At 45.4% G+C, this 72089-nt stretch overlaps 1 protein-coding gene and 1 pseudogene across 1 annotated transcript; one reads left to right on the top strand and one right to left on the bottom strand.

The window, feature by feature from the left end:
• The first annotated feature begins 24620 nt into the window (after positions 1 to 24620).
• LOC123404746 lies at positions 24621 to 25544 on the top strand (annotated as a pseudogene).
• A 19582-nt stretch (positions 25545 to 45126) lies between these two features.
• LOC123402407 (clustered mitochondria protein) lies at positions 45127 to 59291 on the bottom strand. The gene is made up of 29 exons (XM_045096331.1): positions 58971 to 59291; positions 58479 to 58732; positions 57855 to 57916; positions 57321 to 57510; positions 57099 to 57230; positions 56767 to 56929; positions 55882 to 56075; positions 55685 to 55786; positions 55259 to 55394; positions 55059 to 55187; positions 53502 to 53856; positions 53073 to 53177; positions 52284 to 52402; positions 50990 to 51098; positions 50773 to 50877; positions 50164 to 50298; positions 49917 to 50087; positions 49749 to 49835; positions 49048 to 49176; positions 48813 to 48926; positions 48668 to 48736; positions 48275 to 48433; positions 48126 to 48182; positions 48016 to 48056; positions 47507 to 47626; positions 46995 to 47304; positions 46818 to 46925; positions 46542 to 46607; positions 45127 to 45857 (listed from the first exon to the last, which is right to left on the bottom strand). Exons 2-29 carry the CDS (start codon positions 58726 to 58728, stop codon positions 45438 to 45440), a joined length of 4137 nt encoding a protein of 1378 aa, XP_044952266.1. The 5' UTR covers positions 58729 to 58732; positions 58971 to 59291; the 3' UTR covers positions 45127 to 45437.
• Between the last annotated feature and the right edge of the window lie 12798 nt (positions 59292 to 72089).

The following is a 72089-nucleotide window of genomic DNA, read 5'->3' on the forward strand; positions in this document are numbered from 1 at the left end:
GGCAGATGTCCTCGTGAAAGGACTTAGTACTAGAGTCATCGCACTTTGGTGACCCGGCCCAACCAGGGCGGGTTATCAATAGGTAATATCCCCAACATTAGGCCCCAGATTGACTTGAATTCTCTTCACGCCAATATTTTTGCTCAGTTAAGGGCGATTCATTTTTCATCCTCCTCCATACACCATGAACTTAACCCGCCATCTGTTGCGGAAAAAACTTAAATCAGCAAACCATTTTTCGTTCGCATCTACTTATCCCTTGAATTCCGGAAAAGATAATGACGTAATCCCAACGGATCCCTTGGTATCGTTATCCCAAGATTTTCGGAACGCCATCATGGAGAATCTTTATCCTTTGGCGGTTTCCGCTCGTGGAGACTTGATTCCAGCTCCTGCCCTGTTAAATAGGTGGGGGGACAAGACTGGGCGCATTCCACCCACAAGCCTTGTCGCCTTTTCTCCCCATTGCTGCAGCGAAGAAAACCCTTATTGTCTTCCGCGAGCTCCACCACCAACCGTGGTTCCTACCGTCGCCCGAAAGCTTTGGTGCCGCCCAAGGACCTCGTCGCCGTCAAGCATTTCGCCGCGGCCGAACAGTTCGCCATCACCGTCCGTCTCGTCATCGTTGAACACCTCGTCGTCGCCGAACACTTCGACGCCGCCCGAGGTTTTCGCGCCCCTCCAGAAGCCTTCGTCGCCGTCGACCATCTCCGGCCGAACCCACCAGGTTAGGTCTCCGTTTACTCAAGAGCAGATCCCTATTCTTTTTCGAAGTTCATCACTGTCATGTTCTTGATGCCTCCCCGAATAGTTGTTACTTGTTCTTGATTTGTTGATATCGATGACGACGAGAAAACCAATGTCTCTAATACCTTTATTTGTCCACCCTTGATTTGCACACTTAGAGTAGGATTTCACCAAACCAACGGCATTGTCCCATCTTGGTCATAGGTTGCCGCATCCGGTCATTTTCCGCATTTATTTTCAGCTGTCCAGTAGATCCATAATCTACCGCTCGTTATGTGAAAACTGTTTGTAGTCTTCATACTTCACCATTTTTGGATTAATGCCTCTGACGCCTTGAGACACAACTACTTTAAATAGCCAAACTTCGTAAGTCGCCATAGCAACCTGACTCGGGCCTTCGTTCGACGGATCAAGATTTTTCCTCAGCCCGCGGACAAATTACTTGGCAAGTCAAATGAAATTGTTTCACCTCTTACAGTAGATGTTTTGGCGCGTCAATTCACCCGCACTTTATTCCTTTGTAGCATGGGCGCCGTTTTCAAAAGTGATTGGCTCCCTACCAAGGTGAATGATGTCATACTAGAGGATTATGTGAAAACGGGAAATTTGGACCCTCAGGATGTTATCGGTTGGCGTACCGGGTTCGGAGAGGAAATCCCCAATCCCAAAGAAGGGGAAATAGTTGTTTTCGTTGAACACCTTGAACGGGGTTTTAAGCCGCCCGGATCGAAGTTCCTTAGAGACGCCATGGCTTTCATGAATGTCCGCCTCCAGGATCTAGGGCCCAATTCGATAAGTAACCTATGCCAGTTCCACGTGTTTTGTGAGGCTTACTTGCGCATGGAACCCTCAGTTCCCTTATTCTGGTATTTCTTCCACTTAAATCACCAAACAGAATTTCACAATGGTCCCAGCCTGGAGCTCGGCGGTGTAAATGTTCAGCGCCGCATGGATAGCCCATTTCCGTCACTCGCCATGCCAAGCCACCCAAAAGGTTGGGGCGGATCTTGGTTCTATTGTCAATAGACCTCGCATGTAGGTGAAAACAAGCTTCTGGGTTATAGGGAAGATCGCCTCCCAACGATTTTCAAGCTCCCGGAAAATTACACCGAAGAAGAAGAATCATATTTTATCCCAGTTTTGTCCGAGTTAAGATCTTTGACAAACAACGGCCTTACTGGGGTTGACTTGATCCGCTGCTGGGTCGAATGGCGCATCCTCCCTCTAAGTCGCCGGGACGGGTTAATGTGTGAATTTGACGGCACTCTAGACCATCCTCAATGTTACTTCCGCACGGCTCTAACGGAAAGCGATATTGTCACCATCATCAAGAAGCTGACCGGCGAGCCTGCGGGAAAATGCAGCCAAATAGGTCTCAAACCCTTCTACAAGATTAACCCGGAACCCAAGGTAAGCAACTTTAACCTGCCTTTTATCTTTTACTTCTTATGTCTCATTCGAATTATGGCCTTTTATAACATATGCCATTTCAGAAAGGTGATAAATTTTGGTCCAAGAAGCCCAAAAAGCCAGCCATGAAGCAAGCTAGGCCGCCGCCAAAGAAGAAAACCAAGGGCAAGGGCAAAGCTGTTGTGGCTGAACCATCCCAGGCTGATGAATCCCAAGTCGGCGACGCACCTTCGGAGGTAAAAAACTATCTTCTCTTAACTCGCCATCCATTACTGTTAACTTTGTATTTATACCTCTGCATCTCTGGAATAGAATGAAGACAACGAAAGCCAGGAGGATTCTGTAGAGGTAATTTCTGTTTCCTCCGACTCATCTCCTTTTCCACCTAAGCCGGCCAGGTGAATTTGTGGAAAAGTTCCCTTCTCACATCCAAATGCTTGTTTGGACCCAAATTTTCTTCTGAAGAAAGCACAATACACTTCGAATCGGAAGACCCGAAGTCATTCCGGTGATCTGGTGTCCGGTTTACCCACAAGGAGCAAGAAAAGGCCAAATGAGGTATCCTTTAACAACACTTCTTCATGTCTCTTTGGATCGCATTTGTAACCCGCTTATATCTTCGAGGTGCAACTCTTGCAGAATTCTCCTCCTACATCTGGCGACTCAGTAATGTCGGCACTTCCGCCAATGATCCGTGTCCCTGGGTAAGTCTTTTGATAATTTTTACTTTGAATCTGATGGTGATAAATTCTCAGTCCTTAAACGCGCCTCTTTCCTCTTTCAGGGCACAGGCGAAGAAAAGGAAAACTGGCGGGTCAACTCCCATCATAATCTCAAAGCCTATCAAAGAGTCGGCACCGATCCAAGATAACCCGGACCAAGACAAACCTGAGGATCAAGTGGATCTCCCTAGTTCTCCCAAGGAAACAATGGATGCCCCCAAGCCGCCAAGTCCATTGACAACAGCAGAAGACCCGGATGCTGTAATTATCACTGGTACCAGCTTCTCTAAACCGGCCACAGCGATTTTATCGAAGCATGTGTCATCATCATCTCAAACTGTTCCTGAATATGAACTCTCCAAGGCTAAGCTCTCCCAATATGAACATTTGGAGTTCAAAGAACTTTGTTCTGGTTTTGCAAGTCGCCTAGAGGCGAGTTATGAGATGGAGAAAAGCCTGCTTCGGATGCTGAAAAACAAACATGAGGTAAGTTTTGTTGTATACCATATTATCTTCATTAACCCCCAAGGGCCGGGTCATCAGTAAAAAAGATGAGCCGGGTCTTGATGACTAGGAAAACTTTCGACCAGTAACCCCCAAAGGCCGGGTCATCAGTAAAAAGATGAGCCGGGTCTTGATGACTAGAAAAACTTTCGACCAGTAACCCCAAGGGCTGGGTCATCAGTAAAAAGATGAGCCGGGTCTTGATGACTAGAAAAACTTTCGACCAGTAACCCCCAAGGGCTGGGTCATCAGTAAAAAGATGAGTCGGGTCTTGATGCTGTATAATTTTGTCTGAAAAATTATACATTAGCCCCCAAGTGTCAGGGATATTGCTTGGAATAGTTCTGAGACTTGCCCCTTAATCATATGCTTCAACAGGAATCTGTTATCCAGACTGAATCAGCACTTGGCGATTTGAAGAAAAGCTTATCTGATCAGCAGGATGCCCGAGCCAAATCGGAGGAGAAGTATAAACTGGTCTTAGATGAGATGGAAAAACTAAAAGCCGATTTAAAAAGGGCTCAAGCTGACCAAGATGCTTCAACAAAGCGAGCAGAGAAGGCTGAAGCCAAGCTGGCTACTGTGCAACAGGAGTTGTCCGGTTTGAAACGTCATATCTCAAACATGGCGCAAGCCGTCTTTGGTAAAATACTAACTCTTGACCTTTTCAAACAAATAACTCTTATCTGAGTCGCTGATTATCATTACCCCTTGTACAGGTCCGAGAGCCGCCAACCTTCAGGATGATTGCGTTCTGACGCTGAAGGCGATTTACACGCTGACAGAGCAGCTATATACCGGCAGTGTACTGACTGTGAAAGCAGTGATGGCGCCAAGGAGCCTATAACCTCCATAAAGAAGATGCTTGGCTGCCTATCCACGCTTCCTCCCCAGATTGGCGAGTTAACTCGGTCAGCCGCCCGGAAGGGAGTGCTGACTACACTGAGTCGCTGCTTAGCATATGCTCCAAAAATCAACCCAGAAGAGGTAGCGGCGGGCTTTCCTCAACTCAAGGATGATAGGTCAGAATTCGCCGAAGAGGACTACCAGCGTATTGTCAAGGACTCCCGTCTGGCAGCGACTCAGCTTGCTGCAAGCCTGGACTTATCAAAGTACCAGGCCGCCTATTGTAGCAAGAACAAGAAGGTCAACCCGCCAACCTTTATGACGACCAGCTTAACTCCGCGGCGACCCAAGAATCCTTTTGACTTGGACGCGCATCTTTCATAAATCCTGACCGACGAAGATGAATTTGCCGCTCTGTCCAAGTGTAACTGGGTACTGGGCGACTTGCAGATTGAGGTTGGCCAAAGCTCGCAACATGCTGATCCAAGGGCGTGAGCAGAATAAATTTTCATTGAACTGGCCATGAGAGCCATGTAATAGGTCTCCTTTAGGAATCGATACTGCCTTTGTGATACCTTTAAAAAATCCTTATGTCGCCCTTAAGGCGATGTGAAATACTTGATCCGCCGTTTGAGGCTTTTTTAGGATGCTTAATCCTCCATGGATAGAGTGATCTTGATCATCAACCTGTTCTAAGCTTTTGAAAAACATATGTGAAACCATCTCACTGAATAATAAGTGATTTACAAATAGCAGTCGCCCCAAAATATTTTGAGGCAAATCAGAAAAAAGGTCTGAAAAACCTTGTGGCAGTGCCAGGAAGGTAAAAATATAGTACTTTCGTCGGCTCATAAGGTCGCGACAGGATAGGGCGAGTCAAAAAACTCAAGCGCCACCCAAGGTAGCAGTTTCGTCGGCTCATAAGGTCGCGATAGGATCGGGCGAGTCAGAAAGCTCAAGCGCCGCCCAAGATAATGATTTCGTCGGCTCATAAGGTCGTGACAGGATCGGGCGAGTCAGAAAGCTCAAGCACCGCCCAAGATAATGATTTCGTCAGCTCATAAGGTCGCGACAGGATCGGGTGAGTCAGAAAGCTCAAGCGCCGCCCAAGATAATGATTTCGTCGGCTCATAAGGTCGCGATAGGATCGGGCGAGTCAGAAAGCTCAAGCGCCGCCCAACATAATAATTTCATAGACAAAAATGGTAATAAAGTTGATCTCAATAAGAGGAAGCCCCCAAGTCGGGAGGCGTTTTAATTTTATTGCTTTATAATAAGGACTCAAAAAACTTACAAAATGCAGAGCTTAAAAGCTCAAGTGTAGTAAGGCCGCAAGTGGGCAATATTCCAGGGGCGAGTCGACTCAGCCTCCGTGGTTGGCCGGTCAGGACGGAGATCCACCAGATAGTAAGAGCCATTGTGAAGATTTTTGCTAACGACGAACGGTCCTTCCCATGGTGGTGATAACTTATGCATGCCAGCACGATCCTGTATCAGCCGTAGCACTAAGTCGCCTTCCTGAAAGGTTCGGCTCTTGACCCGGCGGTTGTGATAACGCTGTAAATCCTGCTGATAAATCCTGCTCCATAACACTGACGGCAACTCCTCAACCCAACATCCCAGGGTCTTTTCCAAGGGAACCATGAGTCGGGGCTTAATTCCCGTAAAACTTCCTGATTCGCCCATTCCGCCTGCCCATTAGATTGCGGGTGAGCGACCGCAGAAACATCAAGCCGGATATGCTCTCGATGGCAAAACTCCTGCATCGCCCCTTGAGACAAGTTAGTGCCATTATCAGTAATGATACTGTGTGGATATCCAAACCGGAAAATCAGCTTCTTCAAGAATTTGACCGCCATCTCCGCATCGCAAGTTCCAATAGGTTCTGCCTCTACCCACTTGGTGAACTTATCAACCGCCACCAGCAAATGGGTTTTCTTGTTGGATGACATTTTAAAGGGGCCAACCATGTCTAACCCCCAGACCGCAAAAGGCCAAGTGATGGGAATCATTCTTAGTTCTTGAGCCGGCACATGAGCCTGTCGTCCATAACGCTGGCATCCCTCGCACCGACAAACTATCTCTTCTGCATCTGCATGAGCCGTCAACCAAAAAAAACCATGACGGAATGCCTTTGAAACCAAAGAGCGTGACCCGGCGTGATGCCCGCAATCTCCGGAATGAATGTCATTTAGGATTATGCATCCTTTTTTGGAGGAAACGCATCGTTGAAAAACTCCAGAGGTACTCCGTTTATATAATTCGCCATTGATGATCACCATGGATTTGCTCCGTCGAACAATTTGGCGGGCCAAAACTTCGTCTGTTGGTAACTCGCCCCGGGCGAGATAGGCCAGATAGGGAAGAACCCAATCCGGCGTGACGTGGAGAGCTGCCACGAATTGAGACTCAGGATCTGGTATTGCCAACTCTTCCTCCGACGGCAAATTCATGGAGGGATTATGCAGAATATCCAGAAAAACATTAGGGGGAACCGGCTTTCGCTGGGAACCAAGACATGAAAGGGCATCAGCTGCCTCGTTGAGGCGCCGGTCAATATGATCAACCTGATAGCCATGGAAATGACCCGCCACATCGGACACAGATCTTCTGTAAGCCGCCATCATGGGGTCTCGAGAATCCCAAGTGCCTGAAACTTGTTGCACCACCAGATCAGAGTCGCCAAAACATCTGACCCACGTAAGGTTCATCTCCTTGGCGAGTCACAAGCCGTGAAGCAAAGCTTCATATTCCGCAGCATTGTTAGTGCACGGAAACATGAGTCGGAGGACATAACAGAATTTGTCTCCTTGAGGGGATACCAGTACCACACCAGCCCCCGAGCCTTCCAGCTGCCTGGATCCATCAAAATAAATAGTCCAGTACGTAAGATCGGGCCTGTCCTCCGGGGCCTGCAATTCCGTCCAATCATTGACGAAATCAACTAAGGCTTGAGATTTAATGGCTGCACGAGGGGTGTATCGTACGTCATGCGACCCAAGTTCAATCGCCCATTTGGCGATCCGCCCTGTTGCCTCCCGATTCTGGATGATGTCCCCGAGAGGGGCGGAACTAACCACCGTGATGGGATGCTCTTGGAAATAATGCTTAAGTTTCCGACTCGCCATAAACACCCCATACACTAACTTCTGCCAATGTGGGTACCATTGCTTGGAAAGAGTTAGCACTTCGCTGACAAAATATACCGGGCGCTGCACTGGGTATTCCTTCCCTTCCTCCTTCCTTTCAACGACCACCGCCACACTTACTGCTTTAGAGTTACAAAAGCATGGGTTCTTTCTCAGTCGGGGCGGCCAAGACCGGCGGGTTGACCAGTTGCCGTTTCAAGGCTTCGAAAGCCTCATCTGCCTCATCTGTCCAAAACAAATGGTCAGATTTCTTTAGTAATTGATAAAGGGGAATCGCCTTTTCTCCCAGGCGGCTTACGAAGCGACTTAAAGCCGCAATGCGACCCGCCATCCGTTGGACTTGGTTAACGTTTGTCGGTTTCCCAAGGGACGTGACTGCTTCGATTTTGTCCGGGTTAGCTTCAATGCCACACTCAGACACGAGGAAGCCCAACAATTTCCCTGCAGGAACACCAAAAACACACTTGGTGGGATTCAGCTTCATCTGATACACCCGCAGATTATCGAAAGTTTCCTTGAGATCCTCCAGTAGCGTCTCCCCCCGGCGGGTCTTGATCACAATGTCATCGACATAGGCGTGAACATTGCGTCCGATTTGGCCGCGGAGGCAGTTCTGGATGCAGCGCTGATAAGTCGCCCCTGCACTCTTGAGCCCAAACGGCATGGATACATAGCAAAAAGCCCCAAAGGGGGTTATAAAAGCTGTTTTCTCTTGATCCTCCATGGCCATCTTGATTTGGTGATAACCAGAGTAGGCGTCCAAAAAGCACAGACGTTCGCATCCTGCCACCGAGTCAATAATCTGGTCGATGCGGGGAAGAGCGAAAGGATCTTTGGGACAAGCTCTGTTAAGGTCCGTGTAATCAATGCACATATGGAAAGTGCCATTCTTTTTTAGTACCAGGACCAGGTTAGCCAACCACTTGGGGTGGAAAACTTCCACGATGAATCCGGCGGCTAAGAGACGGGCAACCTCTTCCCCGATTGCCTTGCGCCGCTCTTCGTTAAACCTGCGAAGATATTGCTGGACAGGTTTTGCTTTTGGGTCAACATTAAGATGGTGCTCAGCGAATTCTCTCGGCACACCAGGCATGTCACAAGGTTTCCATGCGAAGATGTCCCGATGAATTCGATGAGCGCGCTTTCCTATTTGGGATCCAGACCTGTCCCAATGGTGAACTGCTTGGATGAATCGCCAGGAACAAAATCAACTGTTTTAGTGTCATCTGTTGGTTTGAACTTGAGGGGCGGCTCAGCATCTGTTGTTGGCTTGTTTAAGGGTGACATGTCAGAAGGATCAACATTAGCCTGATGATACTTGAGCTCTTCTGCAGCGCAGGCGACTTCTGCATAAGCCGCGTCCCCTTCTTCACACTCCTTTGCAATTCTTCTATCACCGTCCACCGTGATGGGTCCCTTAGGACCAGGCATCTTGAGTTTAAGGTAAGCATAGCATGGGCGAGCCATGAACCGGGCATAAGCCGGTTGCCCAAATAGCGCATGGTAGGGGCTTTTCAGTTTGACCACCTCAAACATCAGCGACTCACTCTTGTAGTTATATGTTGTTCCAAATGTGACTGTGAGCCTGACTCGGCCTATGGGGTACGCCGACTTGCTCGGGACGATTCCGTGGAATACCATGGCTAAAGGCATCAAATCCTTCTCCAATAGATTCATCCTTTGGAAAGTGTCAAAATATAAGATATTAATGTTGTTGCCACCGTCCATTAGTACCTTGGACAGGGTGTACCCCCCAACTTGAGGAGCTACGACCAACGCTAAGTCGCCAGGGTTGTCAATTCTTGGCGGGTGATCCTCCCTACTCCATGATATGGTCTGCTCGGACCAGTGGAGGTACCTGGGAAGTGCCGGCTCAGACACACTGTACGCCCGGTGACTCACCTTCTTATCACGCCTGCAAGCATTGGTGGTGAAAACGTGGTACTGCCCATTGCTTAACTGTTTGGGGTTGCTGCGAAAGCCGATGTTGTCATCCTGACCCTGCGAAGCTCCCTGTGGGGGTGGTTGCTGAAAAGCCCCGGGCGGGTTATACCTGGTGATGCACTGGGTACTGGCCGCTGCTTGGCTGCGGGCCTCCCTGATCCCCCGGCTCGGGAAAACCGCCAAAGGGGTTCTGACGTTGGTTGGGTGCAGCAAACTGCTCCTGCCGTTGGTCCGGGTCACCATTTTGGCTTTTCTTGATCGCTTCCGCCCGAAACTCCCGCATCACGAAACAGTTCTCCCAGGAATGATTCGCCGGTCCGTCTACCATGGCATGGTGGGGGCAAGGGCCCTTGAGTAACTCTTCATAGTTACGCGGCTTCTTGCCACTGTAACCCCTGTTTTTCTTCTGGCGTTGGTTGCCATTGTTGGTGTTGGTATTGGCGACTAAATCCGAAGATTCCTCTTGCTGCCTTCTCTTGCCATTGGCTCCCTGATTGTGACGGTTATGTCCCTGGAACCGGGTATGATTTTTGGATGACTCGCCCTTCTTTGGCGAGTTAGCTTTACCGTCCTCACCGGGATCTTTGGTGTCGTCCGCTTTAGCGTATCTAGTGAGAGTATCCATTAGCTCCCCCATGTCTTGGACCTTTCGCTTGAGTCGCCCCAACTTCTGCACCAGGGGTTCGTAGTGGCAATTCTGCTCGAGGATCAACACAGCCTGAGCCGCCGTGATACCGTCTGACGAATGGATAATTTCCACGACCCTCCGTGACCAATGGTGGGCCGACTCATCGGGGCGCTGAACACAGTGTTGCAGATCGACAATCGTCATTGGTCGTTTGCAGGTTCCTGGGAATTTTTTGATGAAGCGCTCTTTCAATTCAGCCCAGGTGTGGATGGAGTTGGGGGGTAAGTTTTTTAACCAAGTATGTGCTGACCCTTCGAGCATCATCGTGAAGTATGTGGCGCAAACTGCTTCGTTTACGTCGAGCATGTCCATGGTGATTTCATAACTCTCGACCCACGATGCCGGCTCAACGTCCGGGGTGTAATTAGGCACCTTTCTTGGTCCTTTAAAATCCTTTGGCATTCGTTCGTCGCGGAGGGCGGGGCCAAGCATGGCACCCCCACTCGTCCACCGCTTCCGACGGGAGGGGCTGGGGCGACTTGGATGTTCGGGAGATCCCGGCCCAGCGGGTTTTGATGGTCAGGCGGGTTGTCCTGGGGGATGAGTCGCCATCCGCTGTTTACAGCGGGCTGGTCCTCTGGCCGACTCCTGGTGTGACTCGCCTGGGGAGTGGAATATAGCCTATCTAGGCTATGTGAGAACTGGGCGTTTTGAACCACAGCCGTCTTCAACATCTCAATGGCGTTTCTTGCTTCTATCTCGGCAGGAGTATTGACGTGAATCGGAAGAGATTCCAAATGGCGAGTTGCAGCAAGGACGTTGTCCACTGGGTTGGAACAGTGACCTTGAGGTGTCCGGAATCGGGGAACGCGATCCTCAATTGGTTGAACCGGCGAGTTAGGTGGTTGGCCCGGTCCTCCCCCTGGGGCGGCTCCCGCCCCGGGAGTTCGAGGAGTATCGAACAGGCGGGTCGGGTTGAGATCAGGGGGTAGGCGACTCTAGTGCCTCCGCTGATGGGCGTCGTCAGGTGCGCGCTGGTGTCTTTCGAGCCGCCAGTTGTCAGTATTTAAGCGAATTCTCTCGGCGGTAATTTGAGCCTGCCGGGTCTCGATTCTGGCAGATTCCACCTCGGCATCCCGATGAGCTTTCGCCACTGCTTCCCTTAGCTTCGCCAATTCCGTGTTTACTGCCTCCTGGTTTTCCAGTGTGATGGGAGTCGCCATAAGCCTCGTAATTTCTGCTGCTAATTCCACCAAGACAGCGACCGGGCTTCTAGATGTCTCGCCAGGCCCATCCCCGCCTGCCAGGTTTGGCGAGGGTTGAGTCGCCCCAGCCATGTAAATAGCGATCTAGCGGCGGGTTCGGTCAAGGACTTCGGGGTCCATGGCCAACGACAAGCCCCCGAGACAATCCCCATGTAGAGACCGGATTGAATCTGAATCGCCCATGGATGATTCATCATCCGTGTTGACGGGTGTGGTTTCCTGGGTCGCTGAGTGTTCTCGCTCCTCAGATCCCTGCGTGAATCCAACAAAGATCGGGTGAGTCAGATTTGACGTCGTTAGTGGGCGGACGTACCTGGCCGGCTCGACGATGTCGGTGGAGATGTCTGGCTCAGGCACGGATGATCCAATCATGCCGATGAAGACGTTGATCTTGCCGAAGGGAGCCCTGTAACCAGATTCGATCGAATCCGCCTTGGGCCCCCATTGCAGGTTGTTGATGTAGAACTTCCCACGGCGGCTCCGGGTCATGAGCCCCATCGCGTAGCTCCCAAACCCTGGTAGGGCTCCCTTTGAGAACTCAACTACACCGTGCACAGGCCCCACGGTGGGCGCCAACTGTCGTGGTTTTGTCACGGCAGATGTCCTCGTGAAAGGACTTAGTACTGGAGCCATCGCACGTTGGTGGCGACTCAAAGGGGTTGAACGGGAGAGAGACAGCGATTTACCCAGGTTCGGCCCCTTGTGAGGAGGTAAAGGCCTACATCCTGCTTTGAGTTGTATTGATGGAGTTTCGATTACAAGGGGGCGTAACTCGCCAGACCCAGCAATCGATGATTTCTAACCTGCCCTCTTCTTCCCTGGGACTCGCCTTTATATACAGGTCGAGTCCCTAGGGTTCACAAGGGTACTTTCCTTTCTACAAACCGTGACCCTTACGATCTCTAAGTCGCCATCTTCCAAAGCTTGGAAACCTTCCGAAAGTTGTAAACCACCATACAACCTTTGGTCTTGCCAGGCCAAGGCCCGAACCACGCTTAGATGAATCGCCTGATTTGGTGACCCGGCCCAACCAGGGCGGGTTATCAATAGGTAATATCCCCAACACCGGGCGACTTACCAACGGATTGCTGAGTCCCGGGCTACTTACAAACAGATTGTTGTGTCCCGGGCTACATACAAACAGATTGCTGAGTCCCGGGCTACTTACAAATAGATTACTGAGTCCCCGGCTACTTACAAATAGATTGCTGAGTCCCGGGCGACTTACAAATGGGCTTCTCTTCAAGACTCATCTTCAGGGAATCGTCTCCGGAACTTGACTGTCTAGCGGGTTATAATTGTGTGCCGAGTCATAACTGTCTGCCCAGTCATAACCGTGTGCCGGGTCGTACCGCGGGGTATATCCCCGACATTAGCCCCCAGGTTAGCTTGAACTTATTCATGGTAAGCTCCTGAAATAAGACTAGCAAATATGCTAAGTGACCGGCTCTCTCCCTTGGCTGGTGTATGAAGTGGCTCCTCAGAAATCCGGTGTCTTCTCCATATGAATGAGTCGTTTTCACAATCATCTTGCAGGTCCATGTCCTTTGCAAAATAAATACATATGCCATTGAGTTGGCCTCTAATGCTTTGGCTTGATGAAAATTTAGGGAATAAGAAATCTACACAATGTTGAACCAACTTCTCTTGCTTCGGCGGGTTATGTTTGACAATGGCGGGTCATGATTGCTAATGGAAGGTCATAATTATTGGTAATGCCCCGTCAAACAACTAAACTCAAATTGACTATATCGAATTATTGGGGATAAAGAAATCTGTGTGATGTTGAGCCGGTCTCCCAATACTTCAACTCCATGACGAAATAAAATGTGCTCTTTAATTTTTTGATATATCCATATTACTTGTAGCTCCCAAGGGTTGGGTCATCAGTGTGTGATGGGCCGGGTCTGCAACTTGAACCTCATGATTTGTGAAACATCTTAGTGTTGTAGCCCCCAAGTGTCAGGTTGTCTTGCCTGCGGCAACCTGTGACTTTAGAAATTATGATCTAAATAGTGTAGCCCCCAAGGGCCGGGTCACTATGCAATATTGAGCAGGGACTTTGTAGATCTGATGATGGAACCTTGAGCAGCAATGTGTAGCCCCCAAGGACCGGGTCATTATAAAAATGATGAGTCGGTTCTTCCTTGAATCCATACTTGAATAAAAAGCGACCTATAGGCGGGTCTGTTGATGATGTGATGATTTGAAAAGCGGATTGCATTAGCCCCCAAGTGTCGTGGCACATGCTTGAAGCGACATGGAATTTCATATTTTGATGTAATCTTGATTTGAATAATGTAGCTCCCAAGTGCCGGTTGTGTGCCTGCAGCGACTCGGGGCTATTCCTTACATTGTAGAATAAAATCATATCCACTCCGTGAGCTGATGATGCCTTTGTGATAAAAGAAATCCTTGACCGTGCTTGCAATGTAACCTAGCAAATATATCCTTGAGAAATCCATATGTCGGAGAAATCCATAAGTGTTGTAGTTTACTACAGAGCACCAGTTGAAGAAATCCAAGGGGCGGTCAATTAGATGACTCGGCATTATATGTGATAGGGCGGCTCTTTGACAATAGTCAATTCTTCCGAGCTGGCTTTAAAAACCCCAATCATTTAACACTGGTTATGATAAACCATGATGAAAATCTAGCCAAATTGGCTATTCAAAGATATATTTGCTCCTGCAAAAAATTATGTTTTGACCCGGTTTGAAGACCAGCATGATATGTATGTATGATGCATGATGCAATGCAATATGATGCATGTATATGACAGAATCGTGTTGGTTACACCATAGCCGGCTCAGTAAGTCTCGGTGGGTAAGACGAGCTCTCAAGGCTCTAGTGGTACCCAAAAGAGGTTAAGCCGGCTCAGTGAATCATGGCGGCCGGCCGAGTGAGTCTCGACGAGTTATAAAACTTTTTATGAAAACTTTATGGCAGTGCCACAAAGATAATCATAAAATTCGTCGGCTCGATGAGTCGCGATAGGACAAGACGAGTTTGCAAAACTCTAGTGTTACCCCAAGAAGGCTTTTGCAACATCCCAAATTATTTAGACCGGCTGATCAGGCGCGAGTCAGGCTTCAGTGAAGCAGGTTCAGTGAACCAATGGTTTGTCTATTTTCCATGCGTGGGCTCTTGCCAGTACCTTTCATGTTTTAACCAAGGCGAGTTCAGGGTCCAGAAGCGGATTGACTCGCCAAGAGTACATGGGACCGTAGGGCAATTTGTCCCACACACAGTCTAGCATAACCATTTGTAATGCAGTAATTTTTCACTAGCCAAGAGGGTTTTCAGGTTGATCTCAGTGAGAGGAAGCCCACAAGTGACCTATGATTAGGTAAAGAAAAAAAACGAACATAGGATTGCACAAGCGTATACGCTATTACTGCAAAACGACTTGGGAGCTAGTAGACCCTAAGTAAGACGGCTTAATCCTCAAAACAATATAAGGCGCCCATGTTTGAACCGTGCAACATGGCAAATTTGGTCCTCTTTGGCTTACCAGTATCCAGTTTTGAAATAAGTGCAGCATGGCGACTTATGCTCTTTGATACTGATAGCGTCCATGCTTGGACGGCTTATGAATCATCCGCCAATAAGGTCGGGCACCCATGTTTGGGCGGTCGCATCATGGCGACTTGTCTTCTTAGGCGATCTTTAAATCTTCTCGTTAATGAGGCATCAACCCCCGAGACCGGCTTAATTTTTCTGTAACGACCCGGAGTTCTTGAATTTATTCAACCCAGTTGAGTCTGCCGAACCATGTCCGTGTAGCCCCCGAGTCTTAAGTCGACTCCAGGAGGCGACTTGAGATTCTCCATACTTGATTGTGGCATAAACCGGTCATAAGATTGGACAGTTGATGATGGATGTTTGACCCATGCTTAAATCTCGGGTGGTCCGGCTCTCGTGGTTCCTCCAGGACCACTTTCCGTTTTCTTTGCTGCTTGCTTCGAATTGCCGGTTCAATAATGGCTAGATCAAATTGTAACTTCACGAGGGATGTTTCCGTGTCAAACTCTCCTATTACTTTTGATATGCTTTGATCCAATGTTGTTGGGGGAGACGAGCCGTAGAGGCGGCTTGCATGCATTTGTTGGGCGGCTCATCCAAGCGAGCACTGCACCGATATGTTAATGTTATCTGGACCGTGGGGGCGGCGTCTTGCATCTATCTGTTGGGCGGCTCGTACAGGCGAGCACTGCACCGGTGAGTTGATATAATCCGGACCATGGGAGCGGCGACTTGCGTCCGTCTGTTGGGCGGCTCGTACAGGCGAGCATTGCACCAGTGAGTTGATATAATCCGGACCATGGGAGCGGCGACTTGCGTCCGTCTATTGGGCGGCTCGTATAGGCGAGCACTGCACCTACGTGTTTGAGATGAACACGAGAGTTGTATGGCAATTTGGCATGGACTCAAGAATCAGTCGCGACGTTGTAAGCCATCTTGGTTGCGCGGGCATGAGAGTTGACCACATCATTGTAGATCATCTTGTTGTGTGAACGGGAGAATTGAACGCATCATTTGTAAGCCGGCGCGGACGATGAGTTGGCCACGTATTTGAAATTTGCACGGATGGTGAGTCGGCTGTGGCATCGTAAGCTGGTGCGGACGACGAGTTGAGAACATCATTTATAAGCCGGCATATGCCTAGTTAATGTGACCATCTTCTCCTTGTTTGTCTTGCAACCTCCACCACACTCCATTCCACTTATAGTGCTAAAACCATGGCTCACGCTCATGTATTCCGTGAGAGTTGAAAAAGTTTGAGAAAGTAAAGGTGTGAAAACAATTACTTGGCCAATACACAGGTTGTGCATGATTTAAATTTGTTGTGCAAGGATGATAGAGCATAGCGAGACTGTATGATTTTGTAGGGATAACTTTCTTTTGGCCTTGTTATTTTGAAAGTTCATGATTACCTTGCTAGTTTGCTTGAAGTATTATTGTCTCCACGTCAATAGCAAACTATTGTTTTGAATCTAATGGATCTGAACATTCACGTCACATAAGAGAAGTTACAAAGGACATCTATGCTAGGTAGCATGAAAGCATCAAAAATTCATTCTTTATCACTTCCCTACTCGAGGACGAGGAGGAGTTAAGCTTGGGGATGCTTGATACGTCTCAAACGTATCTATAATTTTTGATGGTTTCACGCTGTTATCTTGTCAACTTTGGATGTTTTATGTACCTTTTATATCTTTTTTGGGACTAACTTATTAATTCAGTGCCAAGTGCCAGTTCCTGTTTTTCTGTGTTTTTGACTCTTTTCATATCTGATTTTGGAATGGAGTCCAAACCGAATAAAATCCCCAAAATAAATTTTTCCAAAACAGAAGAAGGTCGGGGGACTTGAGGGCCAAGGCAGGAGAGCCACAGGGGGCCCACAAGCCCTGTAGCTGCCACCAGGGGGCCGGCGGCTACCAGGCTTGTGGCCTCCCTGGAGCTCCCCTGCCCTAGCTTTTTGGCCTATAAATTCCCTAAAATCCCAGAAAAAATCAGGGCATCCACGAAAACACTTTTCCGCCGCCGCAAGCTCCCGTTTCCGCGAGATCTCATCTGGAGACCCTTCCCGGTGCCCTGTCGGAGGGGACTTTGGAGTTGGGGGCTTCTACATCAACATCATCGCCTCTCCAATGAGTCGTGAGTAGTCCACTTCAGACCTACGGGTCCGTAGTTAGTATCTAGATGGCTTCTTCTCTCTCTTGGATCTTCAATACAAAGTTCTCCATGATCTTCATGGAGATCTATCCAATGTAATCCTCTTTGGCGGTGTGTTTGTCGAGATCCGATGAATTGTGGATTTGTGATCAGATTATCTATGAATTATATTTGAGTCTCTGTTGATTTCTTATATGCATGATTTGATATCCTTGTAAGTCCCTCCGAGTCTTGGGTTTTGTTTGGCCAACTAGATCTATGATTCTTGCAATGGGGGAAGTGCTTGGTTTTGGGTTCATACCGTGCGGTGACCTTTCCCAGTGACAGAAGGGGCAGCAAGGCACGCATCGTGTTGTTGCCATCAAGGGCAACAAGATGGGTTTTCATCATAGATATGAGATTGTCCATCTACATCATGTCATCTTGCTTAAGGTGTTACTCTGTTCTTATGAACTTAATACACTAGATGCATGCTGGATAGCGGTCGACGTGTGTAATAGTAGTAGATGCAGAAAGTATCGGTCTACTTGTTTTGGACGTGATGCCTATAGATATAATCATTGCCATAGATAACGTCATGACTTTGCGCGGTTCTATCAATTGCTCGACAGTAATTCGTTCACCCACCGTCTACTTGCTTTCATGAGAGAAGCCACTAGTGAACACTACGGCCCCCGGGTCTATTCACAACTATCGTTTCCACTTTCACTTTTACTTTTCTTTGTTTACTTTTTGCTTTCAGTTCTCACTTTGCAAACAATCTATAAGGGATTGACAACCCCTTCATAGTGTTGGGTGCAAGCTCTTTGTGTTTGTGCAGGTACTTGTCACTCGACGCGATCTTCCCACTGGATCGATACCTTGGTTCTCAAACTGAGGGAAATACTTACCACCACTGTGCTACATCACCCTTTCCTCTTCAAGGGAACACCAACGCAAGGCTCCAAGGCCGCGGGGAAATCCTTTGCATATTTGCCAAGGAAGTCCCTATAGGCGTAGCCCGTAGCAGCAGGATTCCTGGCGCCGTTGTTAGGGAAGGTCTATTATCGTAGTAGCAATGAACACCATATGATCCAACTATATTAACAAAGCCCGTGATACATCAAGATCGTGACATCTCAAGAACATGAGAGAGGGAGAGATCAAACACATAGTTAATGGTACATACCCTCAGCTCCGAGGGTGAACTACTCCCTCTTCGACATGGAGACCGCCGGGATGATGAAGATGGCCTATGGTGATGATTTCCCCCTCTAGCAGGGTGCTGGAATGGTGCTCTGGGTGAGTTTTCTTCGGTACAAAGGCTTTCGGCGGCGGAGCGTGAGTTTTAGGTTAACTTATGGCATTTTTGGGATTTATATGATTTTTCAATGTTGTAATCACGTAAAACGGGGCCAGAGGGTGGTGCCAAGCCATCAGGGCTCCCCTGGGGGGGTCGTGCCGTGTTGGCTTCGGGGAACACTGTGGCCCCCTCCGGTGGTTCTTCGCTCCAGCATTTCTTATATGTTCCAAAAAAATTGTTAAAAAGTTTCGGGTGATTCCAAGAACTTTTATTTTCTGCATAAAAACAACAGCACGGTAGTTCTGCTAAAAAGAGCGTCAGTACAGGTTAGTTCTAATTAAATCATATAAAGTGCATCAAAACCATATAAAAGTATTGTAAACATAGGTAAATATGGCTTGAATATTTCATAAATTATTGATACATTGGATACGTATCAGTATGTACCACTGGTTGTGTGTTTGATCTCGCTCTCGCTCTCTCTCTCTCTCTCTCTTATGTTCTTGGGTTGGCACGATCTTGATGTATCACGAGATTATTTAATATAATTGAAACATATGGTGTTCTTCTCTCTCTATCTTGATGTGACGAATTGAGTCTTTTCCTTTGAGGTTTCGTTACGGTGGATTGAATAATTTGGATTTGATAACACATGATATATGTCTTACCTGCGGATACTCGTGGTGACAATGGGGTATTCTATTGTGTCATTTGATGTATATTTTGGTATCAACTTGCAGATTCCCATGGTGACATTGGGTAATCTAAGCACAATGGTTGATGCACATCTTTGTCCTACTTCTCCGATAGAAACTATGGGGTACTCTTTGAAGTTCTCTGTGTTGGATTGAATATGATGAATCTAAAATTGTTTGATCCATGTTGTATAATTAACTCATGGATACTTGCGGTGACATTGGAGTACCTAGGTGACATTAGAGTTGATTGATGTGTATCATATAGTGTTATTCTAGTATGAACTCTAGGGTTGTTTGTGACACTTATAGGGATGGCTCAATAGATTGATCGAAAAGGATAAGTTTGTCATGGTTCTGCTATCTACAACAATTTCTTCTTATGTTCTCCGCTATTGATAAGAACTTTGGAGTGATTTTTGTTGCACGTTGAGGGCTGATTATATGATTCAATTATATTAGCACTATTGAGAGATTGCGCTAGTGAAAGTACGAACCCTAGGCCTTGTTTCTAAGCATTGCAACAATGTTTGTGCTAACTTTTGTCACTTGTTACCTTGTTTTTATATTTTCTTATTACAAAAGCCTAATTTTACTATCCATATTATAGTTGTATCACCATATCTTCGCTGAACTAGTGCACTTATAGACTTTACCATAGTATTGGGTGTGTTGGGGATACAAGAGATTTCTTGTATTTGATTGCAAGGTTGTTTGAGAGAGAGCATCTTCATACTACACCTCCCACAAATTAATAAACCTTAGGTTACCCACTTGAGGGAATTGTTTTTGTTGTCCTACAAAACTCTACGCTTGGAATTCCAATAGAGTCTATAAGAATAAAGATGTGAAGTAGACAACAGGCTCCCCCTTACAGACCATGTGGGCCCACGGGGGAGGTGGAACCCCAGCTGGTCCCGTGGAACCCTTTCGGCACTCCCGGTACAAGAAAGGTAAGTGTGTGAACTTTTTTTGTGACCAAAATATGACTTCCCATACATAAATATTTACCTTCGGAACATTATGGATCTCCTCATGACGTCTGGGTTCTTATACTAGACTCCAAACAACATCTGTCACCAACGTACATATCCCAATACTACTCTAGAGTCATTGAACGTTAAGCGTGTGAACCCTACTGGTTCGAGAATCGTGTAGATATGACCGAGACAACTCTCTGGTCAATAACCAATAGCGGCACCTAGATGAACATATTGGTTCCTACATATTACATGAAGATCATTAATGGACGAACCACGATATCAAGGATTCAGTTAGTCGTGTATACAATTTTCGTTGTCCAACAATATGTTACTTGCCCGAGATTCGATCGTCGGTATGTCCATACCTAGTTCAATATCATTGTCGGCGAGTCTATTTCTTGTTCTATACTACAAGATCCCGTCACTAAACTCATTAGTCGCATACTTGTAATCTTCTTGTGATGTTGTATTATCGAGAGGTCCCAGAGATATCTCTCCGTCATGTGGGGTGACCAATCCCAGTCTCGATTCATGCCAACCCAACAAACACCTTTGGAGATACCTGTAGGGCACCTTTATTATCACCAAGTTACGAAGTGACATTTGGATACACACTAAGTATTCATCGAGTGTCAGGGAGTTGCACGATATCATGGTCCAAGGAACGGATACTTGACATAATGAAAGCTATAGCAAAAACTTGGTGAAACGATCATATGTTAAGCTTTTGGTTCAGTCTCGTCCATCACATCATTCTCCTAATGATGCGATCCCGTTATCAAATGACAAATAATGTCTATGGTTAGGAAACATTAACCATCTTTGATCAATGAGCTAGTCTAGTAGAGGCTCACTAGGGACACGGTGTTGCTTATATATCCACATATGTAGTTAAGTCTCCGATCAATAGAATTCTAGCATGGATAATAAACATTTATCATGAACAAGGAAATATGATAATAACCAATTTATTATTGCCTCTATGGAATATTTCCAACACTATGTGTTGTAGATCATGGATGCCAAGTCCACCCAACTCTAGCAGTCGGCAAACGCGGGGCCAGCACACCACGCAGTTGCCCGTGCGGGCCTCCTTACGGTCATGCCAAAGAAAATCACAGATGTCATGGGTGACCATCTTAGCATAGCGTTGAGGACGTGTCTGACCAGTGCAACACGCTCGCCACGCGAGAGAAGTGAAGCCCGCCAAGTAGAGAGTTTCTTGATGAGTCTGTCCACCAAGGGCATGAGTGTGGCGGAGTGCACCTTCCGGGTTGATAGAGGTACTCCTAAGTAGGAGATGTGGAAGACCTTCACCGGGTACCTCAAATTCTCGTTAATGGCAGCCGGCAATGCGGGGTCACATTGGATCGGTGTGGCAGAGCACTTTGAGAAATTGGTTCTCATGTCACACGTTGCTCCAAAGGTCTATGGAATTTCTTGGATTGCTGCATGCTGGGATGGCTCGGTGCGGCTGAAGATGATGGCGTCGTCCGCAAACAAAGATATGTTGGAGGCGCAGTGATGCGGGGTGAGGCGGTGAAGGATGCTGGCCTGCATCGCGTGTTGGAACAAAGAGTTTAGGGCATCAATCGCCAAGACGAATAGCATCAGCAAGAAGGGGTTGCCCTATCGTAAACCACGCTCATAGATGATAGGGGCGGGGTTGCTATTGATAAGGATTCTTGTCGTCGCGGTCAATACCAGGATCAAGACCCATTCCCTCGAGCATGGCCTGAACCCGAGGTGTTGTAGGATCTCCAACAAGAAAGATCAAGAGTCGGGATCAAATGCATTGGCAATGTCGAGTTGGATGAGTACACGTGGTACCCGTAGCTGGTGAAGGTGTTGGAAATATTCCCTACAGGCAATAGTAAATTGTTATTATCATGTTTCCCCGTTCATGATAAGTGCTTATTATAATTCTAGAATTGTATTGACCAGAAAGTTATATACATGTGTGGATACATAAGCAACACATTGTCCCTAGTGAGCCTCTACTAGACTAACTCGTTGATCAAAGATGGTTAAGGCTTCCTAACCATATACATGAGTTGTCATTTGATAACAGTATCACATAATTAGGAGAATGATGTGATGTACAAGACCCAACCGTAATCTTAGCATATGATCATATCATTTAGTTTAATTGCTACAAATTTCTCCATGTCAAATATATGTTCCTTAGACCTTGAGATCATGCAACTCCTTAACATCGGAAGAATATATAGTGTGTAACCAAACGTCATTTTGTAAATCGGTGATCATAAAGGTGCCCTAGAGGTATCTCTGAAGGTGTTTGTTGGGTTGCATGGGTCAAGGCTAGGATATTCCACTCTGAGTGATAGAGAGATATCTTTGGGCCCTCTCTATAATACAATATCACAAGAAGCTTGCAAGCATGTGACTAATGATTTAGTCATGGGATCTTGTATTAACAAACGAGTAAATAGACTTGCCGGTAACGAGATTGAACTGGGTATGGAGATATCGATGGTCGACTCTCAAGTAAGTAACATATCGTCGAAAAAGGGAATTGTATACGGGGTTAACTAAATCCTTGACATTGTGGTTCAATCGATAAAGATCTTCATGAAATATCTAGGAATCAATATGGTCATCTAGGTCCTGCTATTGGTTACTGATTGAAGAGGTGTCTAGGTCATGTCTACATGATTCCCGGACCCGTACGGTCGCACGCTTAACGTTCAGTAACGCTAGGGTAATGTTGAGATATTAATAGTGGAAATTCCTTAAGTAGTTTGGAATCCCGGGTAGCATTTTGTACAGCACGAGGACCTCCGAAATGGTCGAGAAGTACAGATTTATATATGGGAAGTCATATTCACGGTTCCGGAAAAGTTCGGGAATTTTCGGTAGAGTACCGGGAAGGTTCTAGAAGGTTTTGATGGTTCCACCATGGGGCCCAACGACCAGGGAAGGGACCACATGGACCGACGGGTGGATATAAAATCCACATGGTCTATCCGCACCATTCCCCAAGGCACATATCGTTCAAATATAGAGATAATGTCTTATCTCTAAATTTAAAGGGTTGAATCTAGAGATAAGATGTTATCTTCAAGTTTAAAGAGATTTCTCCCTTGTGGCTGGCCCTAGGAGGATTTTGGATGCCCTCACCTTCCCCCTAGCCTATATAAAGATGGGGAGACACATGCGTCAGCCGCCCCCTTCACCCTTGCCCATTTCCACTCCCAACTCCTCCCACGTTTCTTCGGTACGCGCTTGTTGAAGCCTTATCGGAATTCCGCTGCCATGACCACCACCTTGTCATTGGGCTGGTCTCGATCTCATCTACCTCCTAACCCTCCCTTGTTGGATCATGAAGGAGAGGATGCCATCAAGCTGAACATGTGCTAATCTCGAAGGTGTCGTCCGTTAGGCGCTAAATCGTGATTATATTGCGAAGAGTATGACCATATCAAACGTGTTATATACACACTAGTGGAGAAATGGCTAGCCACAACTCTTGTTGGTGGCACACCATTTCACACAATGTCAGCACTAATTTTTCAAATATTGCTTGCGTTGGCTAAATTGGTATGCCAGCCGTAAACAGTTAGTGCTGGCATGGCTATATTTGGACATGTCACAAATCTGTTGGCCCACATGTACTCATTGTTTGGAAGATAGTGGTGGCGTTGAATTTCTGTGCACGCCGTTGATAATTAATTAGTGTTGGTGTGCCATGTTATTTTATGCCAAAAATAAGATTAGATAACTCTTTCTTTAATTTTAATTAGTCTTTTTTATTTTGGTTGTTATTAGCTATGGTGTTGCATTTTAGGCCCACGCAAGAAACGGTCCACATGAGTCAACTCTCATGCCTTAGTAAAAGACCTAAGTTGCCCCCCCTTTCATTTCAACTCCCCCTCAACTAGCCACCACATGTCGCTTCACGTCATCGTCTCATTGCCTCCCAGCAAGGTTCAGTCATCCCCTTCCCCTCCCATAGCATCTCCTTCCTCTCCCCCTGCACCTCCTCCGTCCACGCATAATCCATATATGAGATTCATATATAAGTTGATTTAGCATTCCTTTATGTATAAATTTTAGTACATATATATAATGGATTGCTTTGTGTGATGTAGAATCCAAATTTGATTACATGGATTGCTTTGTGTAGAAAATTTAGTGATGTTCCGACGTAAAATCTGATTTTTAATAGTGCATTTTGAGTAGAATTTGTTTTATGTCTACAATATTAATGATCCAAGTTCAACTTAATTTGGTAGTATAGTCTAGAATTCTAGAGTAATAAATAAAATGAACTCCTATAAATTAGATTGGCGGTGTAGAATTTCTTTATTTGTGTCTCCTTTCGCGGATTTTGTTTATTTGTGTATATAGTTACTCGTGTAGAATTATATTTAGCACCATAGTATTTGATTATACTTAGTGTCGATCACTAGTCTAGAATCCGATTATATACTTAGTTTTCAATATGTTTTGTGTGGAATGGCGCAACCACCACCATGTCAAGTGTGCAATTCAAGATGCGCAACCAGCCTTGCAACTCGCATGTTGTTTGGCATTTACTTCCAGTCGTATTTGGTTCCTACAGCGGTAATAAATTATATGAACCTTCTAATAGTTTGTTCTTTTGTTTTTGTTGTTATTTCCACTAATGCATTGTGTGTGTTTGGTTTTTCATACATAGGTCGTCCCTTGCAATGTTACATTGGATTTCAATGAGTCATTACTCGAGACACTATCATCTTCGACGCTCCTCGGGGGGCTACAATATGGAGGTCAATAAGGGACGAAACATAACCCAGATTGCACGAGATGAATGGGATCCTTTTATCGCCCGCATGCATCTCATCGGGGGTGAATTGATCAGCTTCTCCTCCAGAAGACAAACTCCAAGGATGGCTGTTATCTATCTCAACTCGGAGGAAGAATATGAGGACCCACTCGATGAAGCACTCTATGCCCAAAGAATGACCGGGCTGAGCAAGGATGAAACGGACAAGCTTTAGGAAAAACTTCTGGCACGTGATGCCTATGTCGGGATGCCATTCGTGACCCACCTGACATGGAGGATGGTTAACCGTCAAGTCATGTTATGTTACTTATTAGTGTAGTAATTTGATGATACATGCTTAGTGTGTAGAATTTGATGATATGCTTAGTGTGTAAATTTTGGTGATATGCTTAGTATACTAATGTGATGATATGCTTAATTAGTGTAGAATTTGATGATATGCTTAGTGTGTAGAATTTTATGATATGCGTATTATAGTAATGTGATTATATGCTTAATTAGTGTAGAATTTTATGATATGCTTAGTGCATAGTATTTGATGATATGCTTAGTATAGTAATGTGATATGCTTAGTGTATTAATGTGGTGATATGCTTATAGTGTAGTAATGTGACATGATCATCATATTTGTTTTTTTCATAAATTACCAAAGAGGCTATGTGGGAGCTATGACGTCGAGACAGATGAAGCAAGCATTGTTAGACTACGCCTTACCACAAGGGGCTCCATCACCACATGTGCTTACGTAGTGGACATGGACGGTCGCACTATCATTAGTGTCGTTGGGTGGAGCAACTTCCTTTCTTGCAAGAATCTCCGGGTTATACATACCGTCTTAGTCACTATTAGAAACACCCCACGCCATGACTTGAGGATGATGATCGTCGTCGACCTCCTTTAAAAGTATGATAATCGTCGTTGATGTGAAATGAACTCCTTAAAAACTATGTTAGTTTGCTCGTGTTTGTGAGGATTTCCATTTATTAAATTGCTACCTAGCTCTAGTACTTCTTGTGAGATTGTAACTAATTATTATCTAGAACGAACTGTTCTATTAGTCTAGTTCTAGTGCCTAAAGTCAAATTCTATTTTTTTTGGTTGCATGAAATGTTCCTCGCATGCAATGTACATTGCACGTCGCTAGGTGAGCAATTATAGTGGTGGCGTTGTCCACATGGCACGCCATCAACGTGTAGAATAGCGTTGATGTGGGACCCAACGCCGCCATTATTTTTAACAATGTGCCATATTGGTGATGTCGGGTTACCACACCACCAAAGCCCTTCTGCCACGGCATAGCTAGGATTTTCTGTACTAGTGACGCTTCCGCTTTAGGTCTACAATGGTATGTAGACACACTCTACCCCCTCATTGTTATGCATCTCCATAGATAGATCCTGGGTGTTTGTCGAGAAAAAAAATGTTTCCCATGCTTCGTCCCCAACACAATGTGTCTAGCAGTTTGTTGGACAAGCAAGAAATTGTCATGAACACTTCGGCCAGACACGAATGCGCTTTGGTTCGCAGACACGATCTCACCAAGGCATGGAGCTAGGCACAAGGATAGGACTTCGGCAAAGAGCTTGGCAGATATGTGTATCAACCTTATGGGCATGTTGTCTGAGAGAGCCAAGGCATCTGGTTTCTTCGGTAGCAGAGTGGGGAGGGAGTCGTTCATTTTCTGAAATATGCGCCCATTCATGTGGAATAGAGTGTCGAAGGCCTCGCATAAATAGTGCTTGATGATTGTCCAACATGCGCGAAAGAACTCACACGTGAAGCCATCGGGTCCGGGAGCCTCCCGATGGGCATCTTCTTGATAGCCTACTGTGTTTCTTCTTCGCACAAAGTCCTCTCGATCTCGACGAGGTCGAAGGATCTCTGGTCGAAGGCGGCTAGATCAACCGAGAACACCCGCTGCTCACAAGCGCCTAGAATGGAGGTGAACTGTTGATGAGAAGCTTTGGCCATTTCCGCCTCCTTGAAGATGTGTCGATCAGCAATGCAAAGCCCATGGATGTGATTCTCGTCTTCTTGTGTGCGGTGTGTATATTGAAATAAGTCGTGTTAGTCCCACCCTCCTTGAGCCAGGATAAGTGGATGAAATGGCGTGCAATGGAACGCTCCATAGAGGCCAGGCCGAGGTAGGATTCCTTTAACTTGCGGTGAAGCCAAGCCTGGTCGGCTGTCACGGGGCAAACATCTTGTGCGTCATCAAGCTTGGCAATAAGCTCGTGAGAGACCAACAACTGAAGGGATATGTTTCTTGTCATGCACGAGGCCCAACCTTGGTCGCGATGTGTCGTTTCCTTGAGCCTAGCAAAGATGCGACAGAAAGGGTCGGGGTCAGGGTGCACCGAGGCCCATGCTTCAGAGACCACTTGTTGGAAGCCATCTAATTTGGGCCAGAAACGTTCAAAGTGGAAGCGCCTTGGGGCCCGAGAGCGAGGAGTGCAGTCCACCACAAGGGGGCAATGGTCCGACCCAGCAGAAGCAAGGCCGTGCAACGCAGAGTTGGGGTGTGGGATTTCCCAGCTAGGGGTGCATAAGACCAACTCCAATGCACGACCCCAAATGATCCGGTCACATTTATTTGGGGGTAAATGGATAGAACAAGCAGCCCAACATGCAGGAGCAAACGAACCGTTGTTCGTTTTGGTCCGTTTTGGACCCATTCCCGGACCAACTTCGAGCCACGTTTGCGGCCGAACGTACATGTGCGAATGGGCGGGACGCACACGCTTGTCCTCATGGGGGACACGGCCATTTTCCCTCTTCCCCTGCCATTCCCCTCCGCCCTCCGCCTGCGTCCCCCGCCATCATCGCCACCACCCCCGTTCCCGGCCGCGTCGCCTTCCATCGAGGTTGTCCACCCCACAACCATGCCATGCCATACATGGCCCACACCTATGTTTCGAGAGAGCCTTTTGCTGGCGTTTGTGGTTCCTTGCCGTCAGTGGGAGAGAAGCTACGGCAGCCGATGCCAACCGTCAACCCCAACAACTTCCGGCAGACGCTACATTGCCATAGGGTGCACACCCACCAACAACCTTGCTTGCGTATTGGAATTGCTCTTTCTGGTCGCGTCTAAACCACGGTCGCAAGGTGTTCGACAATATGCTCACAAGGTCTCATGGATAGCAGCAATGATTTTTCTTTTACAACTACATTTGTTCATCGGAAGATTCGTCCTCGGATGATGAAGAGATTGTGGCTGTTGCATTGGTCGTCCACGACCACATTAGTAGGAAGTGTCCTCGGTTCAGAGGATCAATCCCTGGCCATGCTCTGGTCTTGAACCGCAATATGGTGAGATGCCATGCCCTTCTCTATGCCGATTACTTTTAGAATAGCACACTCTTCAAAGCACACAAATTTCACCACCGCTTATGTATGTCGAGACTGGAGCATGGTTGCACATGGAATTCACGGTGATCTTGTTACCAGAAATTTGGCTTCTCTTCTTACCAAAAATGCACTGCGGCTATTCGCATGGTTGCATATGGAATTCACGATGATATTGTTGATGAGTGTGTGCGTATGAGTGAGTTCACATGTCTCCTCCAAATGTATATTTTTTGTAAGGTCGTGGTGGGAGTGTTTGACCCGGAGTACCTGAGAGAGCCAAATGTGGCTGATAGAGAGAGGTTGTTGGCAATCAATGTTGAGAGGGGCTTTCCGGACATGCTTGGTAGTATTCATTGTATGCACTAGAAGTGGAAGAACTATCCATCTGCTTGGCAGGGGCAGTATAGGGGGCACGTGAAAGGTTCCACTGTCATACTTGAAGCGGTGGCTTCTCAAGATATGTGGATATAGCATTCTTTCTTTGGCATGCCTGGTTCTCACAATGATATCAGAATTCTTCAGCGTTCTCTAGTGTTTGCAAGACTTGCAGAAGGCCACTCCCCGGAGGTCAACTTTGAGGTTAATGGCCACCAGTACAACAAGGAATATTACCAAGCTAATGGTATCTATTCTCACTAGTCCACTCTTGTGAAGACCATATCTGGTCCGCACGGAGAGAAGAGACACGGGTTTGCCCAAATGCAGGAGAGTGCTAGGAAGGATTTCGAGCATGCTTTCGGTGTGCTTCAGTCTCGATGGGGTATCGTTCAAAACCCTGCATTGACATGGAGTACTCAAAAGCTTTGGGTGGCGATGACTGCTTGTGTGATCATGCATAATATGATCATGAAGGATGAGCGTGATGATGGCATCTACGACCAAGGGTTTGATTTCCATGGTCAATATGTTGAGCCTGAGCACCCACCCCGTGCAACCTTCGAACGGTTTGTCCATTTTGATCGTGAACTGTGTGATTGGCATACTCATGTCCAGCTCTAGAATGACTTGGTTGAGCGCATGTGGACTGATATTGGCAACCAGTAGACCTATAGATTTTAATTTTTTTCATGCAAACAAATTTTGATTGAGTTGCAACACTATTTGGTATTGTGTTTATTTTGATTGGGTTGTAAGACTATTTCGAATATGAAACTTTTTGCCATGTTTGCTTTATATGCTTGTTGATCTCGAACGAACGAGATGCGGCCGAAATGCGACCATGTGTTGGACGCACGACTGGCGCATTCAGAAATTCGGGTGGATGTGGCCTCATTGCCATCCTCAAACGGACAAAAAGCGTATGAAGCGGACGTTCGTCTGAGATCGTGCGTTCGAGTTGACCCAAGACCATGTCAATCGCACGGTTGGCTTTTGTTGTTGGTTAGACCACTTGTATCGGTGGACATGGAGGTAAAGGTCACACACTCCATATCAATGGTGAAGCGGTGCATAACGCGGTGATTTAGCCGATCGTTGTTCTTGACCGCGATAGAAATCACCATGTTGAAATCCCCACCAATAATCCAAGGGTCGGCAGGTGGCACGTAAGTCCTGGAGCTCAAATAGAAATTCGAGCCTGTCCTGGTCACCTTGGGGCTCGTAAACACTGATCAACCACCAGTGGGAATCACTACCCATGGGAGTAACGAGGGTTGCTACATGGGATGTGCCAGTCATGGGGTGCAAAAGAGAGACGAGAGAACTTTTCCATGCAATGAGGATGCCTCCACGAGTGCAAGTGGTCAGGAGGAAATAGAAGTCCTGGAACCCGGTGCCAAGGACCTCGGCAACCGTCGAGGACAAGATGAAATCTAGCTGAGTTTCTTGCATATACACGATACATAGGTCTGAGGAGGAGATGATGATACGGTTCACTGTGCGCTTGGCCCGGCTATGCAGGCCACGTACGTTTCAGAAAACCAGAGAATTTTCCATATCCATGGAAGGCCTGGCCGCTTGGGGCGGTTGGATCTGGGGTAGCTGAGGGGATCATGGCTCCACGAGGTGTGGCCTGGTGTCGATGTCAAAACAGACAGATCTCGGGTAGGGGGTCCCGAGCAGTATACCTAGAATCGATGGGTTTCAGGAGAGAAGGGTATACAGTGATTACCCAGGTTCGGGCCCTCTTGAGGAGGTAAAACCCTATGTCCTGCTTGATTATTTTGATGGGGAACCATGGTTACATAGTTGATCTACCTCAAGATGGTATGATCTAAAACCCCAGATGAGATCACCTGCCTCTACGCATAAGAACCTCTGGTTTATATAGACACTAGGGCTCCTAGGGTTACATGTTACCGACCTTAGTCGGGGATAGACGGGCCAAACTGGTCCTCCTAACTTGGAGTGCATGCATAGTCTTCGGAGCTTTCCATCTTGATTGTGAAGTTGTCAGATAATCCAATCTTCACTGATGTAGCCCATAAGGGATAACCCGACTGCTCGACGACCCCTTAATATGGAACTCCCTCAGTAGCCCCCGAACTAGACTTCAACGCTGATGTGTACGGTCTTCGGCAGCGAGACACTTAGACTAATCGGCTTGCATGGAGAGTTCCTCTTATATTCGGCTGGTATTGGTTTAGTTGCTCCAATGACATCGTGTTCTCAAAACGGACATCATTAAATCTAAAGTCTTTAAAGGCCCAGAAGTGAACAGTCCCTTATCTGACCATTCTTCTCACGAAAAGTCGTGGTAACAAATAATGAGAAAAACTTGAATCGCGGCTCGAGGCCACTTTCCCCGGGGCACGTTCTATCAACAAAAGAGATCATGTCTCGCATTTAAGGGGACTCCACTTAATAACCCGGGCCAACCCAGTCACGCTCAATGGCACGGTCGTTCCGGGAAGTGGCGAAGGTGGTGGCGTAGTACGCGGAAACCCATGGCTTCATGACCTCCCTTAAAAGGGGAAAAGATACAAAGCTCACCACAAGCATTCCAAACTCTACTCCCTCTCCTTCCAAGCTCGAGCGCCCAGATCCATTCCATCTCCCACCCTTTTCATCCGTCCTTCTTTCCAAGCTCAGCAATGGCCGGCTTGGGCTCTCAGGGCAAGTGGGAGATCTCCTTTGTCTCCGAAGGGGATATCCAGGAGCTGAAGCGTTGCGGCTATATCGCGGTCGGCATCACCCACGGAGCACTGGAAAAGGGCCAGGTGGTACCTACACCAAGGCCTGGTGAGCGGGTGGTGTTCGTCCCCCACTTCCTATGGGGATGGGCTTCCTACTTCAACCCTTCGTCAGGTGTTTGATGTTTTATTACGGGTTAGACTTCCATGATCTTCCCCTGAATTCCATTATCCACGTCTCCACCTTCATCATTGTTTGTGAGGCCTTCCTGTGAGTTCATCCACACTTCGGCCTTTGGCTCAAAGTCTTCAATGTCAAGCCGAAGTCGGTCAGCAGCTAGCACGCCAACTGTGGTGGGGTTGTGATAAGCAAGATCTGTCGTGTGTCGTGGCCGGAGCGCACACTGACCAACACCATCAAGGGCTGGCAGAAGGAGTGGTTTTACATCACGGATCCACGAGAAGGAAATTGGGCAATGTCCGACGAGTTCAGATCCGGAACCTCGGTGAGGCTAGCCTCATGGGTCAAGAAATGTCTAGTCTGGGGCTTGGCTTTGGATGTGAAGCTGCTGCAAAAATGCATCAAGCACATGGTGGCGACAAACATCCAGCTGACCGACGTAGTCCATGCCATGCTCCATCGCCACATCCTTACCTGCCAGTGTCGGGATAACCCGATGTGGTCTTACAAGCCCAGCAACCCATGGACGGTGCAGGAGTTCTACCGCACTATCCATGAAAACTTGTGGCGGATACTGCTCAAACCACAACAGGAGTGGTCGATCGAGGATGAAGACACCGGCTTGGACGCCGATACCCCCCCCCCCTTTGGAGGTACGTCCGAGCTCTTATACTTACTCGAAGTCCTTGTTTTATTGAAGGCCTTACTATCCCTCTTCCTTGCAGGATTGGCTGGCCCTAGCCGAGAAAATAGATGGCCCAGCTCCCCTGCCCGAGAAACCCCGGTCTCCTCTGCTGAATCTGATGCTGGTGGAGGCGTCGTACATGGCGCCATACAATAAGAAGAAGGAGACCTGCGGGGGTCTCCGTTCGAGGGGTCCACCGGATACCAAGTCTGGGGACACCCATGCCTCCACCACCCATGAGGGGGAGGATGCAGAAGATGAGGAAGAGAAGGATTCTCTTCAGGCAAGGAAGAGGGATGCGGCACAGGGGGCCGAGGAGGGGCTACCTCCTCGGGCTCCGAAGAGACCTTACAAGAGCAACGTCGCCCTTCTTGGTGTTGGCCCGGACTCCGATGACGAGATCGGGGCCTTCGAGGCGATTGGTTCGTACCTCGGTCATTGGGACCCAAGGGGTTGGTTCCTTCTCCGCAAGTGGAGAAGGGAACCAAATTCCCTCCAAACTTTGCCAGGAGAAAGCTTGGGCGAGCCCTGATACTCTTGTGTCTTCGGTGCCACCTCTCGCCCGCCCCTAGAAAAACGGACTACAGCTGTGTGGTCAGCCATGATGGAAGGCGCCTTGACCAGCTCCTCCATTGTTGAATAACATCGCGCCCTTATGGGTGCGGTTTTACAAAGTATTCAGTCCGTTAACAGTGGGCTGAGAGAAGCCTTCAATGGCTTGCTAGCGGGTTTTAAGGTAAGTCGTGTAATGTTTTAAGTTTTATTTATAAGATTTGATATGCCTTTATGGGTATAAAATCCCCCGAGCCACGAGTAAGTTTGACAAGCTTATCTGTGGCTCAAAATTAACTCCTAGGCATAAAAAGTAATATTGAGATTTTACTAACTTGCTGGAGGAAATTCGATCAAAGTATCTTGCATATCGATAACTTGGAGTAGCTAAAATTCATAACGATGTCGTGCAGGCTTCATCCTCCGCTGTTGATGCCAATGCTCTGGAGATAGCCGAGCTAAACGAGAAACTAAAGGTTTCCGACAATGTGCTCAATCGTGTGAATGTCCGGCTTGATGAAAAACAGGGTAAGTTTCAAGCGGTGTTATAAAAATTATTACCGCCCTTTAGTAAAGAAGGATTGTCCTGATTTTAATATCTGGCCCCATGATGTTCACTTGGTCAGCAGCCCAGGATAGAGAGTTCGAAAACTCAAGGCCGAACTAGCACAGACCAAGAAGGACGTCACTGCTCACAAGGTGGCGGTCGAACAATTAGCTGCCGAGCTGAGCTCCATCGAGGTTGAAAGTAGCAAGCATGAGGACAGGGTGGCAGAGGTTCAACTGGAGCTGCACGAAGCCAGCTCTAAGTGTGAGGCTTTAGAGCACAAGTCTCGGGAGTAGATCACCGAGTTCTCCAAGCTGTCCGCCGAGCTCAAATCAGCGGGTGGACCGGAGATTTTTTGAAGAAGATGTGTGCCAGGCCAAGCACATGGAAAATGGTAAGCCATACTTGTTGCAATGTGCCTTTGGTGGAAATAGGTATGCATTTCTTACGCGGATGTGGCATTCCTCAGGCGCCTTCACGGACCTCTCGAGAAGTGTGGCGGAAGCAACCAAGCACTACTCGGCCCATGACGGGGATGTTGAGCGGAGGCTTTTCTGGGCTCCGTTTCAGACTCCTGAGACCAATCCCGGTCGGAGTTGTCAAATGAAACAGCTCATGCAGTTGCATAGGATGGCGGAGCCGGCCAAGAAGGATCTTTGTATCCAGTTGTGGCCTACCGAGCCTCTGCCGAGCAACTACTTCAGATAGTGCAGAAGTTGCTTCATGTCATGCCCCGGATCGAGGTCCTGAAGTGTTCCCTGTGCATCGAAGAAGCTCGGATGGCCTTTGCGAGAACCCTGGTGCATTATCCGGGGATGAAGCCCGTGACGATGGCCACCGCACCTCCACCTGCCGAGAAGGAGCACAGACGCCCTGAGCTGTATTTTCCCTCCAAGATGGAGGGTGCTCGGGTTATAGAAACCCAATGCTCGAAAGATGTGCTCTTTGAGTGATTGTACTGTTATGTACCTCCAAACAATTTATATTTTATAATGCTTGGTATTTTTGCTTGTGTTATTATTTTGACTCATATCGCCTCGATGTTTTAATCTCAAAGTTACTAGTCGTTGGCTTCAGCCCCTAGGTAGAGACTACTCGAGGTGTTTCGTCGTCCGTACTAATACCCTTAGCCGATGAGTCGGTGCCGAAGTTGGTAGTGTGTAACCGACACGAGGCAATCAGACATGCATCTTTATGGCTTTCACTTAGCCTGAGGAGTTTAAATTTTGGATTTTTATTTATTTGCCCCTCGTTCGTTCGTTCTACTCATTCATCCCCACGCTCATAACTTTTGCTCACTTTTCCCCACTCCCTTGCTCGAAACCCTCAGAACAGGTTACAACGGACGTTGCCTTCGGGTCAACGCCTTTGACCGTTAACTCTGACGAGTGGGGCCGCGTAGGGCCGAGTCCACCTTTGACTGTTTACCCATATAGTGGTTTCGTATGTTGACCGTACAGTGGTATTCATGTACGTGGGCGCATGCAACTGACCGTGGTCGTGGGGTAGCACGTGTCCATGGGACATGCCCGAAACGTCCCATCTTATAAAGAGGGGGAACCACCTCCCAGCGGATCGCCCTACCATTTCCCCCAAATCCCCTTCCTGCCGCATCGTCTTCCTCTCCCTCACCGACATCATCTCGCTCTCCTCCACTGCCTCCACCGCACCGTCTCGTTGTACCCCACCGCGTCGTCGTCCTCACCTTCATCGCCTCCATCTATCTGATGGCGGAAGCTCATGGCGACGCCGGCGCAGCGGCCCGAGATGTAGTGGAGTTGCCGGGCGCGGTGACCGCGGATGAAGTGAAGGATGTCGGTGGCATCCACGGCGGTGCGGGGAAACTCGCAACTGCTGTGGATGTGGAGAAGGAGGTGGTTGTCTCCGCCTCAGTGCTGCCGGAGCAGAAGGTGACGGCGTCGAGCGGCGCACTCCATCCCGATACCCCCGATGCGCAACCTAGCAAGGAGCAGGAGGTATTTGCACTTGCTTGTTAGTTGCAATATTTAGGATATTAGCTTGTAGAGTTAGTTGCATTGGTTAGATTGTGATTCATACGGTAGTACAGATGGTTAGAGTAGTTGGTTTGACGGATGGGCCGGGTTTTCTATATGGGGGGATGGGGGTTTTTTCGTTGCAAAAATGCTAGATAGATCTGTATGAGAGATAGGGATCTTTGTGCTTCAATGCTACACATATGTATGCTTGTTAGATTTGTTTTTAATGCTACACAAATTTGGTTTTTAATGCTATAGACATGTATTCTTATTAGATTGGGTCCCTATTAGATTTGTTATTGAATGCTACGCAGATTGGGGTTTTGAATGTCATATGCCCAAATAGAATCCATTGATTAAGAAGTTATTTGATTCATTAGTATATAAATTTGTCCATAATATGTAGTTATATTAGCTCTATTGTTCAATGTGTGTGCATGACAATGGAAAATGCAAATATGATCATAGTAGCCCTATGATCAATGTGTCATGTGTGCATCTCTAAATTTTCAATTGACTTGTGTATTTACTAGTGATGGATGTAATTGTATATTCAGGAGGATGATGGATGGGGGGAAAAGAGGAAGCTGGCATTTACTGGGTTCGACCCGTACGATCCAGAGTATAGTGACAACGAAGAATATGAGGTAAGCCTACTTGAAATTTAGATTGTTCATTTAGTTCCTTCGACATGGTGTATATGAATCTATAATGTATTAATGCAATTCATTCATGTGTGCAGTATGATTCTGGAGAAGTGTACAAGGGCAACTTCGCGTCCTTCACAGCGAAGGAGGTGGAGAAGATCAAGGCCAAGGGAGTTGCTTCCTTCTACAACCGCAAGATCAAGAAGTGGCGCTGCCCCTACTGCACCACCAAGCCAAAGCCAAAGGATGGCCGCTTCGATCACCTTGTGTCTCATGCAGAGGATGTAGCGATTCGCGGGGAGGACTACATGATCAGGGGCAGCATGCTGCCCTTGCGAAGGCACTGACTCCGGTGTGATGTGATGATGTGATGAACTGAATGTGGCAGCATGTTTTATCTTTATCTTTTGGGTTACTTTTGGTAAACTGAATGTGCATGTTTATGATGTGATGAACTGAATCTATGGTATTAATGTATTAGGGTACCCAATGTATTATGCTATCTATATTTGTCTGCCCTTAAATTTGCATGTGGTGTATGGTTACTTCTGTTTAGATGTTGTGAGCTATGAATTTAGGTATTGCAATGATCACACATGTTGTTTCAGTGTTGCTTCACTGATTAGACATGCTGCAAAAAAACCTTGGCAAACTATCTATGTTTGTATAGGAGATCATGTGTGCTAAATTTGAGGTGATTTAGAGCATGTCAAAGAAATTTCAATTTGAGAAATGTGCTCCCAAATGAGCTCCCACGCTAGGGTAAACAGCCTCATTTGTAATCAAGTTTTTCTAGACTCTAAATGAGACAAATGTTTTTATTAACACCTATTCAATCTATATAGTGTAGATTTGAAGTCTCATTATTTTTTGAATTAATCTTCATATTTTACATTTTCTTTTGAAAAATATGCTTTAATATAAGAACTATTAAAAACACGTTTAAAATATGAAAATGTAAAACTAAGTTCAGATCCTTCTTATTCACTTTGAAATAAAGCTTTGGTGATTTTTTTTGATTTTTTTTAATTTTTCAAAAATAGAAGGTAACCCTACCTCATCTCCTTGAACTCTATGAAATCTTGTAGGTGATAGCTCATATGTGTGAAGGTTTTCTCATGAAAATGACCATAGATGTTGTGTCCTTAAATTTGCATGTGGTGTATGGTTATTTCTGTTTAGATGTTGTGAGCTATGAGTTTAGGTGTTGCAATGATCACACATGGTGTTTCAATGTTGTTTCGCTGATTAGACATGCTGCAAAAAAAACCTTGGCAAACTATCTATGTTTGTATAGGAGATCATGTGTGCAAAATTTGAGGTGATTTAGAGGATGTCAAAGAAATTTCAATTTGAGAAATGTGCTCCAAATGAGCTCCCAGGCTAGGGTAAACAGCCCCATTTGTAATCGAGTTTTTCTAGACCTACTCTAAATGAGCCAATTGTTTTTATTAACACATATTCAATCTATATAGTGTAGATTCGAAGTCTCACTATTTTTTGAATTAATCTTCATATTCTTACATTTTCTTTTGAAAAATATGCTTTAATATAAAAACTATTAAAAACACGTTTAAAATATGAAAATGTAAAACTAAGTTCAGATCCTTCTTATTCACTTTGAAATAAAGCTTTGCTGCTTTTTTTTATTTGTTTAACTTTTCAAAAACAAAAGGTAACCCTACCTCATCTCCTTGAACTCTATGAAATCTTGTAGGTGATAACTCATATGTGTGAAGGTTTTCTCATGAAAATGACCATAGACCAAGTTTATGATTTTTGGTTGGTAAAATGTTTCATAAGACAACATTGTGCGTAGGTTTCATATTTTTTTGGTTTTTTTAAATTAATGGTGCCAATTTGACCTCGATCGTGCCAGCTAGGGTTTTTTCATGAAAATGACCATAGACCAAGTTTAGTATTTTTCCTCGTTAGTGTGTCTTATAAAACAACGAACGGCGAAGGTTTCATATTTTTTCGATTTTTTTTTTAAATTAGTTATGCTCAGTCAAAACTTTCGTAACCCCGTTGACCAGCTCAAAACCCCTATAAACCCCGCGGGGTTTCACCTAACCCTAGCTCCCAACGTCAGCCGTCCAATCACACCCTGGCGCCAAGCGACAGCCCTCGGATGTGGTCTTCTAGAAGGAATTCGGTGGGCAAGCTGCGTGCAGGCTCTGGGCCGTTGGATCACAAGGACGGCTCCGCATCGTTCGATCGTGGGGCGATGCACGAGAGGCGATCCCGTTGGTTGTGCTCGGCTTCTCGCCCACCACTGACTCCGCAAAAAAAATGGTGGTGTTGGGCCCAAAAGGAAACCAAGCTCTAGTTGGGCCGTCGAATCACGTCGTTTTTTTTCATCATTTTTTTTTGCATCGTTTTTTCATCGTGTGTGAACGTGCTGGCTCTTTCACATTTGACCCCGATCACAGTCCACTCATCAAACCAACCACAGTTTCCCACGCGCGTACACTCCTGATGCCGTGGTGTGTGCGAAAACGGGGCGGTTTAGGGTTTAGGTTACAATGGCTATTTAAGCCGGACGGACACTCCCCTCCCCCAGCCGTAGCTCTTCGCCTGCTCCGTTTTCCCACAAGGACCCGAGCACTCCCCTATCCCAGCCCATCAGCCATGCCACCACGCCACCAGTACTACACGATCGAAGAACGTCTCTACCTCCTTCGGCGGGCCCAAATCCTGAGGCAAGCGAGGCTACCTCTAGAGGATTTCGAGGAGCCGAAGGAGGAGGCGAGGGAGGAGGAGGCGCCGCCACAGGAGCCGGAGGTGGAGGCATCACCGGAGAAGGAGGCGGCACCGTAGGAGCCGGAGGTGGAGGCGCCGCCCAAGGAGCCGGAGGTGGAGGCGCCGCTGCAGGAGCCGGACATGGAGGCGCCACCGCAGGAGCCGGAAGTGGAGGCGCCACCGCAGGAGCCGGAAGTGGAGGCACCGCCGGTCTACTATCTGTGGCCCGACCAAGTGGTGATCCTCAACTCCATCCGCTCGGAAGCAGTTGCGCAGGCCCGACGTCTTCGTTAGTGGCAGATGCAGGCAGCACGGGCGGCACAGGAGGAGGCACAGGTGGTGGCCCGGGAGGACCAAGCTCCGGCGCAGGCGGATCAAGCCATCTCCGACTACGAAGACGCATAGTGCACTAGGCAGTACGTAGGATATATATCGTACGCTTCCCTATATTGTATACTTCCATTATTATGCTCTCTGAGCTATGTTTGTTGATGCTTCAGCATGTATGCTCTTGTTATTATGCTCTCTGAGCTATGTTTGTTGATGCTTCAAAATGTTGATGCTTCAAAAAATATATTACATGCTTTTTGTTGATGCTTCAATACCCTAAACCCTAAAATACCTAAACCCTAACCCTAAACGTAGCACTGCACCCTAGCCTTGGTCTGTGGCACTTGGAAGGTGGAGACGCGTGCGAGAAGAGAGGAACCAGTGGCAGCGACTGACGCTGCGTCCGTGACAGCGTGCATGCAGGCAGCCTAGCTCGATCACATGGCATGCACAGCAGGCTTCGGTATCATGGCGGCGCATGTCGATCGGTATGCCCTAGAGTTTAATTGTCATGCTGAATTGATGTTGCGGTGGTCAAAGGCTGAGACGGTGTGAACTGTGAATCCATCGAGGAGGCGACAGACGCTGCGTCCCGTGGCGGCTCACGGGAAGGCTGCATCCGTGGCGGGGCGCATCGACGCATGCTGGTAGGCAGGAAGGCGGTTCATGTCGCGCATGCATCTAGCGTGCAGAAATCATGGCGGCTTGCCACTTTAATTGCCACGTTTAATAGATGCGAGTGGATCGGGGAGACAAGCGTGTGACATGAGACGAACCAGCGGGAGCGACCGTCCCTACGTCCGTGGCGGCTAGCATGCAGAAAGAGGCCGGTCAGTGTACGTGGCGGCTCGTGTGCAGAAAGAGGGGAGGTCAGCGCATCGTGGCGGCGGGCATCAGCGCATGGAGGCAGGCTAGCTACGTGCATGCATAGGAGGCTCATGTCCTTACGGCGCGCGCAGGGCCCAGCAGCGACCATCCCTGCGTCTGTGGCGGCTAGCATGCAGAAAGAGGCCGGTCAGTGTACGTGGCGGCTCATGTGTAGAAAGAGGGGAGGTCAGCGCATCGTGGCGGTGGGCATCAGCGCATGGAGGTAGGCTAGCTACGTGCATGCATAGCAAGCTCATGTCGTTACGGCGCGCGCAGGGCCCAACAGTCTAACCACGGCACAACGAGCGAATAGCGGCATCATTCAACGTGGCCCCAATTGTCAGGTCCAACGGGCGACACAGTCCAGCGTGGCCCCACTCGTCAGAGTTAAAGGTCAAAGCATTGACCCGATGGCAACGTCCGCTCTGACCAGTTCTGAGGGTTTCGGGCAAAGGAGTGGGGAAAAGTGAGCAAAATTTAAGAGCGTGCGGATGAATGAGTAGAGTTAACGAACCAGGGGCACAGAAATAAAAAAAACCTTTAAATTTGGGGGCTGGTCGTAAGCCCCCTTGTTTTTGGTGGTAGTCGGGTAAGCCGAATTTCGAAATAGCTACCATAGGGTCCGCGAAGGCGTAAACCCTTCGTGTAATACGGAATAACCTCCAAATGCTTTTTGTTTTTGAGCCCGGGTTGCACACCATTTCTCGTGTATTATGACGGTCAGTTTTTGGCTTTCTCCACTGAGGTATTTTTAGCCAGACTAGCCGGTAATACAATCGCAATGGTTCTCCCTTTATCCCTTAGTCGAACTAGAGGAACGTAAGGAGGTAAGCACAGGAGCAGGGCAATCCAACTGTAGACCCAAGACATAATTTGGAACCGATGCATATAACACAAAACCCGAGAAATCAGATGCTTAAGAAGAAGTGGTGGCATGTTCATCGAGGTGGTGTTACCATCCCAGCCCCCGGTCTACTGGTCGATAACACTTTAACATGTGTAAAAAGTAATTTTGACCTATCAGCGCCAATAAGTATGGAATATGTGCATACAAAAATACTTGAAATAATGTGTGCAATGAATTTTTATAATTCGTGGCATCAAGGCAGCTGTTACACGTAACTATCGATACAGGTTTTTAAAGCAACTTTTCCCAATGGCCTCTCATGGGCGTCTTGCCGTTCGCCCTATTTTCGGTTGTACTATATCTATTACCCTTGTCAGGGGTGGGGGTACTTATCATTTACAGGAAGTTGTTATAAGTATGCGGACCTTGAGTAGAGGGTCTTGAGAAGCTGCTGATGAAACGGAGAAGCTTGACGCTTGGGTTCTTCATGATACCCTGTCTTTTGTTCTATAGCGTTGGTTTGGATCATGGATCGGTTGAACCAATCACATAATCCCTAGCGGGTGGCTCCCACGGCTGCCCATGGAATTTTAAGGATGAAATTGTGTCTACGATGGACATACATTGAAGGTGTTCAGGGTGTGCCGTGGGAGGTGTATTCCAATTTACTCTGAGCCAAAGAAGTCTCTGGCGGGTCTGATTGAGCTCCGACTTGCTTGCCTTCCTTCCGCGCCTTTATTGTCAGCATGTGGCTTGAAGTTTCGCTATCATGTTGGCACTTAGCTGTCAGTGCGGCCGTGTGCTCCTCGGTCCGGAGAGAATGCTCTGTATTGCCGTTGACATTGATGACTCCCTTGGGTCTGGGCATTTTGAGCTTCATATAGGCATAATGGGGCACAACATTGAAGCGGGTGAAAGCTGTGCAGCCGGGCAATGCATGATATCCGTTGTGAAAGGAGACGATGTCGAAGATCAAGTCTTCGCTCTAGAAGTTGTCGGGTGAACCAAACACAACCTCCAGTGTTATCATACCCGAGCAACAGGATTTTGACGGCTGGAATCACCCCTTTAAAGGTAGTGCGACTTGGTTTGATTCATAATAGGACTATGCCCGTCTTTTTCACCGTATCTGGATAGATCAGATTAAGGCTACTTCATGTGTCCATGAGGACTCTAGTGAGGTGGTATCCATATATGCTGGGATCGAGGATGAGGGCGGCGGATCCTCCATGATGGGTGCTGGTCGGATGATCCGTGTGGTCGAAAGTGAGCGGGCAGGCCAACCACGGGTTATATTTTGGTGCTACAGGCTCTACGACGTACACCTCCTGAAGGGCCCGCTTCCTCTCCTTTTTGGGTATATGTGTGACATAGATCACGTTCACGGTTTTGACCTCGGGAGGGAACTGTTTTTGGGCCCCATTGTTTGAGTCGCGGGGCTCCTCGTCGTCTTCACTTCGTGGGGCCATGTTCTGTTCGTCGGTGGCCACCTTGCGAGTCTGCTTGAACACCCAACAATTACGGTTGATGTGGGTGGCGGGCTTGTCTTGGGTGCCACGGATTTGGCATGGCCGTTACTTGATTTTATCCCATGGAGTCGATCCGTCCCTGTTCCCTTTGAAGGGTTTCTTCCGTTGTCCATGTTTTGAACTACGAAATCCAGCATCTATTGTTGTCTCATCGGCATCACCGTTACTATGGTGGTGTTTGTTCTTATTTTTCTTGGCTTGCCGTTTCCGTCTCGAAATTCAGAGGTTCCAGGTTCATCCGCATTGTGGTTGCGCCGAGCTAGCCAATTATCTTCGCCCGTGCAACAGCGGGTCATGAGGGTAGTAAGGGCGGACATTGTTCTCAGCATGTCCTCGCCGAGTTGTCTGGCCAACCATTCGCCTCGGATGTTGTGCCTAAAAGAAGCTATTGCTTCGGCATCCGGACAGTCCACGATTTGATTCTTCTTGGAGAGGAACCGGTTCCAGAATTCTCTGGCCGATTCTCCCGCCTTTTGAACAATGTTGCTTAGGTCAGATGAATCTGGTGGCCGAACATATGTTCCCTGAAATTTGGATAAGAAAGCCTCCTCGAGGTCTTCCCAGCTTCCGATGGAGTCTTTAGGTAGGTTGTTTAGCCAGTGTCGTGCCAGTCCTTTGAGTTTTAGTGTCAAGTATTTTATAGCTTGGAGATCGTCTCCTGTGGCCATATGGATGTGGAGAAGGAAATCTTCTATCCACACGGCGGGGTCTGTTGTCCCGTCATATTGTTCAATGTTTACGGGTTTAAACCCTTCCTGGAACTGGTGCTACGTGACCTCATCTGTGAAACATAATGGTTGAGAGGCGTCTCTGATCCGGGCTATGCTATGCCGGTGATCGGCTCCGGGTTGAGCCCGGTATGGTTCCCGACCTCTGCTTTTGTAAGCGACCCGAGGTGGTTCGTCGTCCCATCGAGTGGGGGAGTACCTCCTGGATCCGTAAATGGATCAGTTGTGGTCTGATCTAACATATCGTGGGTCAGGCCTATCCCCAGGGTGCACGAGTTATTTGCCTTTTCTGCCGGAGGTTCCGGTCTATACTCGTTCTCTTCGGTCGCTCTGTCGCATCCTTGGGGCGGACGGTCAGGTTGGTCGTAGTCCGTGCATCGAGGGGATACGTCTTCTCGGCCCTTGTCATTGAACTAGGGGAGCAGGCATCGGCGCGGGTAGGGTTTTTTTTTATCCGGCCACTCCGTGTCGTACCCCTCTTCGTCCGCCACGATTTTGGTCCACATGTTGTTAATGGTGTCTTGTTCGTCCTGGAGCTGTCGTTGCTTTTCCTTTAAGATCTGAGAGGTAGCTATAAGCCGCTGCCGAAATTGCTCCTGGCCTTCGGGGTCTTCGGGGATTACGAAGTCTTCGGCTTCGAGGTCGGCTTCGTCGTCGACTGGGGGGAGGTAGTCATCGTCATCCGACTTGTTGAGGTCGTCGGGATCGGCATTGGCGAGTTCCTCTGGTTGTTGCTCGGGAGCTTCGAGGTTACCGTGGTCTTCTCGGGTCATGTTTTCCCATGTAGCTTGTGCGGGGCCCCTTCCCTTATTTTCCTTGGCACGCTTACGCGGCTTTCGGTGCTTTGAGGGCTCCTCCACGGGCTTTTCGCCATTTTCCCTGGGTGTTACGTCACCTGTGTCATGGGGGGGGGTCTACCATGTAAACGTCGTAGGTAGATGTTGCGGTCCACCGCCCAGTGTTTATGGGGGTGGGGTAGTAGGCCTCATCGTCCATGTCCTCGAGATTTTCAGAGGCATAGTCCAATGCGTTAGTTAAGTCTTCGACGGTGGCGATCAAGTGGGTGGTGGTTCGGTCATAAAAGTCCTCATAATCCACCTCGGAGCCGATCTTCGAACAGGTCGGGCTTTGGGTAAGTGAGATTTGAAGCGACTAGATCTGGTCGAGCGTCTCGTTTAACATCGAGAGGTCGTCCTGATCAATCTTTTCGAGATTTTTGGAGTTGACCTCCGCGACTTCCGCAAGGGAAGCCAGTTCGGCAATGGTCGTTTCCTGTTGTCCGGACACAATGGTCGGTTCCGAGCTCAAGGCCAACTCTCCGACGAGAAGGGGACCGAGATCATGGCCAGACGAGGGACCCAGAATCAAGGCTTCGGGATTTTGAGTTTCATCGCCGAGACCGTGACTTCGGCGAGGAACAGAATGCCTCGGGAGTCGGTGGAGAATTCGATGTCTCCGAACCTTATTCGCTGGCCGGGGACGAAACATCCGATCTGGCCAGGACGGCCGGTTGAGTCCGCACGTAGCGTGATGCTGTCGAGCGTGAGGACTTGTCCGGGGCGAAGATGCCCCCGTCGTAGATTCGATGGCTGATGGTCAAGCAAGCCATCGATCCAACAGCGAAACTCTCAATGGAAGCACCAATATCGACGTCAAAACCGGCAGATCTCGGGTAAGGGGTCCCGAACAATAGACCTAGAATTGATGGGTTGCAGGAAAGAAAGGGAGACGGTGTTTACCCAGTTCGGGCCCTCATGAGGAGGTAAAACCCTACGTTCAGCTTTATTATATTGATGGGAAACGATGGTTACAGAGTTGATCTACCTGTGTTGCATTTTTGTGTTGTTGGAAGAACTAGGAAAAGGAGGGAAAAAATAGCAATAATTTTATTGTTTGTTGTGTAAGTAAATGTGTAACTACAAATATGAAAAGTTGCATTTTCTTTTTGAAATTTGCAATAATGCGATAGGCAAATAACAGTGGACAAACGACAGAGATTAAACCCGGTACTCCCATGCCAGAGTATGAAATCTCCAGAGAGAATGGATCGTCTCTCCGTCCTCAGTTTTTTAACCAGCACCTTGTTGGTGGCTCAAGCCTGGCGTTCACTTCCACCGTGTGTGATTGTGGTGGTAATAGTAATCTTCGCAACTTGCAGTGCCAGTTTTGTTTAGGATCTTCTCATATTTTGCTACGTAGGACAAGTGGCATTTTTATTCGAAGGAATGTTCTTTGGGAATGCACTGATCGAAGGGGCTGATTTTGAAGCGTTTGTCATTGGATGCAATGAAAGACGTCTGCTTACTGATATAGGATGAAATGAAACAATATATTTTCTGGTGTGCAATCCACGTACGAGGCACAAAAGTAAAGGATAAAAGAAAGAAGAAAAGATATTGACCTTCCTACGGCTCAATAAAACCTTCAACTTGTTAACTTCTGTGCAGCAAACAAATTGGTGTAGCCAGTTTACAGAAATTAGGGCTCAAAAGGATGAGCCATGCAAGGCTTTTATCTCATCAATCAGCAGTACCACCAGAAGAATTTGTCTTCACCCCATTCTCGTTGCTATTATTTTTATTGCACTCATTCTACGAACCCCCACCCCACCACAAATAAAATTACTCTGCCACTATGTGGACGTGACAATCCCTATGGGCCAAAAAATAATCACCCTAGAGGTTCAAAATTGCAAGGAGAAAACAGCCATTGCAGATTCATTTCTATGCCTTCTGCTTCGACTTCTGCTTCTTCAGCTCCAATGACGCACCTAATCCTACTGGGGCTTGACCGTCAGCCTTAGCGGCCAGTCGACTTGCATCCTTAGCCTCCTTTGCGCCATTCAGGGTAGTACCATTGGACTGCGGCACTTCAGATTCAGGTGTCTGAGCATTGGCGGCAGGAGAGGCAGCAGATGCAGATGCAGCAGAGTTGATGAGGTTGAGAATTTGATTGATGTCAGAAACGCTCGCAGCAGGCCCGTTGCGCAGATTAACACCCCTGGCAACGGCTGTTTTTCGGGCTTCTGCGGCCGCCTTAGCAGCACGCTCGTCCCCTCCTCTTCCTCTGTTGACATTTGCTGGTCCATCACCACCAGATTGGATTGCAGCTGCCTTCATTGCTTGGAACAATCCAGGATGAGCCTGCCAGATCGAAAGGTACGGATTTGTTACTACCACCAACTAGGCATGAATTACAAAGGTATAGGTAGGGTATTGACTTGAAAGAAAAAGGCAAAACAAAACAGAAGCATTCTTGGCAGGGAAAAAAGGTGGATCGAACGGTACTCTATGTCCAATAGAACCTCATCTTATACTGCTATATGGAAATAATTCAATCTATTTTTAGAGGTCAAGAGAGCACCAACTCTGTGCATTTGGTTTACATGGTTCGGTTTTCTGGTTTGTTTGGTATTAATATACTTCGGTAAAGACGGTATGAAATTAAGATATGGTTCGGTCTCGGTATATACCAAACCATAATACCAAAGTTGACGCGAACTAGAAAATGACATAAAAACCATAAAATTGGTTCAGTTCATTTATTTTCGGTATGGTTTTTCAGTTCAGTTCTAAAAGGCAGAGGGGTGGGGAATGCACACTGAGCCCTAGCTGCCCATCTACTAAAAATTTACAGCTCAGAGTGCAATATTTTAGTGTTGCTAGCTTCCATATGAAGCTAACAGCCTGAGACCAAACAGATCAAAATAATCATCTCATAGAAGGTTGGGCAATTCAAACCATCCTAGCATTTTGCTGTGGTGCCATTCAAATAAAAATTCCAAGGGTGTAGTAGCAGGACTTGCATGTTGCGCCTAATAAGCTTACCTTCAAGAATTCAACAGCGTTAGCAGAGGGGGCAGTTACCTGGCCTTTTTGCTTCTGCGCAATAACCTGCACACGAAATGAACTTCATCTCCCATTGACAATACAACTAGCTTCAGCATGCAAAGGAAGCAAACTATGCAAAGTAGAAATGGAGCCAAACTTTCCCAAATTTACTATGAAATATGTTGCAATGCAAAAAAGTTGCTACTTTGGGAATGTGCAAGAATCCCTGAACCAAGAGGAAGCAACCATGGGAAATAACTTTTCAGCACATACCTGCTGTTCTCGCTCCTTGAATGTATTCAACCAATTTTCTGAATCTTTTGTTCGTGAATCATCACTCCCTAACTGTTTTACCAGTATATCATGTGTCTTGGTTTCATGCTGCCACCAAAATCAAGTCAGTAAAATTCGTCAAAATGTTATTCTGACAATTATTCCGTCAGAACTAACCTGAACTGAAAGCTTGTATGCACCCATACAGCTGAATGCAATTGCGAGAGCATGATAGCAAACTGCTGTTTGAATATGACCTGGGCCTAAAAGGCGCTCGTTCTTCTTAAGTGCTTCTTGAAGATACCTAAGAGCAGTACTCATATTGCTCGCATCCTGGTACATCATCGCCACGTTTATAAGAGTTGCTGCAACATCCGGATGATCAGGACCAGATGCTAAACTCAGCAACAACAGTGTACGGGACATGTGTCGCAGTGCAAGTTCGGTTTGATTGAGCCCATGATAGAACAAAGCCATGTTACCGTAGCTGAAAATAAGGAAACATAGGATTAAAATCAGATCAGTTGCCATGTGCTGATATCAAAAAGACAATGTTCTAGTACTAACAAGCTCAACACTGCTCCACAAATTTAAACTTGGTGAACAAAGAAGATACCACTACCGCTACAAAAAGGTAGACAACTCATAAATGAATAACAAGCACAAATAAACTAAATGGAAGTACATGCCTGTGGGCTGTATCAGGATGGTCTAGACCAAGGCATCGCTCATTTATGATAAGCTCTCTATGTTGCTGCACAATTGCTCCTGCTGTGTCGCCAGCATGGTACAAAACCATAGCAAGGTACCTTAGGCAAAATAAAACAAAATAAGCACAGTAGGATTTCAATGGAAGTTTGTTCGCAAAAAGAAATTGTTAATAGGTTCACAATAACACAGATAAATTGTTTCAATCAGGAATATTGCTTCATAGGAAATCTTCTTTCTCATTCACTCATCTTCATGGTAACAACTTGCACGTTTGCAGTCAGACATGTGATATCGGAATATATTCTTAACAATGTTTCTCATACTGCTTTATCTAAAGGAACATTTCAAACTGTAAAATTAAAGTAAGCATGATCAACACAACTCTGAAAATTCTGTTCAAGGATGTTTAGGATCTCTACATATGAATTTTCCTGATAAAAGTATATACAAATAAAATAAATCATGTATGCATAAGTTTGTGTGTTACCGGCAACAGTTTGCAGCATCCTTGTGCATGGGACCATTGATCTACAATAAGCAATGACCACGGGTAAATAACAGAAATTCAGAGGATTCTCATGCTAAGATGTATTATACCTGTTGAAGTAGAGAAAAAGCTTCAGAAAATAGTCCATACGCCTCATTTAGAGTTCCCTGAAATGCATGAACAAGAATTTGCAAAATTCATATATTGAAATACTAACCAGGTACAAGTCAGTTAAAATAAGACAGTACAGGAAATATACCTCAGCCATCCGGATTTTCCCAGCTTCCATAAGCTTCCTTGCATCAGTACAGGTAGGAACTGAGTGCTTAACAACTGGTTGGAGATTCAAGATATCTGAAGATTGGAATGGAGCAGTAGAATGCAGATCGTATTTGCGAGCGGCAATTGTTATTCCCACCTATTAAACGAAGAATGTTTGGTTTGTCAAACAAATTATATGTCACCATAATTTTGACAGGCGCTATATACTACTCCTATGTGGGACATGATTCTAAAAGCGGGTCAACATTTTGTAAAAAGTAAGTGCCGAAAAGAGCAATGGAAGCTCATAACAACATGAAATTTTCTGTCAAGACCAAACCAAGCATCATCCGACAAATATAATTATCATGTAAGTCTGAACGTAGCTAACCTTCTGGCAAAGATTGCGGAGAACAGCAACTCTTTTAGCCCCAGCCCTCGCATCATCTGGCGCTTCAAACTAAATAAACGAAGTCCATGAGTCATGGTGTTCAATAAACAAACTGAAAACATAAAGAAATAGTAACTGCCCATACCTGGTATTTATGTTTCGCGAACTCCTTAATGTCAGACCAAACTCCGTCAGATGTTAGCTGGGAATATGCAGATTGACCCTTTTTTGAAGAAGCTGATTGACTTGATTTCTGGCCCTAACATATGGAATGCAGTTTTTATACCAGCAAAAGGTTAAACAATAATAAACTAAGCTCCAGGTAAAGTTCCACAGTGCATAGCAACATTCCCAGGACTGCTTGTGATTGGATAGCATACCTTCTGGGTTTTCGACTGCGGACTGCCAGTACCTTTTGTTGCAACAGCCAAAACTTTGCCAAAAAAACAATTCAAGAAATGAGCAACAGCAGGTGCAATATTATGGTCCGGGCTTTGCCTCAGTATGTCCTGGGGTAGCAAGAGTGCATGATGGTTAATAAAATAATACTCTAATACCATAATTGAGTTGAACATAACAACAAATTAAAAAGCTGCGATTTTGAGATTTCTATGAGAAAAAATTACATGTGACTAATCATCTTATAACATAACATAACTATGTGTTGTAAGATAACCCATAGTGTGGATATCACAGCCGTATGAGTGTTGCAATAACTTAATACTAAATTGTGCTCCAGACATGAAGATGGCCATTCGTAGGAGTTTAAGTAACGATGTCTTGTTCACTACTGCTTTCTTTTACAGGTTTTCACCTCCATAGCAAGAAAGTCAACTCACACTTTAAATAGTATTCACTTAACAATTGGTTCAGATTTACTAACTTCTTTTAGTAATAGACAGCTCATGGTAAAAAAAGACAAGAAATAGCCAGCTGCAGTTGTAAAAGGACAAATGAACCGCATTGAAAATGCTTTGGGGAAGTAAAAACTACCATAGCAGGAAACAATCTCTAATGTTGTAAACTGTTTGATGTCACAAATAAACAGCTACGTCTAGCATAAACAGGATAGGAACAGCACCTTGACAACATGCTTTGCAGACCTAACAATTATCTCAGCCGAAAATAAGTCCCACAAATGTGGCAGATCCTTGATCATGCCTGCAACCTGAGAAACGGATTATTTTAGGAACATAAAAATGCTATGCAATGTTTTCACAATCAACTGTATCAGTCCAAAGAGACTCACTTTGCCCAGATACCTAACGTTTATTCCATTGCTATGCAGCACATCAGTTAAAGTTTGACCATCCATAGGAGAGACATCAAGAGAGCAAAGATCCTGAACAAACTTTGGGATCACCGTATCTAGCAGATACGAACCAACCTTTTTAACCAAAGCTTCATCTGCTTCAATCTCCTAAGAACATTGAAGAGCACGATCTTTTCAAGTTGCAACAGCAGCAAAACAAATAAAGGGTAGGTATTAAACTCACCTCAGGACTGCCAGCAAGCTTGTACTCCGTAAATACATTTGGATTGAAAAGAATTTCATCAGTTGAGTCGTTACTTTCGGCAGGTGCAGAAGCAGGGCCTTCATCAGACTTGTCATTTTCCTCCACAGAAGCAGCCTGAAATATCAGCAATAAGATTCTAGCGACCATACAAGCAACAATATCATATTCTTTCTATTAAAATTTAGGCCCTTTCCCTTTCAATGGATGAGTGCACAAAGCCATCCAAGTTCTCAAACTTTGCATACAAAATGGAAAGGCAAAAGTAATTTTTTCTGTTTCGAAGGAACAAAACAAAGAGACCTAATTTCCAGTTATTGATTAAAAAAGCATGCTAATTGGCTCAATTTGGAGAAAGACGGACTGATTCTATTCTTTCAGTCCTGCATCAGCTGCTATCTGCTTTGGGTTCTTATTACACATTTCATTTGGATCATCATTACATTTCATTATTACTTATGTGCCCTTCTGTACTTAATTTTATTATTGGCGTATTCTGAGCAGGGCCCTCCATTCATGACAAAGAAAAATGTATGCTAATCTTCCCTAAGCAAGAGTAGAATATACAGTGAGAATAGTTTCTGCACAAACCGTAGTATCAGAAGCCCTGACATGTTGGTCATCAGATTCTTGCCCATTCAATTCTGTGGGAACATCCGGAACTTTCTGCGTAGGGGATTTCTTTATGGATTCAGCCTACCCAATTCAACAGAATTAGATAGTTATATTTATCCATGAAATAAAACATGCAGCAATGGAACATAGGATCTTTTAATTTTACAAAACCAAAGCTAAGTCATCAGCTGACCTCAACAAATGAGGCTACAAGCTCAGGTCTCAACACACAGAAACGGTGCTGCAGTCCAATGTAGTTAGCATCTCGAGGAGTCACTCTCATCAGATCCAAAATATAATGCCTACAGTGGGGAGAAGCCAAACAACAGCATGAAACAAAACTATTGGACCACATGAAAATACTTAACTGTCGGGGTAACACACAAGTGATGTGTCATGACAAAAGCAAGAGAAACAAATCAGAGAACTCGGACAGTTTAGGCATGTGATGATGCAAAGTGGATCGGATCAAAAACACTCGCTAATAGGATATTTACATGTTCAACAATTCAAAACAAAAAGTCTAGAAAGGGGCTAATTAGCACCACAACATTGTGAACTGGCACAAGTAGGGAAAACCACCCTTGGGAATTGTTACTATTATGACCGGTTTTACAAGCTTAAAGCTGTTGAGTGGCTCTTTTTTCTCACGAATTATGTGGTAAAAGAGGTAAATCCCAGGGTGAAATCTGTTTCTCTTTCTTGAAAAAGGCAAACCTCAGGAAAACAACATTGGAGATCTTTGACAGTTCATGCATGTGCTAATCAGGTTCGACGTTGGAGATCTTTGACAGTTCATGCATGTGCTAATCAGGTTCACACCTGGCCAGAATGGGATATTTACATGTTCAACAATTCAAAATAAAAAGTCTAGAAAGGGGCTAATTAGCACCACAACATTGTGAACTAGCACAAGTAGGCAAAACCACCCTTGGGAATGATTACTATTATGACCGGTTTTACAAGCTTAAGCTGTTGAGTGGCTCTTTTTTCTCACGAGTTATGTGGTAAAAGAGGTAAATCCCAGGGTGAGATCTGTTTTTCTTTCTTGAAGAAGGCAAACCTAAGGAAAACAACGTTGGAGATCTTTGACAGTTCATGCATGTGCTAATCAGGTTCACACCTGACCAGAATGGACCCCTATTAGGCTTTTTACATGTGTATAATGTTTCTAATCAACCAATCTAGCCAACAAAGAACCTTTAAGAAACTACTCCCTCCGTTCCAAAATATAAGACCTTTTAGGAATTCCACTAGGAGACTACATACGAAGCAAAATGAGTGAATCTGTACTCTAAAATATGTCTATGTACATCCGTATGTAATTTATAGTGCAATCTCTAAAAGGTCTTATATTTAGGAACGGAGGGAGTACAAAAGAAGGCAACCTTTAAGAAACTACAATAGAAGGCAACAGTTGCAAAGCATTTAATTTATCAATGGAAACTAGTAAAAGAATCGATGTTTAACCTCAAAATAAGAATTACCTGTCATCGCTACCAACAATTCCCTTGCATTCAACTGTAGCAGCTAATTTTACAGGATTGCCAGAACCATCCAAAACCACATGCTCCTTCACATGGAGTCGCTTTGCAGCCTCAACTACCTAACAGAGCGGATCTTACTTTAGATGTCAAACGAAGATATCATCATGAAATAAGAATATCCAAATATTTCTCCCTTCCACAAATACTTCAGGTATCATGTACGATAGCTGAATCTTTCAAAACTTGCATATGTAATTTTTACACTGGCATTTCACACGAAAATCAAGCGCGCACAACTTAGCTAAACCACTGACATTACAAAAAGTGCACTTCAACAGAAAATCAATTGTGCACAAGTCAGACAAAGCTGTACATCATTGTGAAACGTGGATACGGCAACGAGCGTGCCAGGTGAATTAGTTGAATGTTAAGCAACTAAACATTAACTAACATAACAACTAGTGTGACAGGTGAATTAGTAGAAAGTAGAACACAAGACCATGGAAATAGTGTTTCAGCCAGCCATATTAAGAACTGAGCCTCAGATAAGAATAACAAACCAGTAAGCATCCTACCATTAGTTAGTTATAACTTAAAAGCAACTAAACAATAACTAACATAACACGACAACCAGCATATTTGAACAACCAACTGACAGCAGCACAGCACAACTGAATTCCTGTCTGAACTGGGAGGTATGGAGGTAGTGAAAAACGATGAACAGTCAACAGACATAAGAAGTTCGACCGTAATACAACATATAAAACCGTCCAGAAGATGATGGCTCACCTTTGCATGGAATGACTCGTTCCAAGATATCTTCTTGCCATTATCAACAGAACCATACAGAAGGGAGTCAGACTTGTCTCCTTGAAGAATACCAGGTATGATACTCTACAAATCCAGTACAATAGTACAAGTTACATTCATATATAAGTAAGACTTTGCATCGCAAAGAAGTACAGAGGAAATGATAAGGTGGCTCAAACATGGATATATGTGGAAAAAAATACAAAATGCTATTATGAAGATCTTCATATAATCTGCATATTTCTACATTGAATCACCTTTTTCACGGCATCTACTAATCCAGCAAATATAACTCAAGTATTAATAACCTTATAAGAAGAACCAACAGCACTTCAGGCGTGCAAAAAAAAAAAAATGGAACCCAGTGGTATAGCAGAAGAGCATGATGTAAATGTTTCTTGCACATACCTGAGCTACAACCCTGTGACCTCTGTAATCAATTATTGCCATGGCAAGATTGTAAAGCCCAGAAATATCAGCTTCTTGGTAAGATTTCGTTCCTTTCAAGTCATTATTAGCAGAAGCATAGGTCGCCTGCTCACTGTCTGCTATTTGTGCCTCTGTAGGTCCTTCCAAAACACTGTTAGGCTCTTCAGTTTTTGAACCAGGTGCTACGCCAGAAACTGCCTTGGCACCCAAATCAGGTGAGGGGACTGGCGTACTTCTGCTAGAACCATTTTGGCAATCTGGCTTTTGGTCCTTTGAGATTTGCTCATAGTCAGAGTCAACAGCAAAACTGAAGAAAATGTTGTTGTGGACATACCTAAAATGTATAGGAGCAGATGTAAGCATCTCCAAAAGGAACTGAAGCTAATCAATCAACAACCAGTCAAGCCACTCAAACAGAGATGGTGGCATCTGAAACTAAGCAGTTATAGATGAAACTGACGATCTATAAAGTATGTGAGTGCGTTGAGCTAGAAGAAGCAGACTGGTTGTTGACACAGCCAGCTCCAGGTAACTACTGTAAATGCTTACACTCAAATCTGCTAGGTACCTACATGATATTCTAAGTGGGGCATCATAGTTCAAGAAAGCACTAGGCGTTAATTGTGCGTTTTGCCACCGCATTGCACTTTTCTGACCAAAGCGATTAAGCGCAGTTATGCGCTAGGCTTTTTGCTATCGCCTAGAGCCTAGGCACACTTAAGCGCTCGCTTAGGCGCGCCTTTTTAAACTATGCGGGGCATATTAATCAGTGGTGTGCTTTTTGAACTTGTGACTAGGCAACATCATGAGAAATCCCAACAAGATCCATTCGGTAAACTTGGATGACAGATTTAAGTAGCCTTGAGGACGGACCAGAAGATGAGCATTTTACAAATAATCCCTCCGATCACACAGCAATCTCACAATCTCAGCTTTTCCGAAACCAAATGCAACCAAGTTTCATCCAATGGTCACATGTCATGTGACCTTAACCAACTATGGGTTTGCATTCAATAATCCCCACACGGATCACATACAAATATTGTTCACATGCTTGAATAACAATGTAAAATAGATGACAAGTTCCCAAACTTGATGCTTGTCAATGTAAAATAGATGACAAGTTTCCCAAAATTGATTCTTGTCTATAGCTTGTAGTCATCAGTCTCCTTGAAACACTCGTTTTTCTTGTCGAGGTTGGAGGGAATGATTGAAGCATGAATTAGTTGAGGAGATAGAAACCCTTTTTTGCGGGAGATGGGAGAGGGGACAGAAACCCTTGACACAACAAGCTTTTCATTTGTTATTGGCTACCTTCGAAGTTAAAACAAAGTGCCAAAAGATTCAGATTCTAAATCATAATTAAGAAGCATGATAGCTAGACACACATATACCCTTATCACAGCCATCCCACCCTTATTCCTTCAATACCACATTATACCATGATATCAAGCAGTCTGACTTCAAATCAGAAAAGAGAAACAAAGTCATGTGGGAGTTATTTGGCAAACAGTGTGAGATTTGAGCTTTACTCACATATGAAAACACTCTGGATCAGTTGGATTGATTGGAGGTATACATCTATTGATGACACCGACTGCTCCTTTTACAGCAGCATCAACAAAATCGCATGTCACTTTATAGAGTGCTCTGCCTCGCAATATCCTAAAATATCCAGAAAAAATATGTCATCATGGTTTATAGGCAACAAAGATCATGAAATGGTAAGTAAGTACCTTTCTTGAGGATTGGCATGAGGAAACTCTCGGCATGACTGCAATTCTTCATTCCAGTCTCTCTGCACCCCAATCAACTCGGTACCATATGACAGCACAACAGAATCCTCAGCCCTGGCTGAGTCCCTTCTATGTTCTGTTGTACATAGAAATGTGGACGTGTGTTAAGTTCAATATAACATAGTATTACCAAAATGATGAATAAATCAACATGGAGCCATCCAAAATTATTAATTATTCACCATGGCAAACAAGATAATATCCAGAATTATTAATCAACATATGTGTTAATTAACATAGTCCCTTTTATGACTTGTTAAAACAGAAATGAGAGTGAGAACTTCCTAGGCTTAGACAAACCTGACCACTTTTTGAAGATATAGACAATAATATGGCAAGCATGGGAGAATATACTGAGAAAGTTACCTGGCACGGGGTGAGCTCCCAACCAAGAAGTCACTGGGAGCAAGGCCTGAACATTCTCAAAAGGATGGGCCGATGCTTTGCGGTCCAATATTTCGCGAAAGCCTTCAAAAAAATTGTCCAAGCGTCACTATAGACAGATGAAATACTACCGAGGGCCAGCAAAATTAGCCATACAAACTCTAGAATAAACACAAAACCTTTCTTAAACTTGGCACTAATTTTTTGTAGCAGGCCAACTAAAGTGCTGGCTTCGTGAGATTGTTTCAAAGGTCTTGAATCCAAAACACTTCCATTGCTAGCATTCACATAGAAAGATTTGGAGTTCCCTGTGATGCAGTGTTTGCTTCCTTCTAATGTAACAACATCAATATAGATGAGATCCCCATGTAACCTATAGAAACCATCAGTGCTTGTTAGTTCCTCGACAACCAAATAGCAGGGGGCCCTTATATACAAAGCAGTTATATTAACAGACAGATCCTCACTGAGGGAAAATTACACAGAAAAATGATGCTTCAAATAAAAGCTCAATGGATAATAGCAAACTAGAGGATTTTCAATAGTATAACCATATACAAATCAATATAATCCAGTATAGAAAGAATAATCAACCAAAGATGCAGGTGGAGAGACAAGGCCAGTAAATATTAAGAATTGACAGCAGGGATGATACCTTTTAGTACATCAGTGGAACTTTAACGGGATGGAACTGGTATAGATGGTACAACTTATAGTTACAGAAAGATCCTAAACTCTCTCATGTTTTCCCCATTCTCCCTAGCCCCTAACATGCCGCTAGCACTATGCAGGATTCCTGAATTGTTGGAGGAGTGTGTGCAAAGTACTAGCATGACAAGAAAACCATCATGGTCATGTTCAATTGCAAATGACAAATTCAAGTTGACCATTCCCGTAGTTCTATATATACAAACCTACTTGTTCAGTCACTCCAGCTTCAAAAGCAATGTAGCTTAACCAGCCTATCATATGAGAATCCAGAGCGCTGATGTTTTGAACAATGGTTCTACCGAAGATACTCCAAAATAATGTGACAAGGATGTAATCACAATCAGAAGAGTTACCTCCTATAACTTGGTGGAGGATTGAATGATGAAAAAACAATGCTGTCCACACATTTGATTTCTGCTGGTGCAGATGCCAGCAAATTAGTAAGAGCTACAGTAGTATCCTCCATGAAATTCAAACCATCAAGCTCCTGGTGAGCGGTTTTTGTTTTTCCTGCATCTACAGGGGAAAGCAAATAAGATCTACATCAACGACAGGTTGAATTAAGACTTGTGCACAAATCATAGTACTACTAAGTAAAATTGCAGTTGGCGCCTCAACTAGCAGAGAGTATTATCAGTAAACATACGGCATCAAAGAAGGAAAAATCTCCACATGGTATTAGTACCTGAATTTTTTGCCTGTGCGGACTCCTGCTGCAAAGCTAGGGATGTCGATAGTGAGACATGAAGACTAGAAAGAGAGAGCAATTCCCGGACACGGCGGAGATGCGACCTAATAGACCTCTCATCATATGTTGCTGAAAGAAACATTATTTTCAGCCCCATCGTATCAAATAGTTAAACCAACAACAAAAATGGATAATTTGCATAACTGCATGTATACATACCAGCAACCATCTCCAACGAACAGCCACCAGCAGTTATATCTGCAATCTCAGAAATTTCATTGTAGTCCTCTAACTGGTGTGTTGAGCCATCTTTAGTATGCAATATCAAATCATAGCATGTGTAGAAGCAAGTTTCAGGAGCGTCCAAGAGGAATTGTTTGACATCAATGACAGAATCTCCAGGGCTTAGCTGCATATGCAATAGCACTATATGAATTAAAAAAAAATCCTAGTCCATGTTTCCAATACTCTATGGCGGTTTCAACAGCTTGGCCTCAAAACAAGCCACTTCGGAAATTAAAATATTAAATATAGGTATGAAAATGAAAATATTATATTACGAACATACATCAAACTAGTAGAGTAGTAGTAACATTTTCATATGAACAGTCACCAATCAAAATAGTTTTGCGCATATAAGCAGTCAGAGTAAAGAAATTTGTCCACCTAAATTCTAAAATATAAATCCCATTTGTTCTGGTAAGAGGCTGTAAAATCCAAAGAGGTAAAGAGAATACGATTTTTTACACTAACCTGCAGCTCCAGCTTTTCACCTGATTGCGTCTTAACAGAGACAGGGTATAGATGAAGCTCTCCTGCTTGACACAAAATGTTTCTTTGTTAAAAGAGTCGAACATCCAGAAGAAAGAATAACAATTAAGAGAATGCTGAAGCGCATATAGTCTTCAAGGTGCATGAAATGAAAACTTCACATGCTGATGACAGGCTAACTAGAATGAACTTGCAAACAATGCTACTGGCCAAGTGCAACTGAAGACATATAATCATAGCCAACTGTTAGTTCCAGGGACAGGTTTCTGCCAAATGTAATGCCTATCCAGTATCACTAGTTTTACAATCGTCAGCCATCACTAAATTAAGCACAGTTAAATACAGCAGCATGCAGCATGTTATTCATTCAGCCTGGGAAATCACACGCACAAAATCTAGCCTTGATCTAGATTACTTCATCACTAAAAAAACATGTGTCAGTTGGATACTTGTAACTGCCTAATGTTCTTATCTGCAACCATTAATGTCCAAAAACAAAAGGACACGACTTTATGAACCTATACATGAGAAAATACCGCATTTCCAAGTCTTCATATAGAATAAATACACTATATCGATGTGACATAAACAGGTGGTTGTCCTCACCTTCAGCTGGCTTCTCTGCAGCTTGTGCGGCCTCGGCCGCACCCCCCTCCTCCTTCTCCACGTCCGCCGCAGCGACTGCCTCGCCAGCAGAGGCGACCTCGGCAGCAGGGGCATCGGTCACTTCCCCGTTCTCGGGCTTGGCCTCCTCCACCACATCAGTGACCGGCACCGCCGGCTCCACCGAGACGGCATCCTGGCTGGCGGCCTGTGCCTTGGCCTTGTTCCTCGCACCCTTGGACTTGCCCGCCATATTCCTGCAACAAGCCAAAAAGCAGCGCCGCCGCCAAATCTCAATCAGTCAGTCAAAAACCCCGCCGCAGCCGGCAACGCGGACAAAACACGGCAATTCTCCCGGCTAAACCCCGTCCATCCATCCAGACCAGGGCGCCACGCGGGCGCGCCGATCTGGGGCGGAATCAAAACCCTAAACCCTCGCGCGCCGACGAGGCGGCCGCCCGCACGCACGCACGCGCGCGCGGATGGGACGCGTACCTGCCGCCCGCGGAGGCGCCGCGGAAGCCTCGGCACCACCAGGGGAAGGGAGGGGAGGGGGAGAGGAGAGGCGGCGCGAGGCGGAGGGCGAGACGGGGACGATTGGCTTGTGGAGGCGAGGGGCTGTTTGGGTAAAATAAAAGAGGGGGTGGGGTGGGGTGGGGTGGGAGTGGGGAGGCGGATGCCGTCGCCGGCCGCTCCTTTTTATACGGGCGAGCGGCCCCTCCTGATCCCCCGCGGGCGCTGCGCTCTGCTGCTGGCCTCTGGCCTCTGGGTGAGGCGGCTCCTTGAGTTTTTCTTACTCCTCGCGCACGCACGCACGGCCCGGAGGTGATATTTCGGCGTCTGGTGTGCGGGGTAGTTTGGGCATGGCCTGCGTCGGGGGCGGCTCCGGCGTGGGATCTCGGGGGTGGTTAGGGTTTTGCCAAGGGTTTAGGCGGCCCTAAGCCACATAATTACAGTGTCGTGATTTGCTAATTACCAATGGACAACCAGAGTACTACCATAATCGGCAATCAATTGACCAAATCAATGCACACAATTGATTCTAATGGCCAAAATTTAGGGGTCTTGTTTCCAAGGTTGTGAAAAGTTGCACATGGAGAGGCACAATTTTACGTGCGGAGGATATCTAGCATTTCTTTTCCATTCATTTCGGACGAAGAGCTTTGGCACCAGCTGAGCCGTAGGCCCTACAATAGATTATGGTAATTTGGATTATGAAGATAGATTATATAAACAGGTTTATAAAATAATTTAGGTGAACATGTTTGGGACGAGATTATATAAACTGTAATTCAGGTTTTACATTGCATAATGACATGTATGTCGTATGCATGCTAAGGAGAAAAAAGGAGGAGGATGGCGTGGCAGAAATTAATAATTACCTTCAACTTTACAAGGATAGTGGGTCATTAGTAATCAATAATCTGATTTTATCTCGGATGGAGTAGATTAATAAATTTTCATGTAGTTTTTATAATCTGCTCCTACAACATAATTTGTCATATTTGAAAACAGTATAGATTATAGAAATTGGATTATCGTAATCTGAATGGTTCCAAACATGACCTTAGTGAGTTATAGATGAAGTAATCGGTCTAGTTCAGCGGTGCTGAAGGGTATTTGTTGGGTCCCAACAATCATATGATACACTTACTTGAGTTGAGTCTACATTAAGTTATCGTGGCGTCATATTATTACTTATGGTGACTTCAATAACGCCGACTCGTGGTGAAATTATTTCGGCGGTTAGTAAATGCTTGTTGTTCATTCTCGTTATCAGAAAACTCTTCTAAAGCCAGCTCACTTCCGTTGGGTCTACATTAAGTTATCGTGGCATTATACTATTACTTATGGTGGCTCCCATGACGACGACTCGTGGTGAAATTATTTCGGCGGTTAGTAAATGATTGTTGTTCGTACTCGCTATTAGAAAACTCTTCTAAAGCCAGCTCACACCCGACCAGGAATCAGTAAGTAACATGGTCTAAACCTTGTTCTATTTTGGTGAAAGTTAATGCATATGCATCTTATCATCATGGTCGTTATTCGAGACTCGTTAATGCAGATGCAACAATGAAGGCTCTAGCCATGCGACACGACCTATCATCATGCTCGGTAAAGGAAAAAGGCAGGCCCGTTATTCGAGACTTGTTAGGTAATTTTTCTTGTCGCCATCGCTTCTTTTGTACAACGTGCTTCAACTGATGCAACAATGGAGGCTCCAGCCATGTGGCACAACTTTTGCTCTGGCCCTTAATTATAGAGGTAATTATGTCATTGTGGAGTCGGATAGCATTGATGTGATCGATGCTTGCTCGTGGGGACAACAATGGTATGATCGAGGGTTTAGGTGACTCCAAGCCACCTAAATAGAGTGATGTAATTTAATTATCAACAGACAACCAAAGTATTGTAGTCACCAATTAAATGACCAAAATCAATGCACATAATTGATTCAAATAGCCAAAATTAAGGGGGGTCTTGTTTGGATGATTGTGGAAAGTTGGGCATGCATAGGCACATTTTGGGGTGTTGATGATGTATTGCCTCTTTTTCCATTGCATTCTGATTTCGATGTTGCTGAAGAGTATTTTGTCGTGTCCCAACAATCCCATGATACACTTACTTGAATTTGGTCTACATGAAGTTATTGTGGCGTCATGCTAGTACTTATGGTGACTCCGAAGATAGAGATTCGTGGTGAAATTATTTTGTTTGTTAATAAATGTGTGTTGTATGTTTTGGCTATTAAAAAACTTGTCTAAAGACAACTCACTACCAGCCATGAATTAGCAAGTAACATGGTCTAAACGTGCCCCGTTCTTGGTGAAAGTTAATATACTACCTATGTCCCAAAAATAAGTGACTCAACTTTACACTAACTTTATTATGAAGTTAGTACAAAGTTGAGTCATTTATTTTGAGATGGAGGGAGTAGATGCATCTTATCGTCCTAGAGTTGGTAAAGGAGAAGTTAGATCCAAAGACACTTCCACGGTGTACCTTCGGGGTCAGGTGCTAGGAGCTCAGAAATGTCCATAGGTGAATCCATCTCAACCGCAAAGATTTGAGGGATACATAGAGGGATCCATAGAGGGAATTTGAAAGGGGGCGAGCTGGGTAGACTTTGTGTGTGGCTTTTGTGGTGTGGTTGCTAGGAAAAAGATTGCCATGATATGGATGCTTATACACGACCTCAACCCCTCTTTATAGTGTGAAATTCATATGATTATAAACCATCATGTCCAATGATTTGTCCGACTAACTAGTTAACTTGCCTAATAATATCTACTCCTAGAGTCACTAAGTAGCCGATAAACTCATAAATTGTCTGATTAATGGACTAACTTACCGATTAGACTATTAATCCCTTACCTGTCAGCCAAACAAGCAGCTACCAGTTAATGATTTTCTCAAATTATAAAAACCAAAAAACTTTCGGGTCTTTTAAATTTGCCAACACATTTTCTATATTTTGGTTTTTCGGGGGGTTATCACCTCCATCCTTTCCAAACCATGAGAGTAAACACGTGAAGATCACTCGGTTTTAATGTTAGCCCATGCTACTTGGTGTAGGTGTTGGGTTTTTCTCGAAGAGGAAAGGATGAAGCAGTATAGTAGGATATAGTATTTCCCTAGGTTAAGAACCAAGGTTATCGATCTAATAGGAAACACCACACATATAACGTCAATAGTACATACACAAACACAAAGCAAATGCCCACACCGAACTAAGGCAAGAGGGTTGTCAATCTCCTTATTCCCATCAATTGCAAGGATTAAATCTAATAGTGACGGGTATATAAATAAAATAAAATAAAATAAAAGACAGAAAATAGCAAGCATTTGTACTTTTAGTACTTCACGAGAAAACTGGACCCGAGGGCCATAGCGTTCACTAGAGGCATCTTTCTCATGAGGATAATAATGATGGGTAAACAAATTACTATTGGGAAATTGATAGAAAAATACATAGTTATGATGATTCTTCATGGCATAATTCATATATAGGCATTACGTCCGTGATAAGTAGACGGTTCAACTTAGTGACACCTATTAATATTGCTCCACCCCAAGACCGCTATCTAGCATGCATCTCAAAGTATTAAAATTCATAACAAACAGAGTAATGCTTGAAGCAAGATGACATAATGTAGACAAGGTAAGGTCAATCAATATGTTCAGACCCCATAATTTTATACTTAGTAGCAACAATATAATACGTGCCTTGCAAACTCTCCTGTCATGGGGTAAGGACTCTAGAAGATTGAACCCACTACTATGCACCACTCCATCTAATGATCTACTCATTAACCTGGCCAAAGAAAACTCTAGATCAGAAAGCATACATAACTATCAAATTATACATAATAGATATGAAAAATCTCAATTACTTTCAAGGACTAATATGACCATCAACCCACAAATCATCAAATCCCAACAAACGCGCCACGATAATTACATGGAATAGGTCTCCAAAGAGATCATTATATTGAAGATCACACACACACAAAGGGAGAGAGAGAGAGAGATCTAGCTACTACTATGGACACATAGGTCCCATAGGAACTACCCATGCATCCAATAATAAGAACTGAGCTTGAATCCCTAACTCCTTAGCGATTTGAGCTCCGAGGGACGTTTCGGGCCGTTCGATCCGGCGTTGCGACGATATGGGTCGTTGGATCCGCCCCCCTGCGAGCAGCGCCCTCTCATTTGTGCCACCGCACGTAATGTTGTTGTCCCATCAGGGGCATTTCCATCATTTCACCTTTTGGAGAGACGGGGTGAGACAGTGAGCGTGAGTCTCGAACCCTAGCAATTCCCCCTCCCATCCGCTCTCCTCTCCTTCCCGCCGCTGCCAGCCATCCTCCCGTCGTGCCTCTTCTTGTCGCCTTGCCGCCTGCTCCTCCCACTCCCACTCGGATTTTTTCACTGTTTTGATCCTAGGGGTGCAAGTTAATCACGCGACGAACTCGTTTGGAAAGAATTTCACGTTTTGACCCTTTCTTGAAACGCCATAGTCCGTGGCGTTGCAACCCTGTTATGAAATGCCATAGTATGTGGCGTTGCAGCCCTGTTATGAAACGCCATCTATTGTGGCATTGCAGACCTGAGGTGAAACGCCTGTCTAATGTGGCGTTGCAGACCTGAGGTGAAACGCCAGTAGCTATGGCATTTCTTGCCTTTATATTCTGCCACCCCGACCCCCTCGCCCACCAACCATCATTTCTCCTCTCCTCTTGTTCTTGTTAGCCCCAAAAAGCTCTCCCTTGTCCTCAAGATCCCCCCTTCGATCTCCCTCCTCCCTCAACCTTTTAGTAGGTTCTTTGGGGCAAATCGAAGAGGCCGGTAAGCTCCTCCAATCCCTCCAATTAGTTTTTGCAATGATTTTGTATTTGTGTAGATTTTTTTTGCACTAGGTGTTCTATTTATGTTGCATTGTATTGGTTGGTTTCTTATTATTGAGGAGATTTAGTGTTATGGTTAGGGTTATGCCTAGTTTGGTTGGACAAGGGTTAGGGTTAGTGTTAGGTTTTGTGTTATGCCTAATTTGGATGGACAAGGTTTAGGGTTAGGGTTTGTGTTAATGCCTAATTTGTATGCAAATGGTTAGGGTAATGTTTTGTTAGTTGTTTTGTTATACTTAGAATTGGTAATTTTGTCCCCTTTTTTAGATGGACAAGATTGTGAATATTCATTATGTTGACAAAGAGGCATTCATGAATGTTGCTATTATTGACAAATATGAGGAAGTGTTGACATTTCGTGATAGTCCTACTTATGAAGAGGTTGTGGCAGAAACTCGGATAAGATTGAAGTGGGTTGATCCAAGTGACCAAGTAGAATTATTAGGAAGATATGATGTTGGGTCGGCACACAAGTGTCGAATGAAGACAATGCATATCAAGTATAATTTGCATTGGGTTGCATACAAGGAGGCAGTTGCATCCTTGGTAGACAAGTCACTCGAAGTGTTTGTTAGTACGGTGGTCAATGCTCCTCTTCATGTTGACTTGAACCAACCCATAGTAGATGATTTAAGCCCGTATAATGGTGTGGAACCTATTGTTGAGCATAAAGTAGAAGTGCAAGTCAATGAGTATCCCCAATATGAGTTTGGAGGTAGTGTACCGATCAAAGATGATGGTCATGAGTCCGACGAAGAGTATGAGAGGCAACACAACATTGTTGGTGACGTAGAGGCTCAAGTAAGGCATGATGACATGGATCCTGCCATTGTTTATCAGCGTGCTTGTGTGGATGAGTCAGATGATGAAGGCCCGGTGAATGAGTTGGATGAGGATGGCTTGATTGAGAAAGAAGCGGAGTGGTATACAAAAATCACCGGTAGGGATCACAAAGTTCCCTTGTTTTGTGATGTTAGCCTTGCAGATAAGGCTTTAGTCGACGGTGGCATGAGCAAGACAATTGAGGCTAGAATGTTCCCAAGTAGCACACCTAACGCGATTTGTACGTCTTACCTAAAGAAAGGTTTGATGTTCGAGGACATTCTAGAATTGAAGATGTGGTTGTGTGAGTATGTCGTCAAGCACTACAGGCCTTTCAGAGTTGCTTACTCAAACTGCCACAAGCGATACACCGTGAAATGTGAGGTAGAAAAATGCAAATGGAAAGTCAATTCAAGACTCATGAAAGATGGCTTGTGTAAGATAAGTAGTTGCATTGCAACTCACCAATGCACACCGCCGACAGATGAAGCACCAGAGACACACCGTCAGTTAACCTCGGAATTCATCGGTTATAAATACCAGAAACATATAGCTGAGGATCCAACCATTAAAGTGAAGTTGTTGATGAGTTTGGTTTTCGAGAGATTTGGATATAAGGTCAAGTACGGGAAGACATGGAAGGCCAAACAAGTCGCTTTTAGAATGTTGTACGGTGGATGGGAAGAGGCGTACAACATGCTACCCCGGTTGCTGGGCGTGATGGCCTATAGAAACCCCAGAATGTACCACTATGTCCAAGATATTGAAGGAGTGTTCCGTCGTGCCTTTTGGACGTTTGGCCCATGCATTACAGCTTTTGAGCATTGTCGTCCGGTTTTGTCTATAGATGGAACATTCCTGACTGGCAAATACAAGGGCACACTAATGATAGCAATGGCACATGATGCTAATGATCAGGTGTTGCCTGTGGCATTTGCTTTGGTGTCAGCGGAGAACCAACACAACTGGGAATGGTTCATGAGACTTGTGAGAAGCACGGTGATTCCTCCCAATAGGGAGGTATGCATCATATCCGATCGGCACCAAGGCATATTGAAGGTTGTGGATGTTCACATTCCAGGGCATGCGAGGCTTCACCATCGATGGTGCATGAGGCACTTCGTTGCAAACTTTTACAGGGCTTGTAAGAACAAAGATCTGGCGAAGGATCTTAACTCCGCATGTGTGGCCTTCTCCGTTGAGTCGTTCACTAAATGATTGAACAAAATATATGAGAAGGCAAATGAAGGTGGGAAATAATTCCTACAAAGGAATATAGATGAGAGACATAAGTGGTCACGGGCATGTGACGAAGGAGGCATGGGATATGGTGACATGACAAGCAATCTTGTTGAGTGCTTCAACTTTGTCTTGAAGGGGGCACGTCAGTTGCCGGTCACGGCAATAGATGAATATATCTTTTACAAGCTAAATGAGTATTTTCTTAAGCACTCCGAAGAAATTGGCAAGTTGATTGGTGAGAGTGAGAAGCCTCCCAATGAGATCTATCCGAAGAAGGTTGCCGAGTGGCTAGAGTTTCAAAAGGAGAAGTCAGCCATGCAGCGAGCCACTTGTTTCGATAACGCTGAAATGAAATACCAAGTGGATGAGCCAGGCGGTACAACGAGAGATGGGCAATCATATGGTGGTCGCTCATTTATGGTTTCCCTTCGGACGCGGCATTGCACTTGTGAGCGTCCTAGTAAGTACCACTGGACATGCTCGCACATGATGACGGCATGTCGCATGAGGAATTTGCCCTTCTCTGATGGTGTAGTTGTGAGGTTGCATGAATTCAACTTGCAAACTCATCAGTTAACATGGGCGTCGAGATTCCACCCTTTTCTTGACCCATCATAGTGGCCCGAGTATCACGGCCCTAATATTAGGCCGGATCCAGAGATGATGGTTCAATCGAAGGGTAGAAGGAGAACAAAACGATACAGGAATGATATGGATGACCTGACGAGCACCAGAGAGTTTGGTAGTGGACATTTCATGGAGCCACGTGATAGGAACCAATGTGGTGATTGCAATGAAACAACACATAATAAGAGGACTTGCAAAAGAAACAATGCATCTACTAGTGATGTGGGGGGGCAGAGGTGGTTCAAGTGCTGGCGGTGGTAGACGTGGTGGTTCAAGTGGTGGCATTGCTATGGGACGAGGATCTGGGGTGGTAGACGTGGTGGTTCAAGTGGTGGCCTTCCTGTGGGCCGAGGATCCGGCGGTGGTACACGTGGTGGTTCAAGTGGTGGCATTGCTATGGGACGAGGATCCGGCGGTGGTAGACGTGGTGGTTCAAGTGGTGGCCTTTCTATGGGACGAGGATCCGACGGTGGTAGACGTGGTGGCCTTGCTATGGGACGAGGATCCGGCGGTGGTGGTAGACGTGCTGGTGAAAGTGCGTTATATCGACTAGAGGGGGGTGAATAGGAGATTTTTAGAATTTCATCACCGAGGAAATTCCTTTTCAGGAAATTCCTCACTGATGACTAACTTACAGCGGAAACAGTAAAGGATCAGAAGAGCAAAGTTTCACAACAACAGTTTTTCAGAGTGAAGAATGTGAAAACAGATTGCACAGTGAGCAGGCACGCAGAATACATATGAGGATTAACTGACGTGAAGAATTTAGGGTTGAGGAAATTCAGAGAAAGTCTTCACCAAATTCTTCAAACAGTCGCAGTGAAAGTCATCAACACATAATACGAGGAAAGTAAGGAGTTGAGGAATTAGAACCCGTTTCTCAGTGAAGACAGTCGTTGATGACCCAGTTCCAACTGCTGTGACGGTCGTACATCTGGTTTGGAGCGGCTTGGTATTGAAATCAAAGGACACACAATCCCGGGACACACAGTCCCTACCGTATTCTCCTTGAGCTAAGGACACACAGTCCTCACCCAACACTCGTGGTAAGTCTTCAGGGCATACTTCCAAACCCTCACAAACTTGGTCACCCCGCGATCCACAATTGACTGCTGGAAAGCTCTAGACCATGACGCCTAACCGTTTGGAGGATGCACAGTCCTCAAAGGTAAAAGGCTTCAGTCCCACACAGGAACAACTTCTTCAGTGATGCTCAATCACTAGGTTTGGTTTGTGGTTTAGATGTATGGTGTATTTCCTCACTGATGAATTACTCTCGAAGGCTCTGAGGAATTGGGTTGCTCTTATGACAAGTGTCAGTTTCTAACGGAGCAGCCAACCAGCTAGTGGTTGTGGGGGGTGGCTATTTATAGCGTGGGAGCATCCCGACATGATTTGACACTAATGCCCTTAAATAATATGACCGTTGGAATGGATAAGACCAATGACTTGGCGAGGCTATCGAAACGGTCGGAACCATCAACTGTGAGAGTCCTCATGTCACTCGTATTCCTCACTTGAGGCTTTTGGTAGGATTTAGGCTTGGGTTGAGCATCATGAGGAAATTCATTCCATAGTGTAACTTCGACCCCCTTTAACAGTACGGTGTTCCTATTACTCAAATGCGAAGAAAATAAAACACAAAGTGTAAATCTTCATGCTTCAAATTCTTCAGAGTGATTTTCTTCAGGACACACCGGACTTCTCAATATCAGTATCTTCATGAGGAATATCAACTTCATCGCAGATTCTCGCGATTCATTTCTTCAGCTTCAGACCAATTTCTTCAACTGAAGACATATATTTTTAGGGGTCGATATTCTTCAAATATCTCAAACTCCTCAATGACTTATAGATCATGTGTACACTCACAAACACATTAGATACTTAACCTATAAGTCTTCAAACCACCAAAATCACTAAGGGGCACTAGATGCACTTACAATCTCCCCCTTTTTGGTGGTTGATGACAATTAGGTTAAGTCTTCAACATGGATCAAAAAATATGAAGTGTAAATACTCATTTGAGGAATTTGAAATCAAGATTCAGAGAGACTCCCCCCGAGTCTTGTAAATCATGCATACATATAACATATCATATGAAGAAAATGAAAATGCATGATGACAAATGGTATCTGACGAATTCCAGTATGCGTGCATTAAAACTTGAGTAATAAGCATGCGAAGAAAAATGTTCAAAAGCGTCAGAGTACCATCGGGCTTAAGTTACAACTCATTACATAAAAACTTCAGAAGAGCCAAGAGTTTGTAACTTAAATATAGTTCATAAGCCCCAAAAATATCCCGCTTGAAGACTAACTCTCAAATTTCTCCCCTTTGTCATCAAGTGACAAAAAGGGACAAACTGAGGACTAACGTCCGTGAAGACTTCACTTCATGGCAGTTGAGGAAGAGCCGTGATGCTTCTTGGGAGTAGTCTTCTTCCTTGGACCGTTAGCAGTGTCGAGCTGTTCTTCATCAGTTTCAGCAGTGCGGAATGAAGAAAAGGAGTTGTCTTCAAGGTCTGGCACTAGAATAGGTCTGAACTTCTTCTTGGGAGGCCATGACCATTCAAAGTCTCGCTCAAAGTCCATTTCTTCAAGCTCAGTCTGAGTCTTCAGATGTGCAAGTGTAGCCCAGGTGCGATCAAAAACCTCATGCAGATAGTGATGGTTTAGCTTCACAGAGTTCTGTGTTTCAGTGAGGGTTTTCACAATGGCACCAAACTGGCATTTGACCCACTTGTGGTTACGATCCACCTTCTGGTGAAGACTGAGGAGGAGCTCTCTTGTATTCATCACGCGAGGAGGAATGGGGCTTGCCAGACGAGTCTCAGTATCATCCCATGAGGAATAAGCTTCTGGCTCTCTGAACTGGCCATCAAGGGGCCTACTGCCTTCTTCAATCACAGATTTGCCTTTTCCTTCAATGGACCTGAAAGTCTTCTTGTTGACCCGGATAGGAGGCATATAACCAACATGGTTTTGGAAATCAGCGTGGACGTTGATGCCAGTCCTTGTCCTGATGAATCTCATGATCCATGGGGCATATATCTTGTGATCAAAAGGACACATAGCATTGTCGGCCAAAGTCCTCAAGAAGAAATCATGGATGTTGATAGGAATACCATGGATAATGTTGAAGAGGATATTCTTCATGAGGCCTACAACATCTTCTTCATCATCATGGCCTTTGATCGGTGCGAGCATACTGCAGAGGATTCTGTAAACAGACCTGGGTGTGTACTTGAGCTCGTGGACGAGGAAGGTTGTTCTCGGAGATTTTCCTTCAGCCAAAGGCTTCATGAGGACTTCCATCATACCATTGGGCAGCTCACGCTTACCATAAAGCTTCACAGCCTCATCTGAGGGAATTGGTACAGACAGTTCTCTAAAGATTCAGTAGCAGGAGCCTTGTAGTGAGTGTTTTGTGACATCCAATCAAACATCCCAAGTGTTAATGTCTTCAGGGTTGCCAGATATGTGAAGAGCGGCATAGAACTGAAGAATTAGCTCGCTGTTCTAGTCAGAGATGTCGGAGCACATTGGGAGTAAACCAGCATCATGGAGTACACTGAGGACTGGCTCCAGGCAAGGTATTGCTTCAAGTTCAACATGAGGAATATGCATGTGCTGGAATATCTTGTTTCGTCCACATAGCACAGAGGCATAGTAGTTCATCTGAGTCCTACTCCAAAACTTCAGATGCCTCATTTGAGGCTTGTCATAGGGGTTCTCTCCAATGAAGTACATGCGTTCTTCAAAAAAAAATTCCTTTTGAAACTTAGGACGCTTGGAGAATGGCTGACGCTGAACTGGCTTAAGATTTTGCTGAGGAACAGTAGGGGAGACAAGAATGACAGTCTCTGGATTGAGCACAACGAATGCATTGTCTTGGTTAGGTGCATTCTCCTCAGCATTTTCCTTAGGGTGAGGAATTTCAGTGGCTGGTACTTGAAAGTGCGTTATATCGACTAGAGGGGGGGCGTGAATAGGAGATTTTTAGAATTTCATCACTGAGGAAATTCCTTTTGAGGAAATTCCTCACCGATGACTAACTTACAGCGGAAACAGTTAAGGATCAGTCGTGCAAACGTTCACAACAACAGTATTACAGAGTGAAGATTTTGAAAACAGATTGCACAGTAAGCAGGCACGCAGAATATAGATGATGATTAACTCAAGTGAAGAATTTGGGGTTGAGGAAATTCAGAGAAAGTCTTCAGCAAATTCTTCAAACAGTCACAGTGAATGTCATCAACACATAATACAGAGAATGTGAAGAGTTGAGGAATTAGAACCCGATTCTTGGTGAAGACTGTTGTTGATGACCCAGTTCCAACTGTTGTGACAGTTGTACATCTGGTTTGGAGCAGCTTGGTATTGAAACCAAAGGACACCCAGTCCGGGGACACACAGTCCCTATCGTATTCTCCTTGAGCTAAGGACACACAGTCCTCGCCCAAAACTCGTGGTAAGTCTTCAGGGCAGACTTCCAAACCCTCACAAACTCGGTCACCCGGCGATCCACAATTGACTGCTGGATTGCTCTAGACCATGACGCCTAACTGTCTGGAGGATGCACAGTCCTCAGAGGTAAAAGGCTTCAGTCCCACATAGGAACAACTTCTTCAGTGATGCTCAATCACTAGGTTTGGTTTGTGGTTTCCGTGGGTGGTGTATTTCCTCACTGATGATTTACTCTCAAAGGCTGTGAGGAATTTGGGTTGCTCTCATGACAAGTGTCAGTTTCTAACGGAGCAGCCAACCAGCTAGTGGTTGTGGGGGGCGGCTATTTATAGCCTGGGAGCATCCCGACATGATTTGACACTAATGCCCTTAAATAATATGACCGTTGGAGTGGATAAGACCAGTGACTTGGCGTGGCTATCGAAACGGTCGGGACCCTCAACTGTGAGAGTCCTCATATCACTCATATTCCTCACTTGAGGCTTTTGGTAGGATTTGGCTTGGGTTGAGCATCATGAGGAAATCCATTCCATAGTGTTACTTTGACCCCCTTTAACAGTACGGTGTTCCTATTCATCAATTGCAAAGAAAGTAAAACAGAAAACGTAAATCTTCACGCTTCAATTTCTTCAGAAAGATTTTCTTCAGGAACCACCGATCTTCTCAATATCAATATCTTCTTGAGGAATATCAATTTCATCGCAGATTCCTCGCGATTCATTTCTTCAGCTTCAGACCAATTTCTTCAACTGAAGATATACATTTTTAGGGGTCGATATTCTTCAAATATCTCAAACTCCTCAATGACTTATAGATCCTGTGTACACTTATAAACACATTAGATACTTAACCTATAAGTCTTCAAACCACCAAAATTACTAAGGGGCACTAGATGCACTTACAATCTCCCCCTTTTTGGTGGTTGATGACAATTAGGTTAAGTCTTCAACAGGGATCAAAAATATGAAGTGTAAATACTCAATTGAGGAATTTGAAAACAAGATTCACAGAGACTCCCCCTGAAGATGTGCATACCTTGAGGA

This window comes from Hordeum vulgare, chromosome 6H, assembly GCF_904849725.1.
Source record: "Hordeum vulgare subsp. vulgare chromosome 6H, MorexV3_pseudomolecules_assembly, whole genome shotgun sequence".
Lineage (NCBI taxonomy): Eukaryota > Viridiplantae > Streptophyta > Magnoliopsida > Poales > Poaceae > Hordeum > Hordeum vulgare.

Bases quoted from the DNA above. Each gene is read 5' to 3' on its own strand.
- LOC123402407 (XM_045096331.1), bottom strand. From the start codon at position 58,728: ATGGCGGGCAAGTCCAAGGGTGCGAGGAACAAGGCCAAGGCACAGGCC. The intron at 55,787-55,881 runs GTTTTGTGTTTA...ATTTTTTTGAAG, and splicing joins TAGTGCCAAGTTTAAGAAAG to GCTTTCGCGAAATATTGGAC. The intron at 50,088-50,163 runs GTGAGTTTAATA...CAATGTTCTTAG, and splicing joins AGCTTGCTGGCAGTCCTGAG to GAGATTGAAGCAGATGAAGC.